The sequence below is a fragment of the Diceros bicornis genome, chromosome 6, assembly GCF_020826845.1.
Source record: "Diceros bicornis minor isolate mBicDic1 chromosome 6, mDicBic1.mat.cur, whole genome shotgun sequence".
NCBI classification, from domain to species: domain Eukaryota; kingdom Metazoa; phylum Chordata; class Mammalia; order Perissodactyla; family Rhinocerotidae; genus Diceros; species Diceros bicornis.
Window position 1 is genome coordinate 86,309,255 of NC_080745.1, and position 72,089 is coordinate 86,381,343.

Consider the following 72,089-nt stretch of genomic DNA (forward strand, 5'->3'; position numbering starts at 1 on the left):
CTAGGATCCCAGGGCCCAAATACTTCACATTTATAAATCGAAAAACTTTTGTCAGCTTTGTTTTCCCAAAGGGCGGAAAATCCAAAGTGGACTGGCAGACTTCTCCCTGGTCCAGGCTGCCAGCAACTCAAGGATTCGATTTACATGTGCTTTGCCTTTGCAGAAATTAAAGAAACTCAACCGTTCAGCCCTCGGCGGCTTACAATCTGCTTTCACATTCAGTTTTCTTTTCTCTTTTTTGTTTGAAGTCCTCATCATAGCCCTTGCAACACCCATTTTAGAGTTACAAAACGGAGGCTTAGAGAAGTTAAACGGCCAGCCCAAGGTCATGATGCTTGCAAGTAGCAGAGCACGACTCAGACTCTAGAATCTGTGATCTTCCCACTGTCCCACAGACCAGTCTGCAGGGCAGTACTCTGTAAACAGTAGGTGCTTAGTAAATGCTGAATAAATAAATGAGCCATTGCGCTTTACCTGGGGAGGAACACCAAGGGGGATTATTTTGTCTTGGGTCATGCTTCGTTTCCAGACCAGATAACAGACGCCCGGTGTCCCAGGGCAGGAACCCTCGGTGCCTAGCAGAGGGTGTTCAGGCAGTGAGATCTCAGTGGCTGACATTTGTGGGCTTGATTAAAATGAATGTGTGGCCAGAAGCTCAGCACAGCATCGTGCCAAAGGATGTGCCCCCTAGAGCCAGACTGCCCAGGCTCTGGTCCCGGCTCCTCTGTGTACTACCTGGTGTTCTTGGGTAAGTCCCCTCACGCTCCAAGCCCGAGCTTCCCTCTCTGTAACACGAGCTGACACTAGTACCTACTTCTCGAGGCTCTCCTGAGGACTGAGTTACTGCACGTGGAGCACTTGGAGCGTGCCAGGCACACGGGAAGTGCTGCATGAGAGTGAGCCGTTCTGTGAGCATCTGCCACCAACTCACCTCCCTTGAGCACTGAGGTGAATTTTCTGGAAAAGAGAAGCTGCTGTGCTTGGTGCCAGTCCTTTGGCATGGTAGCACATATACCCGGCCTCATGGAGCTGTCCGAGGCCAAGGAAATGCAGCTTCCGGTCATCGGATAGGGCCTCCTGGAAAACCATGGTTAGGTGCACGGGCTGTCTGGTCTGGCGCGGAGTGGACCCTTACAGTGACGCTGTTGCTCTTGGGTCTGCCTTTCAGGCTCATGTGACTTCCTAAGCTGTCTCTGGGACTTGAGTTTCTTCTAGCAAACTTAACTCTGGGACTCACCCCAGGTTGCTCTCCTGGTCCTTTTAAAATGGCTTTCTGTGTGCTCTGGACCAGGAGCTGAGACAACCGTGGTTTTAGACTGGGGTATGAATTACCAGTATGTCACCTCTGGGTGAAGAGCTGCCTTATGAATAAAACACAGTGACTTCCTCTCCGCCTGGGTCTGTCCTCGGCCTTCCACCTGGCCTCCCCTCCCGCTCCTGCCCTTCTTCAGTCCTTCCCTGCTCAGAAGACATGGTAGTCATTTGGATTTCCATATCAGAGCATGTCCCTCTCCTGCTTTAAAAGCTTCAGCGGCTCCCTATACCCCTGAGAATAAAGCCCCAAACCCTGCCCATAGTGATTTGGCCCAGCCCATCTCCCCAACCTCGTGCCCAACTACTCTCTTCCTTGCTCAAAACACTTTGGCCACACTGGGCCTCTCTCAGTTCCTCAAACATCATTGGTGTTTCCTGCCCCAGCACCTTTGCACGGGCTACCTCCTGGGCCCAGAATACCCTTTGTCCCACTGTGCGTGTAGCTACTTCCTCCACATAGTTTAGTTCTAAGCTTGAAAGTTACCTCCTCAAAGAAACCTTTCCTGACTATCCTACTAAGATGGGCCCTCTCGTTCTCTCCTTTTTCTATTTCTGCCTCTTGTTGCATTCATTCTTAGTACATATCAAATTTGGGGGCTGCTCTTTCCCCCTAAAATGTTAACTCCTCAAAGGCAAGGCAAATTTGTCTTGTTTACCACTGTGCCTCTAGTGCTTAACACCCAGCAGGTGGTACGCAATTACAAACTTCTGTTGAATGAACTTCAGCACGTGGATTCCATGACACTTATTTTGACCTTTGAGGATGTTTCTAAATTTTCCTGAGCATTAAAATTGCTTGGCAAACGCTCTCCGGATAAGCAAGGCATCACTACAATGATGAGACTGTGTTGACTATGAGATTGTCACAGGTGTAGGAGTAATTGGTGTGGCACACACCACTGCTGGCCGGCCTCGTGTCTCCTGGCCCACTTCTGAGTTCCTGCAGGCCTGTGGACTTCCCGGCTCTGGCAGCCTCCACCTCCAGCGTCTGCCCCAGTCTCTCTGCTTCTTGGCCTGAGAGTTTTCTCGGGCACGGGGAGTGTGCTCTGTGCACAATCGGGCCGCCCAGAAGTGCCAGGGACTTAACCTCCTCAGGCGACACCGCCCACCAATGACGTCTGGGAGTTGGTGCAAAAACTCCCTAGTGGCCGTCTCTTCGTAGGATGATTCAGGGCTGTGTTGTCATGGCTCCTCAGAGGGTCCCAGCGGGCCTGAGCCCCAAGTGGCCTGCGGCGGTAACCTGCTCATTAATGCACCCCCTGGCTCTCCTCCCTTCTCACTCTCACTTGCCCACGATCTAACTCCTGCTTCCGGATACCTGCCCCCCGCAAATAATCTACCTGCAGGACAGCCCTTGTCTCAGGATCTGCCCTAGGGGAACACGAGCTAAGACATGGTAACATAAAACATGGGAATATTGTAAATGAAGCAGTTTTACTTTGCATTTGGTATCCTTTGGATATTTTTCAAAGCACTTTCCAATACATTAGCTTAAGCTTTATATATAACTTAAACTTTATATTACCCCATTAAGGTATATACCTTAAGCTTTATGCTACTACTATGATGACTAAGTAAGGCAAATATTATTTCCCTCTGATAGATGAGGAAAACAAGAAATAGAGAGGTCAAAGCCTTTAACCAAAGTCACACAGCAAGACAGTGGGGGAGATCAGACCTAGCATTCTTGCTGCTGCACCTTCTGCCTTGCCTTTTGGTCATTCTGAGCCCTACCTGGTCTTTTCTTTTCACAGGAGGAGCGAAATGGTTGGGAATGTGCTGTTATTACCTATTAAGTATTTTTCTCTTGAAAGCCAGGCTTTGAATTGATTTTTTTTCTGCCCTTCCCACCCTCACCCCAACTCCCAAAAGGAGAGGAGTGTTGGTGGGAGAGGGCGCCCCACATTAATTGAGGGTCAAGTACTATAGCTATTGTTTTACATTGTTTTATGGACTTCCAACGGCTTGATGAGGAAAGTGGTGAAACCCTTACATTGCAGAAGAGGTTGTATCCAAAGTGCCTGACAGATCTCAAGGCACACGGTGGGGACGTGATAAATAGCTGCTACGGACCGAATGTTTGTGTTCCCCCCAAATTCATATGTTGAAGCCCTAATTCCCAATTGTGATGGTCTTTGGAGGTGAGGCCTTTGGGACATGATAGTTTTGGATGAGTTAATGATCACAATCCCATGTTGGGAATAGTGCCCTCGTAAGAAGAGGAAGAGACCAGAGCTCTCTCTGTCGCTGCCCTGTGAGGACACAGAGAGAAGGTGGCCATTGGCAAGTCAGGAAGTGGGCCTTCAGCAGATTCCAAATTGGCCGACACCTTGACCTTGGACCCCCAGCTTCCAGAACTGTGAGAAATACGTGTTTGTTGTTTAAGCCAGCCAGTCTGTGGTATTTCTTTATAGTAGCCCAAACTGACAGAGACAACAGTTATTGAATGAGCGAAGCTCAGAGAGGTTAAGCTGCTTCTCCAAATCACACAGCTAGTAGGTAGAATATGTCGCATCTCTAGTCCCAGGAACTTTCCCTGTCTTGTGTGGTCCCCAACTCTCCATTGAGGCCTGTTTTCTTTGTTCTCAGTGGCTAGCTTGGGCACACAGCTGTGTTCACTTGGTGTCCATGGACTGAATGAAACACCATGGGCCTTCTCAGTTAGGCTCTAAATGTCTGAGTGGTTGACCCATCGCCAGCCACTGCCTGGCATCGTTAACCGTCCCATCAGAAGGGGCTCATCCCAGCCTCACCCATGGACACAGGTGGGGGACACGGTACTCCATGCACCCCCCCCACAAGCCGCCTTCCTGCCAGGCGATCAGTGACCCGCACACAAAGAAAGACATGCACAGCAGAGCATAACAGCTGCTTGGGAGTCATGATGGTCTATCAAGCCCCCATCTCATTTTTAAAACGTGGCATTGACAGGCTTGCTCCTGACACCTGCGCAGCCAGGGAGCGGCCAGATCTGCCTGGCAGGCCAGAGTCATTCCCCACATGGATGGCAAATCTGGGGCCCAGGAAGGCATCCCCAAGAAGAGCATGGTGGAGCTGGCTGTGCTGTTTTGCATCCTTAAGTCAGTGATGGTGGAGGCAGCCAGGATCTGCCAGAGCCCTTGCACGTGTTTGTAATTGTGGTTTTGTGTAGTGCTCACAACTTGTAAAGGTGGGGCATTTCCTTCCGCTATTGAAGAAAAATGTGTACGGAAGAGCTCTAGTCACAAAATAAAAATTGGCCCAGCATGTGACAGGCAGATGAGGAGAAGAGGAGAAGGGCAGTGTGGAGAGGTTCTCTACTGAGACCTGAGACATCGTGCCAGGTGCTTTAGTAGAGCAGGCCGGCGTTCACTCAGTTGGCTGGGATGGACGTGGGCCAGGTGCGGGGATGCACTGACAAGCAAGCCCTGGTCGCTGCCCTTAGGGAGCTCGTGGTCCAAATAGTCCAAAAAACAAATAAGCCACTGTGACCCGAACAAAAAATGCGAAGAAGTGTGCCATAACGGGGTCTTGCATACCCATTCTGGGTGCTGGGGGTCAGTGAGGTGTCCCAGGGGATGGGACATGAAAGATAAGATTCTGTAGGGAGAGTGGGAGTTAGCTAGGCAAAGAAGGGGGTCTAATGGAAGTGTTCTGATTTAACCCTCACGACGATCTTAGACAACAGATTCTATTCCCATCCCCATTTTAAAACAAAAGCATGGGAAAATCCAGTAACTTACCAGCCTAAGATACAACCTGCACTTAGAATCTAGTTCATATGATTTTAAAGCCTGCGCTTCTGGGTCAGCCCAGTGGCTTAGCGGTTAGGTGCACGCGCTCCGCTACTGGTGGTTCCGGTTCAGATCCCAGGCGCGCACCGACGCACTGCTTCTCCGGCCATGCTGAGGCCGCGTCCCACATACAGCAACTAGAAGGCTGTGCAGCTATGACATACAACTATCTACTGGGGCTTTGGGAAAGAAAAAAAGGAGGAGGATTGGCAATAGATGTTAGCTCAGAGCTGGTCTTCCTCAGCAAAAAGAGGAGGATTAGCATGGATGTCAGCTCAGGGCTGATCTCCCTCACACACAAAAAATAAATAAATAAAGCCTGCGTTTCTTCCACTCTTTAGTCCTTTATGTGCTTCTCTCTCAAAAGGGTTGTTGAATTTGGTGCAGGGGCAGAATCAGTGCTTTCGTCTGGTTAGTGGACAAGGCCCAGCTTCTCCATGTGGAAACTCAGGGAGCTGGTGGAAGTGGAAGGACAGTGTGGGATCCACACCCCAGAGCCCTTCTCCAGGCACCTGCCCTCACCCCTCGCCAAGCGCTCCAAGATGCAGTTCATGGAAACACCAGGTGCCCCAGATTTGGATCTTTTTGATTTTGAGCTACGGGCATGACACTTACGGAAAACTACTGGTATGACTAGAGACTTGTGAGAGACGGCAAAGAAAGCAAGGGCCAGCTTGGACTTGACCCCGAAGATAACAGAAAGGCTGCACACGTTATCAGACAAGGGAGTGACACCATGCAATTCTACAGCTGGAGTGGGCAGTGCCCCCGGCCCAGGCTGTTTTACAAATGCTGTCTTTGAATTGCATATTTCAATCAAAACAATTCCAATTTGCTATTTGAGAATTGCACTTTATACCTGCTGTCTTGAGAAGAAGAGGTTGGAAGAGAAAAGAACTAGAGGCAGGAAGACCAGCCAGGAGGATTACAGCAGTGTAGTCAGGGAAGGGGCCACTGGGCTGGATTTGAGAGAGGATGGAGTGGTGAAATGCCCAAGTGTTAGAAATAACAGAGCTTTGCTGATCAACGAAAGACGCCATAATCGGGGAAGGAGGAGTGTTCTGCCCCCAAGCTTTGGGCTTGGATGGTCGGGTAGATGGTGATGCCATTCACGGAGAAGCAACTTGGGGGCAAGGGAGGCAGGTGCAGAGATGAGGAGTTGAGTTTTGAACGGCTGTGTCTGAGGTGTCAGTGAAACATCAGAAGGGACGCCCAGTGGGCATTAGACACTGAGATCCGGAGCTCAGGCAGAGCTAGGTCCACAGGCTGTAGTTGAAGCTGCGCTATTTCTGCTTTAATGAAAAAGCTACAAATGAGGCTTCCGGATGGTATCAGACAGGCAGGTCGGTGGGCCCAGAGCCCAGCCACTGCCTCCCCTCTCAGCAATGATGTCTTTTGTGCCTGGTCCAGATCAGAGAGAGTGGGAGCCCTGAGTCCTCCCTCTGCCATCCCGGCACCTTCGGCCAAATGCCAAGCATCAAGGCCAGTCTCCCAACCCCCTTTGGATTTCCTGGGCTTTGTTGGGCCCAGGTCACCGTGTTAACGTTATTTAAATCTAGGGTTTGAATGGAATGTTATTAAATGCCTCCTCAACCACATGACACTTGTGATGGGCCATAGTGAATGGGGGATTAGGCAGATAAATTGCTGTTGTGACTCTAACACTATCACCAGGTTTGCTGAGGACAATAATTATGTAGCTTACAGTGTTTGGAAATATTGCCTAAATCTCCTCCCCACATGTTGTTTGTGATGGAAAACAATTAGACAAAAGGTCCTTTTGGTAAGCTGCCTGGGATTCAGATCGGCTTGATGAATGGGCTTTCTCCCGGACCCAGAGCATTTGTTAGAAGTAAATTATATGTCATTTCAAATCCAAAAGGTCTGCCTCCCCATGTTTATTGGGATAAATTAAATCTTCTAAGGAGGGTAAACAGAAGGCCCCGATAATTATTTGCTTCTGTATAATTTAAGCTGAAAAGGATGACGCCAAGAGGAGGATGGGGGTAGTAACACCCTGTATTGTGCCCACCGCAGAGAAGGCACAATGGGGAAATTTAACTTGATACTGATCTACACACACGTCAAGTCAGGGTGGGCAGCCCCACTCACCAAGGCTGTTTTCAAATGCTGCCTTTGAGTTGCAAATTTCAACCAAAACCATCTTGGTTTGCTATTTGAGAATTAACTTTTATAATTTCAAGGGGTTTCCTTGCAGAGGGGAAGATGCTTCTCTGATCAGACAGGCTTCTAGTCCTCATGAGACCAGGATGGGACGTTCTCTGGGCTTAGGCTCAGTCCAGAACTAAAGGCTTCATCAGCATTGGTAGGAATCCAGCAAATCATTCATCCACCCATCCATCCATCTACCCACATATTCATCCATCTAACTCATCCATCCATCCACTCACCCATTCATCCATCCACCCATCCATCCGTCTATAATCAACCATCCTTCCATCCATATTCACCCATCTATCCATCCACTAACATATATTCACCCAACTACCCTCTCGTTCATTCATCTCCCCACATTCAACCACACATCCATCCATCCATCTACTCATCATTTCAAAAACACTTATTGAATGCTCCTATTGAATGCTGGCTCCCCAAACACCACCAACACAACCTGTTGATAAGCTAAAGCTGAGTTTATTCCTTACTGTGGTAATGGGGAATACCACCTCTACAGAGCTTTGCTAGTTAGTGTCTCAATGGGGGGCAGACAAGGTCAGAATTTATTGAGAATTGAGAGTTTGGTTTAAGCAGGGTCTTTCACTGTGGGAGGCGTGGGAAGGCAGGATTAGGATTAGATAAGGATCGTGATACAACAGTCCAGGGTTAGTGGAAACAACGAGGCAAGGATTTTTGAGGTGAGGAATTCAAAGACTCTTAGGGGGCAAACGAGCTGTTGATGCTTCCTATTGAAGAACTGATGTATCTGTTAGGAAGTTCCTCTGATGAACAATCAAGCCATTTGCCTGGGCAAGAGGCTTCCAAAAAAACAAAGTCATGCTAATGAAGCATTGGGACACACAATCTTGTTCATGTAGACAGGTGTGGTTTTGGGTTTCGGCGTCCAGGCTGAGTGTAAATGGGTTTCCTTCTCACTTCTAGGGTGTCTGCCTGGTGGGACACATACCAAAGTGGTGGCCCTAGGAGGAATTTCTGAGTCCAACCAAGGTGCTGGGCCTGGTAGAAGCAGCTCTGTTGGGGTTCGGTCTGTCTGCCTGGTCTTTTTGTCTTTGTCCTACATTCCTGCAGTCCCCAAGTGTCATCACGCTGCTGCTCGGCAATTTCACTCCAGGTCAGGTGCAGAGGGAGACTACACCTGCACCGTGAGGTTCAGAGAGGAGAAGAGAGGATGAGCGGTGAAGGAAGGAGAAATGATCGCCAGCCTTCGGTCAGCATTCCCAGCACGCCAGGCAGGGAACAGCTCTCTGTCTTGATTGCCGCCTGGCGCCTGCCCCAGAATGTCACGTGTGGTGTAAGGGTCCAGGCTCAGGTTTCACTGGTCGAGCCCCTGATAACATCTGGCTCTTGGGGTCCTAGGCCAGTGACCTCTTAGGCTCCCTGGTGCCTCACAGTCTACAGGGAAAGTTTCCTCTGCTCCTGGGCTGACAAGCGTTCTTTACTGATATTCAGGATGTGGAGTTAGCCCAGATCCATGGCCCCTCCCTGAGCCCACTGTCTCCCTCACACAGCTCTGCAGTGTCCTGCCCCAGGGCTCTGCCTTGCTCATCTTTGAAGGAAAATTCCATCCAGCCATTGCTGCTGCCCAAACACTGATCTACACTCTCGGCCTGAGCCTGCAAGAACTGACCTATAATATTCCAAATGTTACTGTTTCAGCTTCTGTCATCAACCTTAATCGTGGTTGGTTGGAACTATTAGACATTACCTAGTGCCTATTAGTAAATGCTGACAATAAAGTGTAATGCCTGCCCAGGTACAGAGCAGTTTTACTGCGGGGCTGACTCAGTCCTGGGGCACGGTGGTAATAGACCCATTTAACAGAGGAGGCAGAAGAGGCTGGTGGTTAAGTCGTTTTCCCAAGGACAGGGCCCTGGAAGTGGGGACTTCACAACTGAGAGGGATGGAATCACCTGCGACAGACCTGGGTTTGAAGGCAGACCCCGCCTCCGACTCCCTGTGTGTCCCTGAGCAGTCCCATCCCTTCCTGAATTCAATGAGAAACTGCTGCTGTGAAGTACAGCATTGCATGGATTCTTCTGCGAGCCGGAGCCAGAGAGCTGATTGTCATGCATAGAGCACATGTGTCAGAAACGTGATGTCGAGCCAAACAGAACAGGTCTCTCTCTTTAAAGCGTAAGCACATTGCCTCCATGGACCAAATCCCTCTCCATCCTCGCCCCTGCATCCTGCCTTTGGCCCCTGAGCCTCGCTGGCTGCCTCTCCCCTGGTTTTATCTTCCTCCCGCTCGGCCTGTCTGTGACCTGAGTGCATCCTCTCTTCTGGAACTCCATCCATTCAAGGTTGAACACTAGCGCCTCTTCCTTATACCGCCCCCTCCTGGACCATCCCCTCTGTTCCCCCCAGGGCCGCTGCCCTCACCTGACCCTGCAGGGATGCTCCTGTCTTCAGGGGGACCTCCCCTTCCTCCCTCCTTCTTCTCCCTTACTCCACACCAGTGCTTCTACAAGTGTGGCTCCGGGAACAGCAGCATCGGCATCACCTGGGAACCTGTTAGAAACCAGACCCACCGCATGAGAAACTCTGTGTTTAACCAGCCTTCCAGATGCCTCTGAAAACCACTGGTCTGCACGGTCCTAGTTGATCCCTATAGCTTTTACAAGCAACTGATTCCCGAGTCTCTGTCTCCAGCCTGGTCCTCTCCTTCGTGCCTGGTGAGTCCAGGAAAGCTTGATGCTTTCTCACGGTGATGAATGAGATTCACAGAAAGAGCTGGAAGGAGCCCAGAGACAGGTCGATCAGAACAACCCTTTCACTTTAATGATGAGAATCCTGGGCTTCAGAAGGGTTAAGTGGCCCATGACGTTCACATAGCTTCTAATCCAAAGAGGCCCTTCTTTTTCAGCAGGTAGAACCTTTCTCAAAATAATCCATAGGTTTGGGGGTGTGTATGCTCATTTCATGGGTACAGGTGTCTAAAGCAGGCCTCCAGGTGAACTCAGGTCAAGAACTCCTTTTCTGCCCCTAGAGCCCACACAGGTCTGTACCTTTCCTTCACACGTGGGCTGAGGACTATTCTCAGAAATCGACCACGGATGAGGGCCACTCACTGATTCCCGTTAGAAAACACAGTCTTAATGAATGTGGATTACTATTCCTTGTATGTTCCCACACTAATAAAATTAGATTAGATACTAATTAGTCTCATCGTTGTGAGCCTGTGAAAATCTCTCGGGCTGTCCTGTGCTCTGCACACCTGGTCTAACAGGCCCCTCAAAAGGCACCAGCTGGAAGTCAAGGCCTGCCTGGGCCTCCATGGGAAAGCTGCTTTCCCGGCAGGCCTGCGGTGCTGTCGGCAGGGCCATGGGATTAGGCATGGGTCAGAGCCGGGGTCACAGGACAAAGATCAAGTGTCGGCCCTTGAGGCCGGGGCGGGGCCCATGACACAAGCGAGGTTATTTTCCTAAGTGGCTCATCTTGCAGTCCAAGCCCGGACTCAGGGGAGGGGAAATGTCCGAGGGGTAGGCAGGGACAGGGGTTTGGAGGCTGGGATTTGGACCAGCAAGGTGACTTGCCATGTCCGCTTCTCCAGGGTCCGCTGTCACCTTCCTGGGGAGGCAGCTCCCATGGGCCAGAGGAGTTCCCCAAGTCCAGAGCAGCCCAAAGAAGGGCTCCATCAGCGAGCTGAGCGTCATCACTGAGGTTTACTCTTCCCTAGGGACTGTGCCTCCTGCCTTCTCGACTTTCCTGATTCCTCCTGACACCAAGGACGGAAATGCTATTCTTTTTAATGAAATTCACGTGATATAAATTAACCATTTTAAAGTGATATTCAGTGGCATTTAGCACATCACAATGTTGTACAACCAGCACCTCTATCTAGTTCCAAAGCATTTTCAACACCCCAAAATAAAACTGTATACTCATTTAAGCAACTTTCCCCCCTCCACTTGGCAAACACTCTTTCGCTTTCTGTCTCCATGGATTTACTTATTCTGAGTATTTCACATAAATGGAATCATAATATGTGTCCTTTTGCGTCTGGCTTCTTAGTATATTTTGAAAGTTCATCCATGTTGTAGCATGTATCAATACTTCATTCCTTTCGTATGGCTGACTGATATTCCATTGTATAAATATGCCACTTTTGTCTATCCACTTATCCATTGATGGACATTTGGGTTTTTTCCACCTTGGGAAGTGCTATTTTTATTGCCATTTCACAGATAAGGAATTTCAGAGTTTGACTCTCTTTCCTAGGTTTACCCAGCTGAGTGACTGAGCTGGGCATTAAATCCAGGTTTTGAAATCTCCACTCTTTAAGTTCTGAGCCCACTACCTCTCAACATATCTGAGCAGCTGATGTTGGACTAAAAAGTTGGCGGAATGGTGCTCTCTGGCACTCCTCTCCTATGACTCTTTGAGGAAGGAGTTTCTTGGCTGGTCTGTGTTTTGAATATCATTTTTCAGGCAGAAAAACGAGAATCGTCAAAGAAGAGTAATCTCTAATTCAACATAACTCATCATGACGTTTCTTCTCTAAAAAATTTATCCTCATTGAGGTGTAAATTACAAGCAATATAATTCACCAATTTTAAGTGTACAATCTGATGAACTCTGACACATGTGTACAGTTGTACAACCACCTCCACAATCAAGATGTGGAATATTTCCATCTCCTCACGAAGTCTCCTCCCTTTTACAGCAACCCTCCACCCTAGGTCCTGGCTTCTTGCATTTAACATAATGCATTGAATTTCACCCACATTGTGGCTATCAGAAGTTTATTCCTTTATTGCCAAGTAGTATTCCGTTATTTGGATACCCCACAATTTGTTTATCCATTCCCCCGTGGATGGACATTTGGGTAATAGCCAGTCTTTGGCTATTATGAATAAAGCTGCTATGAACATTCATGTATGAGTTTTTGTCTGGACACAGGAGTGGAATTGCTGGGTCATATGGTAAGTGTAGAGCCATATTTCTGCCCAGAGAGGTGGCTTTCTGTGGCCAGCTCACTCTTTGGGATCTAAATGGGCCCAGCCCATGGACGCTAAAATGAAGCCCCTGAGCCTGTCCTTCCTGGGATGGAGGAGGCTTGTTCTTCACCTGCTGTTCAACTGTCCCTTCCCTGGGGTGATCTCATGGTGCTCAGAGGGCAGCCCTCAGGCCCTCCCAATGAAACAGGCAGGTTGGAACTGGGGATAAAGCTTGCATTTTAAAAACTCTCCTCTTAATATTCTGACCTGATAACTCAGAACATGTCAACCCCTTGGTTTGCAATGACACTTTCAAAAGCCTTCCTCAAGGGGCTTCCTCCCGGGTGCCTCTGGGTCCGTGCTGGTGGCAAATGGATAAGACAGGGCTCCTGCTAGACTGAGAATATCTGGGTGCTGAGGCTAGGCCCCTTTTCATTGCCTGGCTGGAAGGCAGTTAAGCTCTTCCCAGTCGATAGGCCTATATTGACCTGCTGTTAGAATTTTACTAGGCAGGACAGTTGTGTTATCCCCACATTGTTTGGAATGAAAAAGGAAAATGAGCTAGGGAAATGTCCAGGCAAATGTCTGTGTGTTTTGAAACAGGGCTATTTTCTTCCAGGTCCTTTCTAGAGGAGCTATTTGCATGTCCATCTGATAGCAGGGGCCTAACCAGGCCCAGCAGATAAAACTCACCTGGGACCTTTGAATGAAAAATAAACATTTGCTTCTTTTAGGCTCCTAGAAGGTCATTTGCATAAAAACCTGCAGCATTTCCAAGGCCTTGGAAGTGGGGTGGGGAGTAGGTGGTGGATGGAGGAAGTTTGCATGATCCTGGGAAAGCAGAACTAAGTGGTTCAGGTTAACCCTTATTGCTTCCTTATTATTTGCAAAGATATGGAATCCCAAGAAGTCCAGGCAGCGACCTGAGCCTTGTTCTGGTTTCACTTCCAATTTCCCACTTGACCTCTTTGGACCTCAGTTTCCTCTTCTATAAAATGAGTGAATGGGGCCAGATCTCTCATTTCAGCCACTGACGTTTATGGAGCATGCGTTATGTGTCAGGAGATGAAGATACAGCAGGATGGGTAAGGTCTCAGCTTTCAAAAGGCTCCCCACCCAGAGAGGTGTTAGGTGGGTCAGCTGATCCCAGCTTGCTGCTAATGAAGAAAGATAAACCTGGTGTGGGGAGGATAGAACCAACCCAGGATGAGATGGAGAGGGTGAGGAAGGGGTTTCCGGGGCAGGTAATGCCATCTTCCAGTTCTGACCCTCAGATCTCTGACTCTCCTGCCTACCCTCATGGGAGTTCTCAGCTCGAGATATTCTGAGGTCATTTCTAGACGACAGCCAGCATTTCTCTGATATTGAGAAACGGAAAGCATGTCCTAGAAGAGATGTCCCTATTAGACCCTCAGACAGTGGAATTAATGACACACTGGCCTCAAGCTTGGTCTCTATGGGGCCACATCTCTGCTCAGACACAGCTTCCGGGTTCATGACATCTACATGAGATTTCCATGTCATCATAATCAGATAAGGAGAAAAATAGGATGTAACTCTGGAGGAAAGTACATAAATTCATTACAACTGTTTTTCTATTCAAGAGTGAAAGTCTAACGTAAAGAAAATAATGGGCCACTGTGAGAGGAATTCTAGCCAAGGCCCTCCTAGCCAAGAGGCAGCCCCAGACAGCCAGATGGAGCCCTGAGTGGGATCAGGAGACTAGACTCTGATCCTGGCTTTGTCGCTCACAGGCAAAGCCTCTGGGACTCAGTGTTCCCATCTGTAAGATTAGCAGGATGCACCAGGTGGGCTAAAGGTTACAGATGTCTTTGACACATGACTCTGGGACTGGGACAGCTGATAGGAGAACATGCTCCTCCATGTAACCAATTGGAGAAAACCCGCTTCAGAGACTCCTCCAGGTGAATGGGCTCTGGCCCAGCCAGCGCCAGTCAGAGGAAGGAATGGACCTGTGTGCAAGTGGAGGCTGCTTCTGGCTGGTGAATTGGTTTTTGTCCTTTTTGAAGGATCACATTACATGGAGACCCTCAAAGAATAGCTCCTTTGGTGTATGCAACTGCATGTATTTCAGTGCATGGAACCGGGTGCTTCTCAAAATGTTCTTGGGTGCATTGCCTGCTATGGACATGCCCTCTAAAAGAATTTATTTTAACCCAGACCCTTAGCATCACCAGCTTTATCCAAGAAACACAACCTTTAGCAATCCAAACCATCAGATCTCTTTCCTTTGGTCCCCTTCGCCTTTAAGAATTCTTACTACAACTGACTACACTCTTTGGGCACAATTAATTAAATCAATGGCCCACTCATAAATTTAAAAATACATCCCACTTGTCTTTAAATTTCCGAATCCCAGCTGGGAAACTGAAAGGCGTGAAATACACAGTCATCATGTCACAGCCACGGAAACGGGATCCTGGAGCTGTAATTCTGTGATAAATGTCTCAGAGACACACACCCCCAATTTGGTCATGCCCTAGAGGTGTCAGGAGGGCCCAGGAAGGAGAGAAGAAGGGTCCAGAAAGAGAGACTAGGCTGCCCTGTGGTGTACTTTGGGGATCAGTGTAGACTGGAGGCTCAGACAACAATGTAGGTCAAGGCCAGGGCTTTCTAGGACGTTCATAACATAATTGTTGTCTCCATTCATGGATTTGGAAAGAAATTCCAGAAATCCCACTAAGACAGCTGGGAGGCAACATGGGCTGTGTCCTGCACATTTCTTTGAGTGAGGAGAGGCTGAAAGTGGCCATTGGTGAGTACATTACTTCTCTTGCCAGAAGGCTAGACTGTTCAGACCTGGCTTTGCAAATGACCCTCTTTGAATGTTGAGGACCTACTAAGTACCAGGCATCAACCTAGGCATTAGGTTGTAGTGGGGACAGGTGGGGACAGGTCCCTACCATTCGGTGGTGGGCAGCCTAGAGGGGCTGCAGACACACACAGGCAGGGCAGTGTGACAACAGGATGGAGGCTGTTGGAAGACATCCACGGGCAGCCTGCCTGCTGGGGTGCAGGCCTCTTGGGGAAGGGACTTCACATTGAAGCTGGAAGGATTGAAGGGTTAGTAGGCATCTCCCAGGTGAAAGGTAAGGGTGGAGAGCGGGGTTGGAAGAAGGAAGAGCGTTCTCTCCAGAGGGAATGGAGGTGGGAGAGAGTGCAGCACAGAGTTTGAGGGACCAGAAGTTCAATGTGACCCGGATTGCGGGAGGGGCAGGAGCTAACCAGCTGCGATCTGGGCATGGCACTAGGCACTGGCAACCTAGAAGGGCACCGTCTCAGTAAGCTTGGAACATGGCAGAGGGACTCAGGGAGGTGGGGGAGGGGGCTGATGGCGCTGGGAGCACTGGGTGGTCAGCAAGCGCCCTTTGGTGCATTTTGGGAATTCACTTGATTACTCAATTTGACACAATATTGAGGTTGAGACTTTTCTGTCCCCTTTGGTTTCGGTGGATTCTATTCATTTTTATTTCTTTTTTTGTCTGTTTTTGTTTTTGGTTGATATTGTTCCCAGTTCACTGAGAATTGTATTTCAGAAAATACTGTTTCCTGAACTCCTTGACTTTTCCTCACATATTATTTTATTCGGGACAAATAAGGGAAAGCCCAATTTTACCTGTGCTAATAAACCTGCCGGGCCCCCCACTCCTGAACTTACTTCCAGTGAGGGGAGGCCGAGCAGGCAGCTTCAAGATCCTCTACGGGGTAGGGTGGAAATTTGCAAGCCCTGTCATCTCTGTCAACACCAATCGCACCACATATACTCGGTTCCTGGCAGGACCTTGGTGTCTGACAGCAGCAGCTCGCTTGTTCTCACCGAATCCTGCAGAGTGGGTGTCGTTTTCTCCATCTCAGTGATGAGGAAATGGGAGTCTGAGAGATCCCGTGACCACCCAAGTGAGAAAGTGGACGAGACTTGAACCCAGGGGCAGTGTTCCTCCTGCGGTACCATGGCATCTACACAGCGGCGAGAGTTACTGTGTAACTCCAGCAACCTTCACACCGAACTCCTCTTCCCGATGGAGCTGGTGAGACCTTGGCTCCCCCAGAGGAGCAAATGTGGACCCTGCAGGTCTGTGGGTCTAGAAGCGCCCCTTCTTCATGCCATGCTGGAGGCTCAGAGCAGAAAGGCATGGTCAGAGCAGGGAAGGAGAGCTTTCTTTTTGTACGTCCACCTAAGCACCCCAACGTTCCCATAACCGCCTGGTAAAAATGATTGACCAAAGCTGTTCATTTTATACTTATTTTTTCAGCAATGGAATTTTAAGGCAATTTTGGCTGAGAAGCGTATGTTTTGCTCTGGGCTGGCGAGAGGAGAGAAGGAGGCCCGGCTGCTGCTCCCTGCTCCTGTTTCCCAGGTACGGCTGTGTCCTTCCTCTCCCCAACCCTCCATCTGGCCCGGGGCTGCATAAGCACCATTTGAAATATGCTTGAAAATATTCTTGAATCTACATCTATTTTCAGCTTATGCTCTGTTCTTAGCATTAAAATAAACCCTAGCACCTCATTACACACTGTATGAAGCAGAACCTCCTTTCATTTTTAAAACTGTCTCCTTCAAGCTCCAAAGGGTGCTTTCGAGTTTGTGCAGGAAGCCCGGTGATTTCTCAGGACCGTGGCAGGTTCTGGAGTCCGACCTTCCTGGGTTTAATGCCCCTGTGTGATGATGGCTAACTAATGACTATTTCCCCTGAGTGTCAATTCTTTCATTGGTAAATACCCACCTTGCAGGGACTCGTGAGCATTACATTAGACATTGCATGAGATGCATTTCTCCTCCAGGTATCCTGGGTTTCACAGCCCTGGGTCACTGGTCCATACCCTTTAAGACTGTCGGATATGTTGACCGCTGGCCGGCCGTATCCTGCCTGCTGCACCTCACTGGTAATCTTTCCTCTTTATAAACTGGATTTTGGTAAACACAGAAGGAATGAATGCCCTTTGCTTATTCTGGACTGTGCTGATCTTATAAAGCTGGTCCTTTACTTTTTAATCTCCTAAAGCTAATCCTGGCACTGATCTTTCATCCAGGGACTAGTGACTCGTTCAGCTCCAACACGGGGCCTTCAGACCCTGCTGGCTGGGGTCTCAGGTGGGCTTTTCTCTGAGAGGAGCTGCCCGTACTCAGAGCTGCACCCTCGTGGGTTTGAGCAGGGCCCTGGGATGTCATCAGTCAACTCCCCCCACCCTCCAGCACCGCCCTCTGCAGGTTACCCCACCCCCCATCTTGGTCCCCAAGTAAAAGACTTGAAGTCCCTGATGGGTCCTGGCCCACTGATGTGAGGCCCTCCTGCTCCCTTTGATTCGGTCCTTGGCAGAGCCTCAGGAACGGGAGTCCTTGATGGCACCTGGCCCTTTCTAGTCACCGACAAGGGAAACCTGAGAACCCATTCTCAGAAATGGAACTAAATTGTCAGTGAATCTGTCCCCATCTGGAGAAGAGAGGAAGATTTGGGGTGGCAACAAAGGCTCCTTTGATTTCTGTTAATTAACTGCTTTGGACTCGGGGGTCTGGAGTGGCTTTCGTTTGACACACAAAGAGTCCGGGGCATGGATGATACCCACGCACAGGGTGTCTGCACTGGAAAGGGCTCCGTGTATTTACCTGTAGGGCAATTCAATTAAAAATAAAGAAAGGGGTAAATCTATGAGATTAGCTCCAGGAACAATGCCACCAATAGTGGCCGGGTCTAACAATCCTGACGAAAACAGATGTTAAACAAACATTTTGATGGCTCCAATCAGCCCTAGTGTGAATCTCCTATTTTACTTCTTCATTATCTCCAGGGATGGAAATTCTAAAATCTTCGTCGGTAACCTACTTTGGTCATTTATTGAAACGATCATATATAGAGAACTTGGTTGTAAATATCCATATGAGGGGGCAGAATTTATTAATATGGGGACATTCTGGTGATGCCTACTCACCTTTCCCTCCTCCCCCGTCCTTCTTGGAAAGTCCTTCCATTACCAGAGAGGTTTCTTGGGCTTTTGTGACAGACTCAGGAAGAGGGGGAGGGGTAGAGGGAAAAAGACTATAGACTGGGGGCTGGGGCAGTCTTGATGGGAGGACTCTAGTGGAGACTACTGGGGTTTTCTTTTCTAGATATTTGGAAGAGAGGAGTAGACGAGAAGCTGTAGTGTGTGAGGGAAAATGATATGAAGGAAAAGGGGGAATTAAGAAATGTCCTGGGCCGTGTATCCCCTTCATGAGTTACATATGTGTGAATGAACGAATATATGTAGAAATGTAAGTTGTCACGTTGAAATGACTTTTGGTTTCCAGACCACGTTCATTTGACTGCAATGCACTCAGAGACTGGACCACTTGGCATGTGGCTTTACTAGGGCGACAAACACCTACAGATTGACTCAAGTGATGTTTGTTAGATTATTATTTTGTTTTTAATGAAGCAAGTATAAAACTTGGAATATTTTTAAAATGCTTAAATAGAAATATTCAAAAATATATAGGACTTAATAAAACTTTGGAATTTGAACAGCCTTTAAACCTTCTGTTGAAATGGAATAATCACCCCTCCTCTTCATGCCTTTCCTTTCTCCGTCTGAGCTGGATGCCAGGGTCCATGAGGACAAGGGCACACCAGTATTGTTCATGTGGGGGCTCCAGGGCCGTTGCTTGGCACACAGTAGGTCTTCAATGTGTTTGTTGAATGAAGGAATGAAGAAATCAAAGAAAAGTCACGTTCAATGGTCCATCCTGTTTCCACTCCAGGGTCTCTGAAAACACATTTTTGAGCAGCTCAGATCTGAAATCTGGTCTTGTGGGCCAGATGCTCTGGAAACTTCCTACCCTCTCCTATTCTTGCCATGGCTCTTGACTCTGTCTTTACAAAGCAATCAGGCTGCGTCTATTATAATGTTGGTCACACTGAGGCAAGTAATAAAATTTGAGTGGTAGATATAGAATCATTTCATTTAACAGTTTTTAGCTTCACATTTTTCAAATGCCCATTTGGCTTTGTATAGACACAATGAAAGAATTACGACCTTTGGCCAACTTTACTGAACAAGGCAATAAAATATAGTTGAAGTATATAGTGCCTTTTGATTTTTTGGGGAGGATATCATTATAGCTTGAATTATTCTATTTCATCAACATGGACGGGAACATTCTACAGAGACTGGAGAGTCCATTGGCTCAACCTATGAGCCTTTGGGACGGGAAGGGCAGTCTGTTCCAGGAGAGAGTTGTTCATCTACATAAACATCCCTGAGAAAAGGAATTCCACATCTGCTTGGTTGAGTCCCTTAGCTTCTCTAAGCCTCAGTCTTCTCTGTAAAACATGGAAATGACACAACCTGTTCTACCTTCTTTGTGTCATAATTGTGTGGACCAGTTAGGAAAATGTACCTTAAAGTACTTTCCAGAAACTGAAGTGGCATGCAAATCTATCTCATGTTCTATTAGCTGAAAGTGACCCCACCTTGGAGGCCTGCAATATATATCATTATATGGTCATATGAAAAGATAAATCTTACTAGTTGTTTTATGGGTCAATAATATAACATTTGTCAGCTACATAATCATTATTTACCTACAATTGCAGATTACTTTACAAGGATAATGACTTGGGTAATTGCTTTGTCATAGCAAGATATCCACACACATATATCCAACCATGTAAATTATAGCTTTTTAATCTCACAATTACGCAGCAGCGTGAAGGCTACCAAAGAGGTTGAGATATAATTGCTAATTGGCAAACAGTGCACTGGGACTTTATTTATTTCCTATCATGACAGTTTAACGGCGGGATGCAAAGTACGTCGTGTGATTTGGGCACGGTTTGCATGTGTCCAAGGTACAGACTCAGCCCCAGACTTTTCAGAGTTGCATTGTTTTAGTTGGGGTTTTAATAGAACACTTCCCAACTTGAGATGTAAACATATAAATTGGAAGGCTTGCCTTCAGCTCCTCCAAGTGATGACCTAGGACGGCAGATAGAGTGGCCTCCGTTGCTTCTTACATTAGTGCCTGCTCCATTGATGGTCCTCAGGGAGGGGTCACCATAGGGGTCACACCCCTAATGAAGAGCCTTCAGATCAATACAGGAAAGGGATCATTGACTCCCATTCAGTCCAATAAATATCGATTCAGCTCTTTGTAAGAGGAGGACGGCACTGCAGTGGGGCTCCCAGCTTGGATCCTGGCTCCACCATTTTTGAGCCATGTGACCTGGGGCTTGCTACTTCTCCTCGCTGAGCTCTAGTGTCCTCATCTGTAAAATGGGAGTGATAATAATAGAACCTCCTTTGGGGATTTGGTGAGCCAGTAAATGAGATGATGCAGCTTAAGTGCTTAGGGCAACGCCTGGCACACAGGCAGAAGGCTGGCCACATTGGCATTGGCATACATCTGGTGTGACCCTGTGCTGATGCCTTCTTAACACTAATTCCCATGTCATTGTTTCCTGGAACATCGCCCATCTTACAGAGAGTCCTTACATGTTCAAGATGCTGCCGAGTTATGTTAACACGCTCTGTTAGCTTAACGCGGTCCTGCCTCAGGGGCTGGAATACGACACTGAGGATCGGTCATCTACTTTATGTGAGAGGACTTTGCACCTGGGCTTCCCTGATGCTCGAGTGACACTCCTAGAAACACTTGACCTTTTAGGGCTAACGGATCAGACTTAGCTCACAGGGTGTTTGTGTGAACGCTCTCCGTCTTCCGGCTTGGTCTGCATGGGCACCAACCTGCCCTAGTCTGAAACCCTCTGCCCACAAGCACTTACCTCTACACTCAAAGTCCTTGCCTTCTTTCGTGGAATCCCCTCTTAATTTACCCGGAATCCTGTGAATTCCAGCCTCCCATGGAGCCGTTTTCTCTCCATCTAACCTGCAGATTCCTGAGCCACCCGCACACCCACACAGGTAATGTTCACAAGTGTGCTCACCAGCAAGTCAGGTAGATTTGCACAAATAAGACCCTGACCTTGATGCTCAGAACTTGACCTTCTCTGCCCCATTCTGTATTTCAGAGTCCCAGCCCAAGCCGATAGCTTTCTTTGTAAAGGCCGGCAGGCCTGAATTCACCTGCCCCAGAGCCTTCACACCTGTCTTCCGTGTGGCCAGAGAGAAGTTCCGACCTTCTGAGAACCAAAAACCCTGCATAGGTGTGGGGAAGGCAAGTGACCGTGGAATTCTTCCCTTGGGAACGGTCCTGGGAAACTCTCAAGGGAAATTGTGTTGCAGAGTTGACATTTACATTAAAATTCAGATTTCTATTCCTCCTAAAACCATAGTTTTAAAAGGTTTTTGATCCATAGAAAAGAGACTTGGACGGGTAGAGGAGAAAAGGAGTGCTTCTGATTGAAAAGTCGAGCGAGCTGCTTCCAGGTGAGGGCCTTTCCCAGGTGCGCTGTGTCAGTGCGCCTATTTTGTGAAGTGTTCTCTGACCCATTTTCGCGACTGTGAATAGAAGCTTCCCCACAGTTCTGCCCATTCACGGGTCTAGAGAACAGGAACCGTGGAGGCACATGGCTTTAGACAAATGGAAGCAGTACATTCTAAATGCTTGTCCTTTTGGCATAAATGCATGGTGAGCGGCTGCATTAGGTTCATCTTTTTAGTGACATCAAAGCGAGGGGCAGAGAAAATGCACTATTAAAGCAAAAAAGGCCAAAAGATGTAGGTGCACAATTTCAATACTGGGAGACAGAGCAAATTTCTTTTTCTTTTTTTTTTCTGATGTGAAAAAATGAATGCCTTTCTCTTCTAGGGAGGAGTCCTAGGAGTCCCTCTTTGCGAAGATGTGGTCGCTTTCTAACCACGCTGGACTCACTGTGAATTCAGAAGTTCTGTGTGTTGGGGCCTGACCATCCTCTGGTCTATTGGTCAGTGTCCGTGGTAAGGGGAATGTCTGGTGGCAGAAGCTCCAGATGCAGACCCAGGACCAGGGTCTGAATTCCTGGTCCTCCACTTTCACCTGGCCCTGGGCAAGTGGCTGCTATTCTTAGCCTCAGTCTCCACGTCTATGAAATGGGAGAGTAATAGCTGCTTTGCAGCGATATTGTGGGATGAGTGTAAAAGCACAGGATAGAAGCTGAGGACGTGTTGGTCTCCCTCCCATCTTCCTCCTTTCTTTTCTCCCCCATCCCTTTCTTCCTTCCTTCACTTCTTGGAGTTCTATTTCCAGAGGGTGTGTGTGGGGTGGGGGAGAAATGGGGATTATTTGAAGATCTGGGGTAACAGGAAAGCTTGAGTGTTTTCAGACCCCACTGCACAATGTTCTCAGAGTGTGGTCTGAGGACACTCCGTCAGAGGAACCTGAGGGGTTTGTGTCAAATGCAGGGATTTGAAACCCCTGACAGAGCTTCCCAGTGAGAAGCTCTGGGGACAGGCCCTGGGACTCTGTACTTCAGCAAGCGCCAGGCGTACCAGACAGAGTTGAATGTCTACAAACAGCCATTGCCCTTCTTTCTCCTGACTGAGTCCTGTTTTGTTCAGGTGTCAACCCACCCCCCCGACAAAACTCAGGGGCAAATCCTGATGGGTCTAAACAGATCAAGAAGCCCCTAGTCCGCCTGCCAGTGATGGGTTTAGAGGAGGACAGGGGCCCCAGTCCTCACCAAGGAGATGTGTGAGGACAAACGCTGGGGGGCTTCTGGAACGGTTTCCTTGTTCTTTGAAAAACTCCTCTCTTCTTCCCCTAGATGCTGTTCTGTCTGTGTGTGGTGCCTGGAACTGGGGTGGCCGTCTTGCAACCCAGGGACCAGCCAGGGCCAAAGCTGAGCGTGGTCTCACTGATATACCAGGTGGGGTGAGTTTTTTTTTTGCAATTTTTAAAATTGAAATATAATTCACTTAACATAAAATTCACTATTTTAATGTGTACGATTCAAAGATTTTTTTTTTTTTTTTAGTATGTTCACCGTGTTGGGCAACCATCACCACTAATTCCAGAACATTTATATCACTCTGAAAAGAAACCTATAACTATTATCAGTCACTCTCAATACTCCCTTCCCTCAGCTCTTGGCAACTACTGTCTACTTTCTATTTCTATGGATTTGCCTTTTCTGGATATTTCACATGTAGTCTTTTGTGTCTGGCTTCTTTCCTTTAGCATAATGTTTTCAAGGTTCAACCACATTGTAGCATGTGTCAGTATTTCATTCATTTTCATGGGTGAATAATATTCCATTGTATAGATCTACCACTTTTTGTTTATCCATTCATCAGTTGATGGACATCTCTGTTGTTTCCACTTTTTGGCTACTATGAATAATGCTGCTATGAACATTCATATACAATGTTCAGACAAATGTTTTCAATTCTCTTGGGTTTATACATCTTGGTTCTTATACCTCCTAAAATTTGAGCCGGATGGCAGAGTGGTCAGAGGTAGACTCTGGAGTTTGACCACTGGACACAATTCCTGACTCTAGCACTTACTAGTTGGGGGACACTGGACAGATGACTGGACATCCCTATGCCTTGATCCTTCTTCTGTCAGATGGTGATGGTAACTATATAGTCTCCACAGGGTCGCGGTGAGGATTAAATGAGTTAATCCATCAATACGCCTTTGAACTGTATGTGGCACATAATTAGTGCCAGTAAATGTTAGCTGTTGTTATTAATGTCACAGCCACACGCCAGAAGGAACTCACTGCAGACTCTCATGCTAAATTTATTCTTCTAGAAATCCCTCTTTGAAAATACCAGCATCACCTCCACTGTCCCTTCTGATGATCCAAACAGAGTGGACAATGGTCAAACTGGTAAAAAACGGACTGTTCAAATGAGAGTGGCTGGTAGCACTGCCTTCCCAATTCCTTTACTTCTTTACTTTGGGATAATTATTGAAAACACAAGCTTTTTTTTTGTAGAAAAAACACAAACCCAACCTGCTTCACTGTTTTGTGGCTAAAATTATCTCAAGGATTTGGCTCTTCTTTGGGCTGTAACCTGTTGTCAGAATGTGCATTTCCCTGGACTGCTTGCTCCACACCTCTATGCGTCTTTTTAGCTTCTCTTGTTCAAAGGCCAACGTTTTAAAGTCAGAGTAGTGATGATATGGTTCTCCCCACCCCTCCCCAATGCCAACCAGCATGAGGGCTGATCTGCCTTTAATTCCGTGCCTTAGTTACGGCTTCAAGTGAGAAATATGAGACAAGATATGGCCTTGGGAGAGGGTTGCGGGCCTCCATCTTGAGACTTCTCCGAATGTCGTAATTAATGTGTTATAATTAATAACTAGTGCTGCCCCAGCCTGAGCTGAAATTCACATCCTGGTCCCAGGGGGCACATGCATCTCGGCAGAGCTACAGTTCCTGGGCCCGCAGTTCAGACTCCCTCAGTGTTACGGGCGCCTCTTTGCCAGGAAGCTTGAGGCAGGGAGAGGACTTGATTTAGCCGCAACGGGAGTCTGTACCTGAGAGGCCTCTGATCCCTAACTGAGCTTTGCAAGCACCTTGCTCTTCGAGACTTGACGGCACCCCAGCAAGAGGACCCCAAACCTCATTTCTCTGCTCTGGGTCCATGTCTGAAATTTCTACCGGCAGTGTAGGGTCATAGCTAAGGAGCCAGGCCCTGAAATTAAACAATGTAAATGCAGATCCTGCCTCCATGGCTTTTAGCTGTGTGATCTAGGGCAAATTCCTTCACCTCTCTGAGCCTTAGTGACCACATCTGTAAAAGAAAAGAGAAAACAACATCCACCTTACCCAGTGGTTTTGTGGATCAAATAAGACAATATAAAGTGCTTTGCAAAGTCCCTTGGTCGATTCTCAACAACGGTTAGCTGCTGTCACCCAGCACCGGGTCACGCTTGTCCCGCCCTCCCTGAACGTGCTGTCTCACATCCTTTGGATCTGCTCCTTCTGCTGTTTTCTCTTGATAAGCAGCACAGACCCTCTGCCTCAACAGAGAGCTGAGAAGCGTCCGGGATTCCTCCTCACCCTTCGCCGTGCTCGGAACCAGGCCTGCTCTCCCTCTCACACCTTCCTGCCTCCTCTGGCTTTGAGCTCCCCCATCCTTTCTCAGGCAGAGTCCAAACTGGCTCCCCACGTGAGAGCTTACCACCTCACACCCCCTCCCACTGCTGCCAGGTCCATCCTTCTAAAGCACAGCCCTCTCTGCCTCACACTCGCTGAAAGAACGCCACAGGTGACCTCTGGAGACAGGTCCAGGCCTGGCTCCTCCTCTACTGGCCTTCCCAACCTGACCTGAACGACCGTCCTGTCTGCTGGCCAGCCTTTCTGCCACACGTGGAGTGAGCCCTGCACTACTCCGGGCACGCTTAGACCTGTGTGCTAACGCTGTGTGTGTTCATGCTGCCCCCACCCCACATGCCCCTCCAGCGCCGAAGACCTGGGCTCAGGGCAGCTCTGTCGGGGCTTGGCTGGACCTGTCCCTCCGACCCTCTTGCCAGGCAGAGCACGTGCTTCCCGGCCCTTTGTGTCCCCAGTGCTCCCCCGGCTACGAGCACATCTGTCTCTCTGCTGTCTGGTGGTCTCAAACTGAGGTCCATGTGGTGTCCCAGCATCCCCCAGGGCCGAGTCCAGGCCCCAAGCCGTGCTCCAGGCCGGGCAGCTCGACCAGCATCTGTTTGGTTTATCGCGGCCCCACCTCCAACCTCATTTTTTTTTAGTATTCTGCTGCTAACAGAGCGGTTCTGGAATCCGCAGTGAGTGGCCATTCGAGAGCCAGGGCTGAGCTTCGCCTCTGGGAGGTGTCCAACGGGTGGGGATGGAAGTGCAATTCCATTTCTCAAACCCGGAGACCGTGTGAGCGTGCTTTCCAAAGCTCGGAGAGGAGGAGAGAGCTGGCGTGGCTCGGGCTGATGAAGGGGCGGCCTCAGCTGAAGGTGGACGAGGGCAGTAGGAGGGCATTGAGGAGCGCAGCTAAACCTGGGCAAACTTCAGATAAGGCAGTGACCTTGCTCAGGGTCAGCAGCCCCCAGCTTGTGTTCAGACTCCATTGGGGCGTCACGTTACCAAGGCTGATTAGCACGAGTCTATAGTTCAGTGGAAAAAACAGTGATGGGTCTGCTTGACTTTTGCCCAAGCTACGGAATCCAATGCTCATTATACACCACTTTCACATCCAGGCCTGGAATGAAACATCTAGCTGCTGACGGCTCCCTACAAATTCCACAGTGTTTTGTTTAAGGGGAAGAAATGCATCCCGATCTTACTATGGGCTTTCCTTGCTCCGTCAGCCACAAAATAAATTAGACGGGTCAAACGTTGTAGATTTAATCTCGCTGTGAACTGAAAACATAGTAGCTCTCCTTGCCATCGGAGAATCTGCGAGCGCTGGGTGACCCCCCGGTGAACCGGAGGGGCCGGGGTGGCCAGCAGGTGCAGCTGGAGGGACTCAATGTGACATTCACCTCGGTTCTTTGTGCCCTTCTGAGAACTGCTGGGCAGCATTTGGAACTGAATACTCCAGGGCTCTCCCTCACCGTCTCACAATTACCTGTGTGAGGCAGAAAAAGGAGAAATTGAGAGAGAGACCAGAGGAGGCAGAGGGAGGGTGGCCAAGGGAGAAAGGAGCAGACTCCCCGCGGTGCTGGGGAGGCTGTGGCGGTTCCAGTCAAGGACAGACTTTGGCACAGGAACCAAGCAGGCAGAAAGGAGCAATAGAAACAGTGTTTGGTGGAAACAAATTGCTCTGCACTTCCCAGCAACACAGAGGGCTGTGGGCCTGGTCCATTTGTTTGGAGAGCAGGTTTGGAGAGAAAGACTGCAGATCTGGGCAGCAGGGGGTGGCACTGGCTCGGTGGGCAGAGTCCTGGTGAGTCTAGTGGATTCAGGGTCTGCTTCTGGGCACCTGCTGACCGTCCGCTTCTCCCAGGCTGGATCTGCCGCAGCGATTTGGAGCACCTGGCAGGTGGGGTGCAGGCTCTGAGCTGGCCCTCCACTGGTTTTTCCTGTGGGATAAGGCTCTGGTAGGGGAGCTGAGTGCTCCCTCCCCACCCTGCGCAGCCACTCACCAGTGACCCTTGGAAGGCACCTCACCTTGGGTGTGGGCATCAGCAGGGACTGGCATTTGGAAAGGTCGCCAGGGAATTCAGAGCCCAGTTATGAACTGGCCTACGCAAAGTTTTACTTCTGGTCGGACGAGTCTTCCTCTCCATGGGAAAGGGAGACAGTGAGGGGTGAAGTCCTTTCTGGAGGGCAGTGAAGGCCAGGGCTCTGGAGGTTCGAGGCTACATTGACTCTCAGAGGTGCAGTGGGGGCTTAGGGTCTGCAAGAGTCATAGGGTTGAGAGAGAAAAGATTTGACCACCATAGAGGAACTTGGGGAAGGCCTGACTCCCCCAGCCCTCCTCCTCTCCTGCCTGTGACTCCACCATCCGTGCATCAGCAGTGTTAACGGCACGGGCAGCGGGTGCCCAAGTGCTGGCCGTGCCTGCAAGTCCACCCTCGGCAGGAGATTGGACAGGTGTAGAGAGAAGAGCATAGGGCAGCCGGTCTTACCTGCCTGGTATCTCCAACCAGGTGAGAAGCTATAAAGTCAGGCCCCAGGCCTAACCCTAACTTTGGTCACCAGAGAGACAAAGAATCATATTTTTAAAGGTTTTTCCCAGGAGGGCTGGGGAAAACATCTCCTGTAGTCCAGTGTAGCACAGCCCCATTGCCATTTGTGTGAGCCCAGAGGGAAGGAGAGGAAGAGGGTCCAGTTCCAGGGCAAGAAGAGACCCCTTGGGGGCAGAGGGTGGGAGCCAGGTCAGAGGCTCATTCACCAAGAGCTTGGAGCACTCACAGTGTCTCAGGCGCTGTGTTGGGCTCTGGGGATCCTGAGGCCAACAGGACCACTAGGCTCATGGGCAACTAGTGGTGTTGATAACCTTGGGGCATTTTTGGCAAACCCACTGAAGCTCTCCTTCACCGTGAACTTCCTTCCTAACCACATGCCAGCAGAGGACCCTGGTGGGGTGAAGTACGTGCTGCCCTGTGTCACTCAGCACAGAGGCCGATCCATCTGCCACCCAACCAGGAGCCCTAGGGCAGTCACCTTGTGCAGAGAGCGCTGGCCTGGGAGCCAGGGGCCTAGGTTCAAACCCCTGTACCCCCACTAGTGATCTGGGCAAACCCCTTCTCATGTCTGAGCCCAGTTTCCACCCCTGGACCATGGTGCAGAGCCCTTATGGGCACCAGCCCTCATATCTGAGCTAGTCTGAACTCTGTGGGCCACTGGGCCACCCCCTCAGCCCTCCCCCAAACCCCAGGCAGCCCCGGGGGTGATTGGGCGGTTCTGCCACCTGGGGCCAGCCCCAAACCCAGACAGGGCGGAGAGACCTGAGGCTCCTACACGCCCCTCTTCTCTTTGGTGTCACAAGAGCACTGAGGGGATTTATTTCCCAGTAAAAACCTCTCTACTTTCAGACTCAAAATGGCACTCTGAAAACTCCTCCAACCTGGGAAGAAAGATGGCCGACGAGGTGGGTCAGGGAGGGGCTCTTAGAGGAGGTCTAAGTTATCTTTGTCTCTCTCAGGCCCCCAGGCAGTCCTCGGCAGCTGCTGGGCAGGGCAACTCAGAGCCTTTCAGGGTGGAGAACGAGGATCTGTTGCTCTGTTCACTTCCAGACTCTCTGAGATCACGTATCTTCCTGGGCTGGGTTGGGGCCAGAGTGTAAGTGCTGTGAAGGCAGCAACCTTGCCTGTCTTGCTCAGCACATCCCCCAGTGTGTGGCACATAACAAGTATTCAGTAAATGTTTGTTGACTGACAAAATGACCTGACACTCTGCTCCCTCCTTGATGTGATGGACGGGTGGATAAGATGGTGCTGGTGGGGAGTGGTCCTCTCCCCCTGCCCACGCAGACAGTGAGGAAGTGGACTGCTCTCCCAGTCCAGGTGGCTGGTCATTCATGAGGCAGAGCTTCACCTCAGCCTGGAGGCCCCATGAAGCTGTCTTCTTCTTTGTTGGGCTTTTCTTCCTGGCTCTGGCCATTGAAGACCCCTTTTCTAGGCACAGCCCTAGCTACAGGGACAGAGCCACTGTTTGAGGACCCACCCACTTACTCTGTAGGCAGTTGATTGGAAAAGGGTCCTGGAGTTGTGTGGGTAGAGTTTCCACAAATCAACTAGCCACCTAGATCCTCACCATCCTCACCATGCCTACCCCTGCACCTTGGTATCACTCAAGAATAGTGGAGACCATTAATTTGTAAATGCCATGGGGTGTCTGGCCACAGATAACACCAGTATCAGGTAGGATTTGGTCAGTCCTACAAGAAAAGTTTGGAAGAATTGCTTTGGAGGCCCGGCTGGGAAGAGCCATCCAGCTGGAGGCCTCAGGAAAGATTTCACAGGAGACACACTGGATACACTGGAGAAGAACCTTGCAGGACAGGAGAGGGGCAGTAGACAGGAGGAAGGACGTTTCTGTGGAGGATATGGCATGAGAACAGGTTGTGTTCATGGAACATCAGTTGTTCCATTTGGGTGCAGGGCTAGAGGTGTAGAGAGATGTTGGGATGACCGTCTTGATATTACAGTTCTTGCACAGTGACAGGCATGAAGCAGGCACAGAACGGATAATTTACCAGAATACTGTGAAATTTTAGCAGGTCAGGATGGAAGGGGGTTTGGGTGCAAATTATGGGTGGCTTCAATGCCAAGGTCAGAAGTCAGCCTCTCCTAATTCGCTTTGGCAGTGGGATTTTTGAGCCAGAGATTTCTGAGCCTGATCAGCAATCCACTTTAGAAAATTATCAAAAGTAGGTATTCTATCTCTTTTGGTCAATTTGACATTCTTTGTGGAGAGAACTTAGTTGAGAAGACTCCACCTGGAATTCTTAGACACTGGGCCTCAGAAAGGTTTTTTCTTCAACAATTACTCCTTCAACATCCTGGAATTTAGAATGTGCCAAGACACGACCTCCATTGCCCTACCCCAGTGCAGATCTGAGTTAAGCAGGACTGAGATCTCTTCTAAGGAATGATGGAGACCAGGGCTCAGCCATTATTTTTTTTTCTGTAAAGGGCAGAGAGTAAATATTTTAAGCTTTGTGGGCCATAGAGTTTCTGCTGGAACTACTCAGCTCTGCAGTAGAAGTGTGAAAATAGCCATAGACAATATGTAAATGAATGAGTGTGGCTGGGTTCCAAGAAAACTTTGTTTACAAAACAGCCAGCAGTCTGGATTTGGCCCATGTGTCATAGTTTGCTGACTGCTGGTGGAGACCATAAAGCGGCTTGGGACCCCCTTTCCAGGCCACCACGCTTCCTGGCTCTCACGTGCGTCCATCATTGGTGAGGAAATCCCTCTTTTGGTCTGGCTGCGCAGATTCAGAGAACTGGCTAACGCCGGCTTCTTCTGTCACCAGAGATGGTGTCAGACCCGATTGTGTCTGTCTTGACAACCGCATTGTCTCGGCCGAGCACACAGACCGACTGAGGAGTGAAAGGCGAAGCTGGAACGTGCCTTAGCTGGTGGCTTCAAGGGTGCATCTAAGTGGGCGGAGCTTCCACAACAAGGCTCAGCATCTCCCTGGTCCCGCTCGTCTTCATTTCACAAAGGGCCACTTGTCAGAAATTCCTCCAATGGCCACTGTTGACATTGCCGTCCCTCTCTGCTGGGAAGTCCCCATCACTGATATGACGGACAGTTTAAAACATCCTTAGAAATGCCGCCAGCCATCCTTTTGGGAAAAGCCTGCCAGGACCCGATTAAGCGGGGCTTGTAGCCGAAGCTGCTCTTTCCTTGATGACACGTAGTAAGTGGCAGGTAATCCGTGTCTTAATCTCCTTGCTGCCCTGAGAGGCTTATGGTAACCGATACCCCTGTGAATGCCACCAAGTCTGATTGAGTTACCTTGAAAGGCTGGGGCGTCTTCCTGCTCCTCCGAATGGAATGTGTTTAGATAAAGGCACCTTGAAGTTGGCCAGAGTCTCCTGAGATGTTGCTGTGAAGGGAAAATCTGACTTCCCCTAAGCTGTGGCCCGTATTGCTTTGTGATTTTCCCTGAAGCATTTTACGAGAGCACCATGGCGGCCACTGCACACCTGTCTACAGTTACGGCCTGGGGTGGGGCGGGGAGAGTCCTGGTGGCTGAACTGCTTCCTATGTGGCTTTGGCCTTTCATTTCAGGGTCAGAGCAACCGTGACTTGGGGGGAATTTCACTATTGAAATTCTTACTTTTCCCACCATGATTAAGAACTGCTTTCCAGCCAGCCTGCTGCGGACACAACAGGTTCATGGCTCCGCTGGGATTGGAAGGCACCTGGAGCGCAGGGTGGCTGAATGGCTTGATTCAGTCATTTGCGAGCTTGTCCCTGCGTCCTGGCCCCTCTAGCTGGGGACACAGAAGGCAGCCAGGAGGAGCAGAACGAGCCCTGGACTCGGTCCTTGAAACCTGGCCTCGGGCCTCTGACTGAGTCACTAACCTGCCCTGTGGATGATCTTGACTCTGTGCCCTTTCTTGGCCCATCTGTAAAACAGGACAGCTGAGTTAAAAGATCACTAGGTTTTGCGTTGCCAGATTTTGCAAATAAAATACCTGACACCTAGTTAAATCTGAATTTCAGAAAAATAACGAATACTTTTCAGCATAAGTATGCCCCATGCAACATCTGGAACATGCTTATACTAAAAAATTATCTGTCGTCTGTCTGAAATTCAGACTTAACTACATGTCCTATATTTTATCTGCCAATATTCCTCAGGTCTCTTCCCTCTCAAGTTGTTTCTGAATCTGTGCTATGAGATACATGGTTTTGATTTCCAGTGCTTTAGGCAGCCATAAGCAAAAGGCAAGTGTGAAATGTCTAGATAATTCTGGAAAGTTACCCTCCCTGATCTGACAGCCCAAACCCATGTCTTTTGAAACATGGTCCCTGCCAGTGTCTCCTGGTGCCTAATGGAGTCCCTGGTACAGAGCAGACGCTCAGTGAGTACCGGCTGAATGAATGAATGGTTTGATGGGCTCCAATTCAGTGTACGTGGCACCTTTTCGACCTTTGTCTGACCTTCATGTAGTATATGCTCCAGTGTAACAGGACTGCCAGGTCTTTCCCACACGTGCCCCATCCTTCCCAGGTCACTCTGCCCTTGCTCAGATGGCCCTCTTCCGGGCACCGCTTCCCTCAGACAGAGGCAGCAACGCACAGTGGGCAAAATCGTGAGCGCTGGAGCCAGACTGCCTGGGATTGAATTTCACTTCTACCATTGTGTATCTTTAGGTAATTTAACTCCTTGCGCCTCAGTTTTCTCATCTGTAAAGTGGAGGTAACAATAAACCCTAGTAAGGCTGTTTTGAGGAACACATGAGCTAATACTTGTATTTAGAAGGCAGAACATGGCATATAATAAGCATTCTTATTCTATTCTGTCTACAAATCCTAATCCCAACCATCCTACAAGGGCCACCTCCTCCATGAAGCCCTCCTGATTGTCATCTCCCTACCCCACAGGGGGAAGCAGGCTCTCCCCTTCGCTACGTTTCTTGTATGTGTCCTCTTACCCAGTGCTTTGGGATAAAATGAGCCATGGTCACTTCTCCCCTCTCCTATAGATCGTACATTCTTTGTCGGAAGGGTCAACTCTACCACATTTGGGTGTCTACATGTTGTCTACATAGAGGAGACCCAAGACATCTTGGTTGAACGAATGAAGTAATAAAGCAACTAGAACACACAGTTCCTATAGAAAAAAATTTCCTGACAAGTCGTAGTACAGTATTGTTACCCGAGGAGGCATTTGTATCTGGGGCCCTCACCAAAGAGCTGGGAGGTATGTGAAGGTGAAGGTGAAGAGGAAGAGGAAGAGGAAGATCCCCATCTGGAATAAGACTGAGAACAGTGATGACTTGGTCCGTCACGAAGGGACACAGCTTGGTGTGGTACAAAGAGCAGGGGATTGGAGTCCAACAGATGCAGCTAAAACCCAGCTCTATCCTTTCACAGCTTAAGACCTTCAGAACCTTCCATTTCCTCATATGTGAAAGGGCTTCCTCTCAGGATGGGGTAGGGGAGGGCTCAGGTGCAGGAGAGAGAGAAACACCTAGGAAGGGCTTAGTTGAAAGAGGTGCTGTGCCAATGCGTTTCATCCAGCGCCTGGAAGGCCTTTGGGAAGCACAGTTACCGAGTTCAGCTGATATGGGTCTGCAGGCCCTGGCTCCCCAAAAGGCCCTGTTGTGTCTGAGCACAGAGGAGACGCTGAGAGTACCGCCCAGAGTCCTGATGTCGTTATTGAAGGGCAAGGGAAAATGTGAGGCCCCATCCAACACCCTGCGAAAGAGGGGGAAAAATCTGCTCAGATGGAACCACGGAGAGAAGTTAACATTCCAAGTCACTGCTCCCCTTGTCCACACAGTCACGGATTCGGAGGGCTGGGAGCGGTGAATCTGGCAAATTCTTTCTCCCACTGCGTTTTTCTGGTGGCTCTGAGCCTGATATATGTGTGTGCACGTTCCCCACACCACCAGCTACTCAACCCAAGGATAAAGGTCATTCTGAGCTTCAGTGGTTTGAGCTAGTAAAGATTTTTATAAAAACTCACTGTCTTGATTTGTGTTCAAGTACTTTAAAGTTCACATATTTCTTATTTGAACTTTGCTGGCTGTAGTCATTTCATCCACAATCAGCCTGGATTGGTTCTGCTTATTCAGAGCCCATCAATTACGGAGCCCCGGACTGGAGCCCACACCGCCCAGTCACTGGCTTCGCCCCAGGCTAGCCGATTTAGCTGACATTTAATAAGGAGTTTTAGATTTTGCAGCTTATCAGAAGAGCACCGAGTGAGCGCGGGTGAGCTGGTGAATCCCAAATAAGTGGGCTGCTCAGGAATCTCTTCCTTCCACCCATTCTTTGTCACGCAGCACGGCTCTGAGTGTCAGGACCTCCTCTCCTCCTTCCTTCACATTCGTTGTGCCTTCTTTCTTTCCTAAAATTGTTTTAGGGTTGGTGTTTTAAAATCATTTTAACATTGACACGGGGAGAATTCCAAATCCAGCTTTGCCATAAACAGAGAAACTCTCGAATTGCAAAAAAGGATTGGGAAGCTCTGTTGTTGATGAAAACTAGAGTCAATGAATAATGATTGAATGCCAGTTCTGTGCCAGCCTGGGTGCTAGGCACGGATGTGATGAAGACAAGGTTGCTGCCCTAAAGGGATGCACTGTGTGGCGGGAGAGCAGACACCGACATAAATAAGTTAAGTCCCAGGCGGGCTGAGCTGAGCGCGTTAATGGAGGTATAAACACAGCATAATAGAGGGGTGGGGGTCGGGGTAGGGGGAGATTAATATTCTCCCTGATCTGTGCCTTTCCATCAAGTCTCAAACAATGAGCACACATTTACATATTTGACTGTACAAGGAACTCTGATGTTTTATTAAGCTACTGTACAGTTTCTTTTGAATATCAAGACTAACGTATTAAATCTATTTCTTCTTTATTATGGTCAATTTGATTCTCTTGGGCATATTGTGTATGTTTAACCTGCCTAGCTTGGGTTTCCATCATAAATGTTCTTTATGACAAAAGTTTTACTAAATGTGAGAACACTGGTTGGTACAGCATTTCGGTAGGAAGAAATGAATTCTTCACTGCTTTCACCACCTAGTTCTAGGTTTTCCTTCCCTGGGATTTCCACTATCATTTTAGATCTTTAGATTTACAGGTTTAATACCTGTCCCAACAGCTGTATATAGAAGTGTCTTTTTCACTAGTGTTGGTTCTTCATTTTTTTTTAAGACTGATAATTTTGTAGTTTCCTCTGATGTTGTTATTATTTCCTTCTGCCTCTGTAGCACTGGCAGAGTTTCTACAGGTTTGGTCCCGGACCATCTCCATCCATTTCCTAGGGAGCTGGTTAAAGATTCAGATTCTCAGCAACCATCCCCGAGATCCTAATTAGTGGGGCTGAGATGGAGCCCACGAACTCTCGTGTTAATGGAAGCCCGAGTGCTTCCCATGTGTGTTAAAGTTGGGGGATCACGCCCTGAGCATTGTCCCTCAACAGCCTCCTCCAACCCCAAGCTTTGTGCTGACTCCCGCCGAGACCTCGCCGCTGAGCGGCAGATCTGAGGATGCGGCTGCTGCCTGACCCACAGACGCCCCAAACCCAACATGTCCAACGATGAAACTCTACATCTCCTCCCTAAATCTTTTCTCCCCCTGTGCTCCCCATCTGAGTGGGCATCACCCGCAGGGGATACCTCCTCTCTCTTCTCTCGCACATCCATTAGCTACTAAGCCCTGAGGTTCCATCTCAGAAACAGTCTCCATTCCGTCTGCTTATCTGTCGCAGTTGCCGCTTCGCTCGAATGGGCCGCCAGCACCTCACCTCAGCTGGCCTCCTTGCCCCACTGCTTGCTCCACTTAATCCGTTCTCCACGCTAAAGGCAGAGGGAATTTTTTTTCCTAAATGGCCAAACTGATCTGCCATTTGTCAGCCTCACACCCCTGAGTGGCTCCCCATGGCACTCAGGAGGGAGCACCCCCTCTCCACTGCGGATCTGAGGGCCCTTAGCACCCTGTCCATTGCCTACTTTTCCATTCTCCTCTTGTGCTGTGCTTCTCCTCGTCGTCTTCCTGATCCAGGCATCCTGGGCCTCTTCCAAGACCTCAGACCGCTGTGCTCGCCCTCTGGGCCTGCCAGCCGCTCTGCCTAGAACACTGCCCCCTGCTTTACCTGCAAAGGAAATTTCCCCTCCCTCCCGTCTCCACTTGGCTTCACTTCCTCCTAGAAGTCATTCCCCAAGTCCCTAGGTCGGCTCCTCTATTTCACGTCTTGGAGCAGTCTATTCTGCCCTCAACACAGCACATGCCACCCTATTTTAAAATTGCCTGTTCACCTGGCTGTTACCCCACAGGATCAGACTCTAGAAAGTCAGGACCCCGTCGGCCTGGATCTTGGTCATGCCCACAGCACCTGGCACCGACCGTGGCCTGTGGGTAGAATCATATAAAATTGCTAATTTTTGACCAACCATTTTTGACCTAAAAAAATGACCATTTCATAATGGCTCAACCTAATACTTGCCGTTCATAAATTTTTATGAAATGAGGATGTAAACATGGTATTGTTTTAATTAGAATGTCTTCTGTTTTCAGTAAGGTCAAACTCCTTCTTAATTGGTATAGACTTTTGAACATAAATTTCAACTGGTTGCATGAGGCTCATGAAATGGGAATGAAAGGCCCAAACTGGATTATTTAAAGAATGATGTGCAACATCACAAAGGAAAAGACCCCATTTCCTTTGCATGAAGTTTCACACCTGAGTGGTATCGAAGAGGCCATGGGGGGTGGAGTGGGGGGGGTGGGATGTGGGGGGAGATTTGTTTGAAGAGGACCTCAAAGAAGACTTGCCTGCTTTCGTGGAGTCTATGCCACAAGATTGCACATTCAGGTGATAACATTTCACATGTTGCATCCCTGTTTGCAGAATAGTTTCCCCTAGTGAAAACATGATTTGTGAATAACTACTTTAGAAACATCCTTTTTATTTTCAAGATTAAACATTCCTAATGGCCGTGTCGGTCTACAAGAGATTTATTTGACTTCTGAAGATAAAAAACTAATTGTCTGGTTTCTGTTTCCTTTCTGGCTCTAGTACATTTGCTGAGAAAGTATAGATCAACGGAAGCATTTTTGCCTTAGATCTTGGTTAGCAGGAGGCTGCCATCTATGGATCCTTGACCCAATTACACACTGTTTTAAGAGGCTGAACCTGCAGGAGGACCGTGGCTTTCAAGAGTTTTATACATCTCAACACTGAGGATTAGGATGGTGGGTTTTTAACAGGCTTTTACTTATAAATTAAATTTAATTTATTTTTCAGAAGAGATCAAAGTGCTTATTGCAAGACTTAAGGATCATCTAGTTTCCTGTTTTGCAGATGAAGAAATTGAGGTCTGCTGAGATTGGAGGACTTGTCGGCCAAGGTCACCCGGGACATCAGGGCAGAGCTGGGACTTGCACCCAAGCTGAGTATTCATCCCATCTCTGGGCATCTCTACCTTCTTGACACAGGAAGATCAAGGCTCTTGGTAGACAGTGCACGCGTGGTGGTCCAGCCCGAGGTGGGTGCTGTAGAAGCCAGGTCCCCCACTCACCCTGTGAGAAGGTTTCCATTTCAGAGTTTGCCTTCTTCATAGCCGTGGCTCAAACCCCTTAGTCCTTTAGACAAAGGAATAATGATGATAATAATAATAACAACAATTGCATAAGCAGGCTTGTGGTGGGGAACAGGATTTACAATCAGGATTGTTTTCAGAAAATGCCTCTGTATTTAGCAATAATATTATGGAAACAGCAAAACGGTTATCTACTTCTAATGAAGGAAAAATGGGAGGACAATACAATTTTGAAGTGTGCACTATACAGAACAAAGGGGTCCGGGGGCCCCTGGCTGCCCTCAAGTTTAAATCTACCATGTTCCGGCCAAAGATGAAATGCCTCTTCCCTGCTGGTTCCCAGAGCCGGGCCCATTGACAAAGGCCCACTTGTTCCTGGGACACGTGCCCAGCTGCATTTTCAGAGAGTGGTTTCAAGGGCACCAGTCACCTGCAGCTCCCCTGAAGATGACATGTGTCATGTGGCTGTGCTCGCCCCCTACCCCACCATGTGCTCTACCTGGTAATTCTTCTTCATTTCTTGCCTGGAAGTTGGCCTGAGCTGAAACTTGCTAAGATAGGAAGGACACCCAGCACACTAGGTTGGAAGCTCCCAGATGTGCGCAGGTATGGCCCTCCCAGCTTATGGACAGCCCATCATGGCTGCTTCTGCCCTCTGAACCTAGGAAGGGCCAGGGGCCCAGGGTGGGTGCACTATGATGAAGATGGAAAAGCAGACCCGCATGGAAATCTCCATGTCTTGGTGAAGGTAGGCACAGCCCGTGGGATCTGTGCATGCTCTCTCCCCTTCTGAGTGAGTTATACTTTTCAGCGTCCTTCGTGGCAGCCAAGCTATAGCTCTTGGCACTTGCTGTCTCTGCCTTGCTCTGGGGTCCTGCCTGCCCTCCGTGACCTGCCCGTTGTAACTCTCCGGCTCTTTTTCCTGCCACTGTCTGCCTCTCTCCAGTTTCTCCCAGTATGGTGAGGTGAATTGCCTCTCTAGATGCCCTGCGCCCTCCCCTTCTGCCTCTGTGCGTACTTTCCCTCCATCCAGACACCCCCTCCAGCGTCACCTGCCCCTGTATGTTCACCACATCCTTCTCGTCCTTCAGGGCCCAGTGCCACCGCCATTCCTCCGGGTTGACCAGTTTTCCCTGGCCACTGCTCTCAGGTAGGATCGGTTGGCTCTGTCTGGGCTGCCAGACTTCTACAGGCTGTATCTCCATTCTGTACCATAATCCTGTGATTGTGTGGCGGTCCCTTGCACAGCCCTGTGATCTCTTATAGGACAAGGACTATGTCTGTTCATTTTTCTGTTCCCCAGGGGGAGCTGGGAACCTGCTGTGTGTGAGGTGCTCCTGAGCAGTTAATGACTGAGTGAATGAATGGGTTGGACCCCACCAGGGCAGGCCATCTTGTACCAGGATTTCGCTATTGATAGCTTAGGGCAGGGGTCGGCAACCTTTTTCTATAAAGGTCAGATAGTAAATATTTTAGGTTTTGTGGACACGATGTCTCTGTTGTAACTACCCAACTTGATGGTTGTAGTGTGAGAGCAGCCATAGACCATGTGCAAACAAATAGCGTGGTTGTGTCCAGTAAATCTTTACTTACAAACACAGCAGAAAGCTGGCTGTAGTTTGCAGATCTCTAGCTAAGGGTTTGGAATGGAACCATCTGCTGTTATCATAGCTGGATTTCCCCTTGTAAGTTGGCCATCTCTGTGGCCTGCTGGGGCTCTGGAGTGACGAGTGTCTTGCACTTGGCCTACTCTCTCTTTTTCTTTGGGCAGTCATAGGAACGGTCTCAGAACTTTCTTCCAGCCCTCTAGCCAGCTTTCTCAGTATTTTCTGTGTCTTCTTGCCCGGATAACTGTCCCAGGTAATGCTAAGTAGGCCCTATCCCCACCAGGGCTGGGAGAAATATGCCAGAGGTAGGCTCTGGTGATCTGGGGTCTCCCCCACACACCTGCTACATGGGCTTCCTCTCCCCCTCCTCCAACACCAATCCTGAGTCCCTCCCTGCATCTTCCGTGCAGAACAACGACAACCCCATAGTGTCCTCTTCCAGACATCGAAGGCTGCATCATAAACCATCGCAAACCTAAAAACAACAGCACTGATTTTTCTCGAGGGCCGGGCTCAGCTCTCCTCTGCTGTACTTGGCAAAAGCTGGAATGGCTTGAAGCCTAGAGCTGGAGCCATCTGACAGCTCCCTCGCTCCCTCACTGGCAGGTGCCCAGGCCAGGAAGGCTCAGTCACAGGAGGGTAGAGCAGCTGGAGCTCCCTGGGCATCTCTCTCCATCTCTGTGTGGTTTCTCCACACCTCCTCTCCAGCCTGGTGACTGGATCACCAGATTTCTTAATATCAGCCCAAGGATCCCAAGCTGCATGTCAGGAGAGTCAGAAAGAAGTCATGTTGCCTTTTATGACCTAGCCTCAGAAGTTATGCAGGATTACTTCTGGCACATTCTACTCATTGAGACGGTCACAAAGTTCTGCCCAGGTTGAAGGAAGGGGAAATAGACTCCGTGTCATCATGGGAAAGGGTAATGAGCGTGTGGCACCATTTTTGGAAAGTAGAATCCCCCCACCTCCCCTTCTCAGGCCCTGCTATGTGCCAGGCACTGCACTTGTCACTTTGCTATTGACATGATCAATACGGAAGGATTATCAATACTTCTGGGAAGTCAGCATCATTGTACCCATTTCACAGATGAGGATGTTTGGGTTTAGAGAGGATAAGCAGTTTGTTACAACAGCGCAAAAATTCCTGAGCCCGGGCCCGTACCCCCCACAAAGTCTCTCTTCACTCCCTTGAGTCCTTATGTAGCTACATGCAAATTTTGTAGGTGCGCCCAGTTCATTGGGCAGTTTTCCAGCCTTTGACGGAGGAAACCAGCAGATGCAACGCGTAGAGTCCGAAGGACGTGAAACTCGAGGTCTGGGCTTCCTTGCCTGGCTGCTGCTGCTCAGGGTAGGAGGCAGCAACAGAGGCGGTGGGATATGACACGTCTATCAATTGACTCACTGTGATGGTGACGAGCTGGTGATTACACCCGGTGTCCACACATCCTCGAACCCCCTTGTGATTCCCTGTGCCGGGTTTCTTTCTCAGGAAGTCACCGTCCACAAGGAAATCCGAGAAGCTGGCTGAACGGGCGTCGACGGAGGAGCAGCCTCACCATTCACTCTGCTCTTTTCTCCAAAGCAAATTGGTCAAATCATGACACGAAATCCTCTTGTCATGAGAAGGACTTGACAGAGTAGGGTCCTCTGTATGGGGCGGGTTGGGGGACTGAAGGTACCAGAGTTTATCTCAGCTCATATTTAAGCTTCCTGATGGAGGCCAGGCTTTAATTTTAATCTTATTTTTAGGATTTTTAGACCCCTTAAGAGTTTTTATTCCTCTCTACTTTCTTAATTATTACAGCTTTAATAACTAGAAGCCATTAAGGCCAGCAAAGTTCAGGGGAATTATTATTATTTATTATTACTATTTTAAGTAAGAACAATTTCATAGGCTTCAGAGGTACCAGGACCCTTGAAGACATCTTGTTGAGCCCCCTTATTTTACAAAGGAGGAAACTGAAGCTCAGAGAAGGGAACTGACTTCCCCAAGGTCACACAGCATGTCTGAGGGCGCTGCTGCTCAGACTGTGCCTTGCTCACTCTCATTTGGCCTCTGACTGGAGAGCTTGTTGCTCTCAACTTCTGAGTCAATGCTTTCTTTTCGTCCAGCTGCAGGTTAGTGAGCTGCAGCTCTGAACATTTTCCAGACCATTCCAGCACTTTCTGGACCACCAAGGCAATTCCACACACCGGCCTGTGACTTCCCTTTGTGGTTCTGTCAGATGGTTCTCTGTCCTTTGTGCTGCCATGAGGTAGTGTATTGGGTGTGTGGCTGAAGAAGTGGTTTGATCCACGAGCATGGAGACCACGGTTTATGCTCCCCGATTCTGCCACAGCTCCACCTCAGCACCTGGAACCTGGCAGCTGCAAGGTCTAGTGTCCGCCTGGCCGACTGGTTGAAACAGGCCTTCTTCCAAACTGCCTGACTTCCTTTCTGTCTCTTCCTGGGCGGCCATTTTGCTCTGCCTGTCAAACACTCTTCCCCACGTGCTGAACGTGGCCTGAGCCTGCACTGCCCAACCCACACCCTCAGAGGGGTCATAGACTTCCTGAGTTTTAGTGGGAGGCACCTGGCACTGGTTCTTGACAGCCAGTCTCATGCTCCCAGTTCCTTCGATTTGATGATGATGATGATGAAGAAAACACAGGACCTGTGTTCGGTCCTTTGCATACAGTAGCTCTTTTAATTCTAGGACTCTGGCATCTCTGGCATATTCCTGGAATCCTTTCTTGGAGTTATTACTACGTCATATTTCCCACCAGGCCAGCGTTTCTCAAAGCCTGGTCTTCATATCATTTCTGTCTGCATTAGAATCATCTGGGGTATTTTTTTAAATGTGAATGTCTGCGCCCCGCCAAGGACACCAGATCAGACCCTCTGGGGAGGGAGCCCAGAAGTATGCAGTTTAACAAGCTCCCCAGTGAGTTTTAAGCATCTGGTGTTTGAGACTGCGTGCTTAAGGAAACTGGGGAGAATTATTTTGTCCACAGCTGAGCGCCTAGCCAGAGCCTGGAGCAGAACAGGTGATGATAAACTGCTGAATGAATGATGCTGTATCCCTGCACTTGACGACATTTTGGAACTGCCCCCCATCCCATCCTCCAAGCTGCATGCCCAATACTTGCGCACCTAGGGCAGACAGGGCAGGTGACATTCCCTCTTGTTCACAAAAGCATCTCTGCTTGTCACCTGGCCCTGAAGTTTGTGCCTCACGTCCTCATCCCTTTGACTGAGACCTGAATTGTTCATTGCTCCAATAAAATGGCTGCATTTGTGAGGACAATGTGGAGGGTGTTGGGAACCTCAGGCAGGCCTTTGTTGTTTTCATTTCTACCCAGTTTTGAGGGCTCTTTCTCTGTCTTCTGACTCAGGTGACCTCATCATTTTCCTCTGAAAATAAAAATTTTCCATAGCCAACTGCTCCACCTGAGATAAAAACCCTCGGGCCACCTGCCGAGGTGGCTGTCCTTCCAGCGGGTCCTCTCCTCCTCCCGGTCTTGGGTACCTGCAGAGACCACTGTGCCATTTGAGATGTTTGCTTTTTAACCCCTGCAGTAGCTTTTGCTAGAGCCTCAAAGTTCTTTTTTTCCCCTTTGTCTTTCTCTCTTTTTTCTTTTCTTCTTTCTTTCTCTTTCTCCTCTTCTCTCTCTCCACATTTCTCTGACTTTTGCGGTCCAGCAACGGTTAATGACTGGGGCTGGTTGGGGCTGCCTTTCCAAGCCCCCCCACACTGGTTAAGGCACAGAGCCGTCTCTTTCTGAGTTCGTGGCTTCCAGGGGGGAGATGGCCCTCGCCCACTCACTAGGGTGGTTTTTACCTGCAAAAATTGCTTAATCTCTCTACCTGCTGCCATGGCTTGGAGCAGCCCCAATTCTTTATGTCCCGTGTTGGGTTTAATGCCAGAGCACCATAGATTTCTCACTGCATTAACTTTATGGCGCCGTCCCCTCTAAAACCGAGCCAAATGGGCAGGCCTCGTCTCTGTTTTATGGAAGCCCAGTCACTGTACAAGAAAAACTGGCTGTTTAAAAGATAGTTAAACATCGTATAAATTATCCACATCTTTTCCACTACGGCCCTTCTAGAACGCGTGGCTGGATGTCCCCTGCCAACCTGCAGACCTGCGCCTCCTGTGACCACTGACTCGTGCCTGGTGACCGAGCAGGGACTGCCTACCCTGCCTCAGCCTGGGCTTCACCCAGCACAGCGAGCTATTAAAAAAAATTTCCTGTCAATTTGTGTGTGTTATATGTCTAATAAACGGTGCTGCGAAAATAAAGCATTCACACATTTATACATGGATTGGAGACAACTAATTCCTTCAATAATTTTATAATTTCAAATTTAGCATGATATCCTTCTTTTGAACCCTTCAAACACCTAAAACAGGGAAAACACATACCCATGAAAGCCCAAGTATTAATGTGATAGTTTGATTCACTTATTTGTCATTCGTGTGCTTGCTCTCATGCCCATCGTGAGTTACAGGGGAACATGCAGGGATGTCTCTGGATTACAGTAAAGGCACCAGGCCGGTTGGAATTGCTGCTCTGGCTTCTCAACCAGCCCAGGCCGGCTGCAGCAGGACTGGAATGCTGCCCAAAGTGATTCTGACTCCAGCCCTCGGCCATCGGGCTGAACTCTTTTTTTTTTAGAGGGTTGTTTTCACCCGGGGGCTTAGACAGATAAGGAGATTTATTTGACCGAGGCAACTTCTCTCCCCAAAGTGACCTCCAGATCCACAGGCATCGCCTTCCAGGGCTGGCGGCTGTAACTAAGTGTCTGCTCTGCTGGAGGGCGACCCCGTGGGTGCAAGCCAACAGGATGGACACCGGAGGGGCCACAGCAGCTCTGTATTGCGACAGAAGCTCACGAGTGCAGGGCAGGTCGAGGACAAGGCTGGTCAGTGGCTGAACAGATCCGAAGGGCGGATCCTGAAGGGCCGTGAGAGGCCAAGCTGCTGAGGAAGGGCACTGGGGCCTTCCGGAAGCCTCTGGAAGTCTGAGGAGAGGCCTGGGTGTGGCAATTCCAGGGCTTTTAAGACTCTAACCCCAGCCTCTGACAAAAGCAAGTGATTATTTTTCCTGCTTATCAGAACAGTTGCTATTTCCTCCAGTGGTGGAAGCCCAGAGGAGAGGGGAGGTGGGGGAAGGAGCAGGAGAGGGCAGGCCTGGGGTGGGGGGCAGGGTGGAGAAGCAGAGCGGATTAGGAGGCCGGGAGGGAAGCAGCGGGATGGGCTGGTTTGGAGGGAGTGGAAAGACAGGAGAAGCTCAGGGCTGTGATCACGGCGTGTCAGAGCCTTGAGCCCACAGGAGGCCTGACCCTCACCAGGTGTACGCAGAGGTGTGGAATAAAAATGGGCCTGAAGGGCCTGAGGCAAGCGCACCCCTTTCCCAGCCCTCCGTGGCGTCTCTCCGAAAGCACCTCTCAGCGCAGGCCCAGCCTCTCCACACTGGGGCCTGGGTCTATGTCAGAACGGCTCCCTATCCCCAGTGCCCACCCAGAGCCCGGCAGACAAGAGATGGACAATTGGAAGCATGTCCTTGGGGCTGTGTTTCTCTAAGTGCTACTTCCCATCTGCTAACTGGCTCCTGACACGCTGCCTCTTCCAGGAAGCCTGCTGGCTGGGCCAGAATGCTGCTGGCTGTGGGTCTCAATGGTGCCCCTGACCCTGGCCTCAGTTCTGCAGGGACAAATGCAGCCGCCCTGGAATCGCCGCCTCTTGCAGCCAAGATGTGGGCTTCCCACAGCCCCCTGCCCTCGGAGTCGCCTGGGCCCCTGTCTCATCAACCTGGGCAGGTGGGCTCCTACAAGGGCAGCAAGGTCTCCACAGCCAGCTTTGGTCCGGGCCCAGTGCAGGCCCAGTGCTGGAGGTGCACAGTACCGCGTGAGCAGCAGCCATGGTGGCAGGGCATTCGGGTTCTCCAAGTGGTCCTCAGATCCCGCCGAGGGGATCGGGCTCCTGTGGACAAGACCTTAACTCAGACCACCTCTCAAGGCCCAAATCTTTGTCCTGAAAGGGGAAGAAAAATCTCTGTGCGCACAGAGATCAAACGGTCAAGGGGCTCACCCTAGGATCTCATTGTGAATTGGGAACACTTGGCACGTGGATTTTTCTTCCTTACAAACACTATCAACTGAATATCCTGCTCCTTCAGTTCCTAAATCTAAACCTCAGCCTGCAGATTCCGGCCAGGCTGGGGGTTAACTCAGGACTTGGAGAAATCACTCCACCAGGAAACCTCTGACGAAGGGATCAGTCAGGAATTCATAAAGTATTTATTTAGCTGCCAAAGCACGCCCCCCCCAGCCACGTCTTTCTTGTATGGGAGAATTGAGGCAGAGTTTCCGAGACAAGCCTGCGATTGCGGCTGTCACCAAACAATGCCATATTTCTTTTCTTCTCTTAAATTCTAGGGATCACTCTCTGTAAGAGGGCAATTTGTCTGTCAGGCAGGCAAAACAAGGGCCGCTCCCTGCCCTCATTAAACTGACAGCACGGTTATTAGCAGAAAACGAAGCCAGCCCGCCATGAAGCTAGCCACTGTTTTATGGCGAGCGCCGGGGAGATATTTTCAGTAATTAATTTGATAAATATATTAATTATGAATTGAGTTGACAGTACAATCAGATTGTCAGCCTTCCAGACAGCCTCTTGTGATAAAGCTCTGTGATGAAGTGGTTGGATTTCAGGCCTGTCATCCTGCAGGGCAGTCTCTTATCACCGGTCTGCCCATCCACTCTGTAATTTCCTGCGCATTGTAATTAAATGGTAGCTTTCTGATTGGAAGTGACTCCTCAAACTTAATCTCTTTTTCTCTCTGAGCGTGGTGGGGGAGGGATACAAAAAAGCCCTTTGTTTCAGGGGATTTTTAACGTTAAGCAGCAGTTTTGCTTCCCCCACTCCTTTAAATGCACCCATCTGGTCCCGAAGGGCACTGCAGAGGAGGAAGCTTGACTGGGGAGTCAGAGGCTGGCAGGGGCCAAGCTAGAGAGAGGAGCAGTGAGGCCTGGGGGGCCCCTGCGTGTCCAGCTCTGCCCTCCTCTGGCCCTGCCACCTTGGGCAGGTCACTGCTCCTTTTTGGGCCTGTTTCTTCAGCCAGATAAAAAAGCAATTGACCAAATGGTCACATGTAACCTGCCCTCCAACCCCCACCCCCAGGCCTGAAAATCTGGGATCCTGTGGACCGGCAACTCTGCAGGCTCCCCTGCCCTCCAGAGTCCTGAGAAGGGGAGAGAAGGGGAAACGAGCCAAGGGTCAGCTGTATTTCTGCAGGACAGGTCATTCACAGAGTCCCCTGCCAGTACTTTTTTTTTTCCCTTTTGATGAAATTAATTATGAACACTGCCCGGGGTCATTTGACTCCGGAGATACATGTCAAGATAAAATATTTCAGAAACACTTATATTTAATAATTTAATATGGTGGTTCGCATTTGGGTGCAACAAAGGGAATTATTGGGAATTGCAAATTTCAGAGAGGTAGAAGGAAGCCCGGCAGAGTGGGGAGACTGGACGGCAAAATCAGGAAGGTCACCAGAGGTTTTTGTTCGCAAGCCCTGAGGCCTGATTTTAGGATGAAGAGTGATGTCATTTGTGTGCCTTGTCAGGAAGGCAACTCCTGAAACCTTCTGAGGGGACAGAGCTGAGTGCCCGACGCCCTGGTGGGACAGAGAAAGAGAACACTGTGGTCCTCAGGGAAGTTGTCCTCAACCTTAGAGTCATAGAAAGTCTGATCTGAGGCTCAGAGAAGCCGCGGGCTGTCCCAGGCCACACAGCTAAGGAGAAAGACCCCAGGGAAGCTTGGCATCCCAGGCCAGTGCCCCCAGGTAGGGGGTGCTCCGTGGAAAGAAGAGCAGCTTTGCGTAAGGAAGGCCTAAGTTCCAAATCCGGCTGCCACTTTCCTGCCATGCCTCAGTGTCTTTATCTGTAAAATGGGCTACTAAACTACCTCAGATCTGATGTGAAGATTATATAGTGCATGTGGGGTACTTTTCAGAGCAGCTGAAACAGTGGAAGCTAAGTAGTTATCAGCTGGAGCACACCCAGTGCTCAGTTAATACTTATTGCATGCATAAATGAATGAATGAATGAGCAACTGGCAGTGAGGTCCTTGGTTGCTGTGCTGTCCGAGCCCTGCCCGCCTCCCTTGTTCCCTTGTTGTGCTATTCCCCATTGACAGCCAAGCATGTGGCCAGGGCCTCCCTCAGGAGCGTGGCGTAGCTGCCTGACTCCCAACAAGGACTCAAACAAACTGGGTCCTGCTCCTCAACCAGCTCACCTTGTGGCTGTGGGCCTTTCACTCCTTCAAAGCCTATTGTTTCTCCATCCCTAAAATGTGAGGAAGCAGCTTGCCCCAGGGAGCTCCTTGGATGGGTGCTCATCCAGGGTGGGTGGTCTCTGATGGCCTGGGGTGAGAGCGGGATGGGTCTGGAGTCTGGCCCTCTCCAGCCGGGTGAGTGGGGCGGTCCAGTCCCTGCTCCGGGCCTTTGTTTCCTCATCTTGGAAGTGAAGTTGCTGCACTCAGCTATCGGCAGCATCATTGGAGAAACCACTAGGGCCCACAGTCGACAGCCGGGCCATATCTAAATTCAGCTTTCTTTGGAAACCCAAGCTTCTTACTGGAAAACTCACAGTCTTTGTCTATCACCTGGAAATCACCAGCCCCACTACGAGCAGAGAATAGGGGCCACAGCAGTGAGGATCGGTGCTCAGATTCACAAGTTGAGGAGCCCCTGTCAGAGTTCCTACCTGCTGGGTTGCATCCACAGGAGTCTCCCAGGGCAAGAAAGAAACCTGAGTAACACTAGCTTCCTATGCATCTCACTGGAGGCGAAGCCAACACACATATGCAAATCCCCACAATCAAAACATAAATTTTTAACATGAAATAAGAAAATGATCACTCACCACAGAAGTTGCTCTCTATTCATGTTTCTTTTATGAACAAATGCACACTTACTTTTTTCCAAAGTTCCAGATTGCGATCCTTTTCTTAACTTTTCAAAGAAAGCTTAAGTACTTTGAGCACCATCAGAGTTGAGTATTTCCCTTTGTCAGATCATACTCCAATCTATATTTTAACGTGTTCCCATTACATTTCAAAGAAGAGACCCAATTGTTCCTGAAAAAAACTGTAAGACCAAAGACGGAGTATTTATTGTCTATCATCCCACCCGCCCCGGAAATGTTCTCATCAGAGGCAGCTGGGTGTCATTTATTAAATCCCGAATGATGAACCGTAAGCTTCTTTATTTTATACCAGAAGCGAGTAGTAAGTGGACGCAAATTGATTTTGGAGAGGATGCTAAGTGATAATCCTTCCCGGGTTCCCAGTAAAGAAAATGTACCTATTTGAGGGAATTTTCAACTTGGGTTTGAACTTGCTGATGCCTTTTTAGAGTCCAAGTGGAAACTATGGAGCTTTTGTGTGCCCATCAGATGTCTTTGCTTAATGCCGAGGGAGGAATGATAAATATGCAGAACGCTTTGATGTTAATACAGGAGCCCCTGCCTCCTAAGGGGCTGAGGAGAAGGCAGTTGACACCGTGGTTTTCATCTCTCGGCAGGGACCGAACGGATGCTTGAAAATAAATGGCACCTGTGGAGAGAGTGTGCCGTCCCTGATTATGTCATCGAGCCGGTGTTCCCCACCACCGGCTTGAGGGCCGGCTCAGAGCTCTGCCTGGCAGGAGAACGGCGATGCAGGCAGAGGATAAAAGGCAGTGACTCGCTTTGTTTTATTCCGTTTGCCAGGGAGCCTTTGTGATGAGCCCAGGCAACGGTGGCTAAAAGATACGCGTGAAATGTAGGCTACTCTTCTGCAGGCAGGGATAGGAAAGGGAAAAGGACTCTAGAAGTGACTAGAGAGCTCCTCTGGGCTCAGCTACCCACCCCACCGGGCCTCGGATCCCCCATCTGTAAAATGAGGGGGTTGGGTTAGGTGATGTCTAAGATGCTGTTCTTTGCTGTTGTTTAGGAAGGTGAAGGCGCCATGCTGGCCCCTGTGTTGGAGACGGGCAGCTGGTGAAGACTAGGACTGGCCTCCTTGGAGGCGTCTGTCTCAGGCCCTCCCCCGGGGTCAATCTCCCTTCCTCGTGTGGTTGGAGAGGAGAAAGCCCGGGGCGCGGACTCCCTGCGGAGGCTGGGCTGCTGTGGGGGGCCCCTGGGCTCTCTCTTTTATGCAGGAGAAGCCTCTTCCACTCTGGGAAGAGAAAATGGTTTTGGGGAAAGACTGTCACCCTAGGAGTCAGGAGACAACTCCATACCACCCACCGGACCCTCACTGTGCACCAGGCACACATCTTCCACGTGACATCAAGGCAGGGCCTCCACCCAGCCCTTCCCGCTGTAGGGGCCACATCACGACTCAGGGCCTTTCCTCATAGACCCTTTCCTCCATAAAAATATACTTAAAATTTTGCTTCACAATGGCATCAGAATGAAGGTGAGTATAATCTGGGCTGGATTCATTATTACGTATCCATTATTCTTCTACTCATTTCTTTCTTCTAAGAGAAATTAAAAATTTTTTCATGGACCATTAAAAAGGTGTCACAGGCCGGGTGCCTACTGAATATGTTGATACTGCTCACTGTAAGAAGCCATCCCTCTCCAGAAGCCGAGAGCCCACCCTTTGGATTTGCATTCCCAATAACTAACACCTGCCCAGAACTGGCCAGAGGGCAGAAGGAGACGGGAACTCTTGGCTCTGCCGGGTTGTGTTATGTGAACTTGTCGAGGAGGGAAGGTTGGGGTTGTCTTGACATCATAGTACAGCCCAGCCCTGGGCAGGCAGCCCGGTGCAATGGGCAGTGTGTGCTTTGGGGTCAGAAAGACCTGGGCTCTCAACTCTCCCATCACTCTTCCTGTCTGAATGACCTGGGGCAAGTTACTCTTGGCCTCGGTTTTCTAATCTTTAAAATGGAACTAATGCCACCTTGACCACCAGTCTCCCGAGGCACATGGCACTCCATAAGTGGGAGCCTTTGTTGGAATGTTACATGTACGGTGACCATAGGATCCGCATTTTCCATGTAGTCGCAACATCCATTTGTTCCTACAGTCCCGTAAGTGCGTTCACATTTGGCAGACCATGTGGTCCAACTCTTGCCTCGAGAATCACGGGCCCACTAAATGACCCGCTGGGGTTGACACCAAAGATAAGACAAGGAGTATTTTTGCTTTTCTTTCTTTAACAAGAGATTTTCCAGGCAAATCAACTGGAAATGGTTGCATGGGGAACAGCAGCCCTGGGGGCCCTTGCAGAATTCTCTTTAGCTCACCAGCAACACACTTCTTAGAAGGTGGCCAATCTTAGCCCTTAAGATACTATGCGCAACTCAGCCCTGAATCAAGTTAACGAGGGTTTCTGAAGGCTCCTGTAATTTTGTGTTGAAACAATGTCTTAAATTAATATTTTCTTTAGTTCAAAAGGCTGCCTGCATCTTTGGCTGAGTGTTCCAGCTGCAGGGAACCAAGGAGTGACCCTGGCCAGAGGGCCCCACGACGTGGGGACCAAAGCCCCACGCACACATCAATAAAGAGAAAACATCTCACCCGGCGGCATTAGTCCACCAAAAATGTTTTACACCAGTTGAGCACAAAAATCAATTCTGAAGTGCAGTATATCACAACCCGTAAATTACATGTGTCCAATCAAAAAAGTGAGGGGAAAAGAGCAGAGGTGAGGACGAAGAAAGTTCTCACGGAAAGAGGGAGCTGCGGACCGAACCCCACACTGTCCCGCATGGGGGGGAGGTGCCAGCAGCCCAGGAGGCCAACAGCATGTTCCACGAGGTGACAAACTCCCGCCTGCACCCCGGCCCCAGAGTTAGGGGGCGGAAAATGGACTGGGACAGCCAGGGCAGGACAAGCGTGCGGCTCTGGCTCACCAATGCTGTCTCATCCTACAGAGAGCCCTGTGCCCAGAGTGGCCCTCAGACCTGCTCTGCCTGGCCTTGCTTTTGCTTCTGACTGGACTCTAGGTTAACGACAAGGAAAGGCATTGTCCCGGACTATCCAGTACCCGCCCCTCCATGTCTTCCCGATTAGGGGGCCCAGCTCTAATTGGGATACATTGTAGGAAGCACAGATGTTGTGGGGTGGCCATACAAGTGGCTTTCAAATGGACAGAGATGTGCCTCCTTTCTGGACGGGGTGGGCTTGGGTTGTCCTTGACATGCACCCCCAAAGTGGACTTGCTTTCCCATAAGTAACGGGGACACCCCCAGTGATGCTTTCAGGGACCAGCTACCCCCAGCTCTTCACTGTCCCAAGTCAGAGGTGCTGCCGTCTCAACTCCTGGGGCACCTGCCTCAGGCCCCCCGGCCCTGCTGCTGCTCGCTCCTCCCCCAGCTCGGGTGGACACCACCTTCTCTCCATCTGCCTCCTGCGTCACCAAGGCTGGTTGCAGTTGCTGCTTCTCCAGCAGCCCCACGCAGTGCCACATCCACTCCTGGTGACAGTGAGGGCAGCCCTGGCTGAGACAGCCTGTGCTTCTGTGACCAAGTGACTCTCTGGTTCCTCAGTGATGGCCCCAAAGATTCAGTCCACTTTAAAGCCAGAATGAACCTTAGAGACTGTCTAGTCCGATCCATTCATTGTGGAGATGGGGAAACTGAGGCCGAAAGTAGGGCAGTCACAGGTTGAGGGAGGTCTAGCACTAGGAGCTGGGCAGCCTGAGTCCTCCGTGGGGTGTTCCTACCCTCCCCAGGCAAGGACAGGATGCTGGGAACATCCGTTAGCTCTCCCCCTGCTGGGGGGTGGGGAATACACCCATAACTACCCAGCGTCCCGCTGTCCTCTATTCAGCCAGAGATTCACAGCACTGGGGCTGCCTCTCCAAGGAGTAGAGATTTCCCTCGGCTCCTGCTTCCCCCTAAGTGAACACCTGCTCTGCTCTGTACTAACCTGGACGTTAACGGGAGCCAGGTGAGCAGTAGGATGTCTCCAGGGCTTGGCAAAACAGCTCCTTAGACAAGGCTTCAACCCCACGTGGCGACTACATCCTGGCTGGGTGGCGCGTCTGCCTCTCTTGGGAGAAGAAGAAATCGGGGGCCAGGTGATCCACCCCCATCCGTGCTCACAGCGGAGCTGCGCTGCTCCCTCAGCTTGACCAGGCTCAGAATTCACCATGTGGCCTTGACACCACGAGATGCAGGTGATCCCCTTCGAGGGAGCTGTGGCTGAACCAAGGACTTTCCCCCCTGCCTCTCTTCTCTGAATGGGGTCACCTTCCGCTCCACAGGTCCCCCAAAGCCCCCAGGCCTGCCCAGGGGTGGTCTTGCATGGACAGGTGCAGAGAGATCCCATACCCCGCAAGTCCTCTGCATGCCAGGCCTGTGCTGGACCCTGAGGCTCTTCAGAGAGCAAGACCCAGCCTTTGTCCTCAGGGACTTGAGTCTCACCGAGGAGGTCTGACGGGTAAACAAGATGGGGTCTCAAAGTTCGCAACTCTTCTGTGTGGCAGGTATCTTCTCCCATTTTAGTTCTTCACTGACTTGTTCAACCAACATTTATTAGGCACCATCATATGTGGGGCGCTGGGCTAGATCCCAGGGACGGAGCTGTGAATATGATGCTAACTCTGCTGCCTTTATGGAGCCCACTGTCCCGCCTTCCTCCCCACATCCCCCCGGTCAGACCACACCAAATGAGCACCCTCTGAACCTGGCGAGCCGCCTGTCCTTCCAGGCCTTCACACCCACTGACTCCCTTCCCTGGACTACCTTCCTCCTCCCGCACCAACCTGCTTCACCCGGAAAACTTCAGACCTTCCTTTTGATGCCCAGATCAAAAGTTTCTTCCTGGGGCCGGCCCGGTGGCGCAAGCGGTTAAGTGCGCGCGCTCCGCTGCGGCGGCCCGGGGTTCGCTGGCTCAGATCCCGGGCGCGCACCGACGCACTGCTTGGCAAGCCATGCTGTGGCGGCGTCCCATATAAAGTGGAGGAAGATGGGCACAGATGTTAGCCCAGGGCCGTCTTCCTCAGCAAAAAAGGAGGAGGATTGGCGGATGTTAGCTCAGGGCTGATCTCCTCACAAAAAAAAAAAAAAAAAAAGTTTCTTCCTGCATGCCACCCCGGATGTCCTGGTGGAAGCTCGCCCCGCAGGCTGTGCACACGACCAACCACTCACTATGTGGTTTCGCGATTCTTTCCTTACAAGCCTGCCTCCCCCATAGCCCATGATGGCAGAGGGGCTGGGTCCTGAGCTGTCTTTGTGCCCTCAATGCTCAACACGGAGCCTTGCACATGGTAGCCTTTTTATCACATTCTTGTTGAATTGAATACTCTACTGCACACCCAGCACACACTCTTAACCCCCACCTCCTCTGCTCTGGCATGAAACCACATTCAAGTTCAGTGTGTCCATGGCCATGATCCATTTTTAGAAATGTGTGTGTGCATTGTGAGGGGTCAGTGAAGACTAGGGAGTTAACACAGAAAACCTGGAGCCTGGTCCACACATGGGTCACTTTCTCCAGGCCCTATGCGTCGTGAGGGCCTCGATTCCACAGAAATGAGAGGTGCTCAGGGCCCACTGTGACCACACCACCCGCAAAACCAAAGTCCTCTGGGAAATGCCAACTCTCTCTTGCCTGCTAGAAACTCAGAACCTCACTAACATGAGCACCGTCTCCATCTCCATGTGGTCCTGGCATCTGCTAGATCCCCCTCCAACTAGCTCACTGGCAGTGCTCAGAACTACAAGAGTTTGAAAACTCTTAATTGATTAAATGAATGAGTGACTGATTAAGGAAAAAAATCTAAGCTGAAACGGTTGACAAAGTGAAATTATGACTCTGTCATGCAGTCATATAGGAAGATTAATGCATTAACGTCTGTGCAGCCCCCAGCATTTCAGAAACGGGTCAAGCCATAGAAGCCACCAAGTTTTCATTCCGAGGCTGTGGCATCTAAAGTCCAGGGAGGTCCAGACACCCAAACATCAAAATCAAGTTCATTCATTTATGCAACTAATATTTATTGAGGGTCTGCTGTGACCAGGCATTCTTTCACACACGTGGGACACATCTGTGCATAAAACAGACAAAAATCCTTGGAGTTTGGAGAGACAGACCATAAGTAATAAACACAATAAATTAGTAAATCATATAGTATGTTAGAAGGTAAAAAATGTAATGGGGAAAAAATAGACCAAATTAAGGAGACTGGGAATGTGTGGGTGGGGGGTTAAATACTGCTGTTTAAACAGGGAGGATAGGATAGTCCACATTGAGCAAGAGGGCTTGGAATAAGGGTTTTTGAAGGAGGCGAGGGAGTTTGTGGCTAGTTACCTTGCAGGTCTATTGTGGATATTAAATGAGACAATGTGTGTGCTTGGCATGTAGTAAGTGCTTAGCAAATGGCAGCTGCTCTGGAAATTATTGTTGTCACTGTCATCATCTTCCTTGTCACCATCATCATCATCACCTTCATCATCATTACTTTTAACTTTTATGCTTCCATCTGTGAAGATTCCTTTTCCTCCTCTTATTTTGTTTTTCCCTTAGAAGGACTAGTGGTAGAGAAAGTTTTGGAAACAGTGAGCTCGCAGCTGTCATTTCCACAGGTTCCACCTCCCAGGAAAACCATGGGACTCCCAATCCAGAGGGGTGTCTGCTGCTCCAGGGCGAAGGAAATTGCCAAGAAGTGTGGAAGGTCTGAGATTTTATCCTACTTGCAAGTTAACAAGTTGGTATCCCACAATTTCATGGATGCCGGAAGCAGAAACGAGACTCCCGGGTCAGAGACAAAGGATAGTTTATTACTCAGGGCAATAGCAGGGGCCAGAGTATCAGTATTGGCACCAGCTTGATTCTGGTCCCAATTACCACAGGGAATGTGGTGTGGGCCAGGTGATGCTGGCACAGGTAATGGGTTGTATTACAAGAGAAGAGCACCAAGCTCAGGGAACCTGGAGCTTTTATAATGGGCAATAAGCCTACTTGAACTTGGCCCCAAAGCAGACACTATCTTATTGTACTGGTCAGTTAACAAACCTGCCCTTTGCTGTGGAGGGAGACCCCATCTCTGTCTCTCAAGGCTATTTGCAATACAAACATCCTTGAAAAGATAGTCTGGGACAAGGCAATCAGTGCCTCTGCTCTCAAGATATGCAGAAGCACAAGAGACCCATGGAGAATTATTTCCCAACAGAGACTTAAGGAATTAGATAGCAAAATATATGGAACAGAGTCACTATTAGAGTTTGGTGTTTATCTCTCTTGGCAACTGTGGGGTGAGTGAGAACCCAGGCTCATTGCTAAGAGACTTCTGTGCTTCTGCCATGTCAGGGAGGCAGTTTAGTTCTTGGCTCTGGTTATAGTACCGGCTTTGAATCCCAGCTCTGCCACTCTTCCAGTGGTGTAAATTTGGGCAATTTGCTTATCCTGTCTCTATCCTTAAAAGAGGAATAACAATGGTACCTACTTTCAAAGGCCATTGGGAGGACTAAATGATATAATGTTCCAACAATGTTTAGCTCAACATCTAGCATGTGGCAAAGACTCAGTCAATGATAAAGATGGCAGGGATGATGATTTCCACAAGGAGAAACATGGGTCATAGGAAACCAGCTGGAGATTGGTGGCCCAGCCAGGTGATAAACTGTGACCTGGCCCTCTGATGCCAGAGGTAGGAGAGAGAGAGATTTTTCATCCTTCCATGTAGTGATTCCTTTGGGCCTTTAGGATTGAGCTCTGTTTCAGAATTTAATGTCTGAGGATTTCTTGACACATATCTTCAGAAATTGTGTCACACTCAAAGCCAGAACGAGGATTCTTATTTCTGGAAGTCTCTTTTATAATCTCAAAGTTGAACCCAGGATTTTCAATTGTCCTTAGATACCACATTGATATTTGTGCTTCTGAAGATTAAATATGTCATGCAGATCCCTGAGCAGGCACGTATTTTCATAAACCATATATCCCAGAAACTCTGAGGAGATGGGGATTTTGTTTGTGTGAAGAGTCAATCAACTCAATATACTATCTCCTGTGTGTCTGTCATGTGCCAGGCCATGTGAAGGGACTGCACAGTTGACCTTACAGTCTGTATGGCATGGGCCCTCCCTCATGCAGCCTGTAAGCAACTTGGACCTATAATGCATAGGGAATTCAGAACTTAAGTGCCATAAACAGGTATAAACAAGGAGATATGCAGAGAGAGAGAATGAGAATATCATCGAGGAAGTCATGGATGGCATCCTGCAGGCCTCTGGGCAGGGCCCTCTAGAGCATGGTGTATTAGAAACAGCCAAGTCTTGGAGTTGGCCTAGATTCAAATCCTGACTCTGCCTCTGTGAGTTTGGACACTTGATTTAACCTTCAACTTCTCTGGGGCTTTTTTCCCACTTGTAAAGCGAGGACATTAAAATCTACCTTGCAGGACCTTATAAGGGTCAGTGATCGAAATGGTTCACAGGCTTGACAAGCAGTAGGTTCAGTAAGCGGCATTTTAAAAAATTCTGGGCAGGAGTCTTAGGTCAGTTCCTGGGAAGCAGACTCAGACGGACGCCCCTTGGGAGTGCTCTTGGGAACAGCACGTGGGGGGCCTGGAAGGCAGCAGGATTGGGCAGGGGGGGAATTGAAGTGTGGTGGAGTAGCACAAGAGGCCTCAGCCCATGACAGGGCGCTGTGGGGCTGCGGTGGCCCTCAGAGTGGTCATGAACTGAGGCAAGGGGGCTGGGTCTTGTGCCACTTTATCAGCCAGTCATTGGTTGGGGACTGTCCCTAAGGAGGGGCATAACCCTGGGGGATGCAGCTCCCTTGGCAGAGGGCAAATTCAGGAGAGGACCTCAGCTGTGAGCTGTCAGCAGCCAACGCTCTCAACAGCTGGGGGAACTAGTGCCTTGGTCCTGAAGGAGGTTCTAGGTGGCATGCCCATGTCCACTGCAGCACAGGAAGCCAGCAGGACAAGCTGAATCAATTATAAGGAAGGCCATCCCTCTCAGGGTACTCGACCACTTCCTCTGAGGCCTGGGCCAGACGGAATTCAGAGGAGGCCTCACCCGTTAGAAACAGGAAGCTTCGCTCTGCCGCTGAAGACTGCGCTCTGGGCTGGCTCTGGCCTCATTCTGCGTTCACCGCAAAGGCCTCCCAGCTCGCGGGGCTCCTGGAGAGCCAGCCCCCTTTCCTCCTGCCTCACTTTCTTCTTACTTGTGACCTTTTTATTTTCTTGAGAGGATCAAACACAGCAGAGTATCAAATAGCCAAGTGCTGCTTCTCAAAGAGAACTAGAGAATCCCCAGTAAGCCCTAGAAATCGCATTAGCTCAATCACAGGCCCCATTTGCAGGGCCAGGGTTGGTGGGAGTTATTGGCCTCATCTCGACGGTCAAAGCCAAGGGTGGTGAATGACCTGCGGCATGAAGGCAGCGTTCGAAGCCAGCCTGGGCTCCTCCAGCCCCAATTCCATTGGCTTCAACACCTCCATCTTTGGGGCAATCCCCTTGCTCCCTTTCAGTGCACAGCCTCCTTCCTCATTTCTGCCTCTGCCACTGACATTTAGAAATTTGAACTCTTGTCCTCCTATATAACTGATCAGGGACTCAGGGGAATTCCAGGCTTCAGGCCAGTCTTCCAGGTGATACCAACCTTCGAGGACCTTTATTTCCATGGAGTGTAAAGAGGTCCACAAACGATGATTAATAATTAGACAGAGGCTCCAGACCCTTCGGGAGATACTCCACAGTTTCTGGCCCCACCCAAGGCAAAGGAACCAGTGAGGACTTTTTACAAGTAAAAATGAATCCACTGTTAGCTCTGATTTTATGGGTGCCAAAGTCTAAGGTTTTGAGTTCACACTCAGCCTGAACTAGAATGTTTTGCACAGTTTCTCCTTCCTAGAGCCATTGGATTAATATTTAGCAATTTTTAGAGAGCTGGAAAATGCAAATTAAGGGCAGTTCTCTAATAGGGAAATAATACTGGCATTTACCCAAGAAGAGCTAAACTCTCCCCAGAACAACTTTTTGTTGTTCTTTACTGAAGTTCTCTTGAGAGTTAACAATAGCTCCAAAATCAAGAAGTTTATCTAGTAGAACCTCCCCCCAATGCTGTGATACAGACCCCCAGTTGTGACCTAAATGCAGAGGAAGCATCACTCCCCCTTTCTCTTCCCATTCTATTGCCCTGTTAATCATTGAGTAATGAAATTGGGCTGAATTTTTGGGCTCCTCAAAAAGTGCTCAGAGTACACATGAATATTTAGCTTCAAGGTTGCTCCTTGGGGGTTCTTTTGATAGGAAACATTGGAAACAACTTAGATGCCCAATAACAGGGAATTGGTTGAATAAATTGTGTCAGAGATATTCGTTAGAAGCTTATGCGGCCATGAAAATGATATTGCAGAAGTATATTCCATGGCATGAAAAATGTTTACAGGGCAAGCTACAAAATAGTATGTAGTATGGCCCATTTTTGTAAATATAGGTATGCATGTGGCTAAAAACACGTATGCATGGGAAATAGTCTGAAGAGTGATTAGCGTATTATAAGCATTTTCTCTTAACAGTGAAATTACTAGTGATTCTATTTTCTCTTTTTCCCATTTCTTATTTTTCTGCAATACACATATGGATTTCTTATGTAATTAAGAAACACCGAGTTATAAATGGGAGGCAGAGGAGAGGGAGAACTCCTTCCTGTTGAAATGTGGACTTTTGGCATAAGGAGCAACCAGTTTTTCGTGTCCCAAAGCCCAAGACCTCATCATCACTGCCCTGCCTCCCATCAGGTACACAACCTACAGCCCAGGGAGGCCAAGTTTGTGATGGATGGGAGAGGCAGTGTGGTAAAGGGCAAAGGAAGTTTTAGTTTGACCTGTCTCTACCTTCCAGAATGAAATCCAGAGGTGACATCATGCCTTCTCTGAAACTTCACTTGCTTTGATTCCCAAACTTGGAGCCCTTCTGGAGAACTCTGTGATTCTCAACAGTCAAGACATCTCCCTGATCATGTTGCCCCACAGGCAATCCTGCCACATCCTCTGCTGTGGTCCTGGGGGACCTGAATGCTGGAGACAGGACAGGTGCCTGCCCAGGACTCACGTACCCTGCTGGGTTTGCCAGCTCTCTGACATTCACAAGGAACCAGGCGCTGAGCCCGAGCAGGCGGGTGTCCTCCAGAAAGCACACATGTGCCTCCTGCTTCAGGGCACAGAGCAGGGTGGGCGCCAGCGAGGGCGGCGGTGGAGGCGATGACAGTGCTGGCTATCTGCAGATCTTGCTGCGGCTAAGGTTGCGTGGTTTGCAATTAGACGAGCGGTCCGGGGGCCTGGAAGATCATTTCCTTCAGCAGGTTATCATTTGGGCAAAATCAGGGGCTTGTCAGGCTCAGCTCGCTCGCTCTGCCTGCTCTCTCTGCCCCCGCCTGCTCCTGCCTGGACAGCCCTGGCACTTTTGTGCCATAGAAACGCGGGCTGCCTGCTCCCCTGGCGGACCTTGAACCGTTGGTGCTCTCTGAGTGAGCTGTGTTGTCCTGTCGTCCTTTCCTGGAGAAATTTTCCCCAACCACTTTCCCACCCCACTAGTCCAGGACCCCTTATTCCTTCCTCCTATCACACATCACAATCACATATCACAGTTTGTAACTACTCTTTTATTAGTGTGATTATGAGTCACTATTTTCCCACTAGACTATAGGACTAGGTTTTGTTCACACGTGTCTCCCAGCACCTATCTCAGAGCCTGGCACAGAGCAGGCTTTCAATAATGAGATGAATGAATGAACGCACATGTGCATGAATGCGTGATCAATACCCGACAGCCATCAGTAACATTCTAACCTTAAGACACCTTTGCTTGGAACCAGCTCTCCCTGGCGTGAGTCCAGGTTCAGTAAGTAGTCAGCTGTGTGACCGTGGGCAAGTTGCACGACTGTTTGAGATTGTTTCCCTGTCTGTTAAATGTGGATGTGAATAGTCCCTGTGCCATAGGGTTGTAGTGAAGATTAGAGGAGATGATGCCTGTAAGTGCCTGACACAGGAATCACGCAGTGAATAAGGCTGCTATTATTACTTCAGTTATTATTCTTGTCTTTATTATTCTGTCCTTTGAGTCTCTTCCAGTCAGAGCTGGAGGTCACTCTTGGTTATAAAATCTTTTGATGTCCACGTGGATCTGGGCGTCTCCACCTGCCTGTGTGTCCCTTTGTCCTCCCCACTCAGTGTCCTCTGATTTGGAGGGTGTAGGGGTGCAGAGAGAAGGAAGCTGGCACTCCTTTCCTACAAGAGGCTCTGCCAATGCAGGGGAGAATCCAGCTCACTGGATACCACCTGGAACCTCATCTGATTCTGCATGGAGCCATCAGCATCATATCTAGGATGTCAATGCAGGGGAGCAGCTGTCAGGGAGGGGACCCCGGATATTGCAGGAAATGCGACAGTGGGCTGCCCCTCCCGCTCCCAGACCAGGCTCCATGGAGGGCTGACCACTGCGGTTCAAGAAGGGATCCAGATGGGCCTGTTTCCATCTAGATGTTACCGTGGGGCAGAGCCCCAGGGAGGGAAGTCAGACTTTTTGGAGACATTTGATTCAGATATGGGGACACAGGGATTGGCTTCTCTGGCCCATTAACAATCAGGAACATTTAAGAGTCTGCTTCCAGCTCCTGATTTCCAGTGGGGCTCAGAGAAGTAAAGCTCCTCTCCCATGGTCACATGGCTGCTAAGTGGCAGAGGCAGGGTTTTCAACAGGTCTGTCATTCCAAAGCTTTCTCCTATGCCACGCTGCCTCTACGATCAGTGTTTTCACTTCAAGTTTACGGGTTTCAATCACTCACAGTTGCATGGTGGGAGCACTTGCACATACGTTGTTCATCACCAAGTTTTAGGCACCAGATCCTGGCTGAGGCCCGAGAACACAGAGATGACCAAAGATGACCAACACAAACTTGACCATAGGCTTGTGGTTTCCTAAGGAAGCCCTACGTTTAGGCAAAGCGTTATCTCACTTAGAGGTCCCTACAGTTCTCTCGGGTAGATATTTATCACCATTTTATCCATTTATTTTTTCAGCAAGTATTGAATCGTGAACCTACTTTGTGCGCCCCAAGGTGCTGGAAGCCTGGGACACACCTGTGGGCAAAACACAAAAGACATGGTGTCTGCCCACATGGGACTTAGAGAAGAGAGACACATTGAACAAGCGTGCAAATCACTGGGGCAATCACGGCAGAGGAGAGGGAACTTGTCCTAGCCTGGAGACTGGAGGAAGCTTCCCTGCGGAGCAGACACTGAGCTGAAGTCTGGAGGCTGAGTGAGCTGTAACTGGACAAAGAGGGGAGGGAAGAGCATTCCAGGTAGGGGGAATGGGCTATGCAAAGGTCCTGGGGCAGAGAGAACGCATGTGAGGGACTGTGGGAAAGCCAGGGAGAGAAGAGTGGAAAGCAGGGGGTGGTGCAAGAGGAGGCAGGACAGACAGGTAGGGGAGTTTTGTCTGTATCCTCAGAAAAATGGGAAGTCATTGCAGACTTTTAAGCCAGGCAGTGACACAATTAGATTTCCATTTCCAAAAGATTGCTCTCACGGCAGAGTGGACTCCAGATGGGAGAGATGCAGGAGGGGGCTGGGCTGGGGACTACTGCCAAGGTCCTGATGAACAGAGATGGTAGCCTAGAGTAAGGTGAGGGCAGGGCAGGGGGGAGAAGACAGCGGACTGGAGGGGTCTGTAGGAAGAGCGGTAGACAGGACCTGAGTAGGGATTGGATGTGGTGGGTGAGGGTAGGGGCGTGTCAAGGATGATTCAGTTGTTTCTGGTCTCAGGGCTCAACAAGTGCTGGTTCCAGTCAGTGAGGCATGGCAGGCAGCCAGACTAGAAAGGGGAGCCCATGGGTCCCACCTTGCGTGTGTTGAGTTTGAGGTGCCTTTGACACCCCGGTGGAGCAGTAGAGTGGACTATACGGTGTGGAACACGGAGGGGAGGTCTGCAGGGGTGTGTCTGGGGCTAATCGCAGCCCTGGATGCATGAGGTCACCTGGAAGGGAACATTGGAAAGGAGGAATGGGTCGAGGAGGGAGCCTGAAGGACCCCGACATTTAGGAGAGAGCAAGCATTTACGGGAAATAGATCGAAAGAGACCAGAGGTAGGAGCGAACGAGTGTTACACCACAGGGGGCAAGGCAAGAGTGGGCCGAGGAGGAAGTGACCGGCAGTGTTGACCACAGCAGCGAACCCATTGGCTTGAGTGACCTGGAGGCCTTTGACGACCTTAGTGACCTTAGAGAGAACTGTTTCAGATGACAAAGCCCGAGGCTCAGAGAGGCAAGGTGATTGACGACAGTCATAAGCTAAGAAAGGGCTGAACCAAGACTTGAACCCAGGTCTTCTGACTCCCAGTCCAGCATTCTTTCTAACACCCCACAAACAGGGATTCAGACAGGGCCCATCTGTGTTCCGCCAGCAGCCATAGGGTTGGTCTTAGCCAGCTTTTCCTCACTAATTCACATCATCTCAAATCCCAGCCAAAAGATCACTTTTTGCTCACATTCCATGTAGCCTGAGGGTCATTTGGGCTCTGACCCCCGTGTCTGCTCTTTCAGGACCCAGGTCGATGGGGTGGTCTCGTGTGGGACACGCCTGTTCTGGTGGCAGAGGAGAAGAGCACAACGTGACACAGTCAGGCGTCAGCGGGCACTGGCTCTGACGAATGAGGGGGCTTCTGGGTGGACCCGTCTCAGGCCGCACTTGCAGAGGTCTCACGCTGCGGGCTGAGTGCCCCTTTCACTAGAACCATGACATTTAGGTAAATGAGCAGGCTTAGCTTTGCACTTCAGGGGGAAACCTTGTCTCACCTTTAGGTGGGTTTGTAGGGGATCCTTCTCCTGTCCTTGGTCACAATCCTTGAGTGACACTTAGTCCTTGCTCCACACTTGCTGATGCTTAAAGTTGCGATTTCATAATGGTTTTCTTTTTTGTTTTGAAATGCACACCTGGTATTACTGTGAAATTAGGTTGCCTCCTGTCATGTTTGGGCTGGAAGCATCTTTGAATTCACATAGGCCATCCAGTTGGATGCCAACTCTGGGTCTCTTTCCTCTACATAATTGCTTTTCAAATTTCACTTTGCTGAGCCCTAGAGAGTCTGGGTAGAGGCCATTGCTGGTGCATAGCTAGAGGCATGGGAGAGCCTTCCTGCCCATCCTCATGTTTCCAGAGAAAGGCACTTCTGATCCCCTCTGCCATGGCAGCTCAGGGTGGAGAACAGGTGTGGGAATCTCCGGTTCTCCTTCCTCCCTCCCTCTTCCTCCTCCTTCTGGGAGCAGCAGTGGTCAGTGGTCAGCAGTGTGAGGGTGACACCCTGACAGCCGTGGGCCCTTCCCAGGCAGGATCCCTACACTGAGGCAGGTGGGAGGGCTCCAGCCTTTTCTGCCTCCTGCTCTTTTGGTCTCTTTTATCTGCTTGGGCATTTTGTGCCCTTGTACAGAAACTAGGCAGGGCCTGCCACCAGGGCCCTCTTCTCTCCAGCTTCTCCCCTGAGTCCGGCTGAGGAGGTCAGGCTGGTCAGCCTTGCTGTCCCAACTATCTGAAATGTGGGGCGGGGGGTGGGTGAGCCAGCCGCGTTCCCGTGTCCAGCTTGGGGAGTATTTGGGGAGCTGCCAGCACTGTTGAAAATGAGGACACTTGGGTGCCAATTGGCCCCTTGGGTCTACCTTCTACTAGTTAGAGGAGGGGTGAAGAATTTGCACCCCAAACCTCCAGCGGGGCAGGGTATAGTTACACTCTTCTTAACTCTTTTTCATGTTTTTGTTTGAAGAAGGGATCTCCCAGACAAAAGGTTAGTTTCAAATACTGGGCACACTGGGTGTTTGGGACACGAGTTTGTCAACTGTTCAAGTGGAGAGCTCTGGCGGACGCATAGAGGGAACATCTGGTTTGTGGAAACCTAAGCATCCAGTTTCCTCCTAGAGTCTGAGCTTGGGAGAAATAAGCCACCCTTCCAGAACCTCAGAGAAAGATTTACTTCAACATCAGTGGAAGTATTTTAATTTCTTCCCCCAGTTGGTTCAGCTTGGCCAAATGAAACCGTGGTTAAAGTCCATTTTCAGTCATGTTAATAGGAAAGTCAGCTTGCCAGGAGAGCAGGAGAGAGTTGCCTTTCTTTACTGTGCTGCACGAAGTAGCCAACTTTGTCCCCTCCTGTTCTGTGTTAGGTGGTTCACATACATTATTTTACTTAGTCTTCCAAGCAACTGGATGGGGAGGTATAATTGTCTTATTTTATACGTGCAGAAGCTGAAGCTCTGAGCAATTAGCAAGATAACTGGTTTCATGGGGGAGGGCTGGAAGGAGGGTTGGGACTGGGGGAGGGAAATACGAACACCTTGGAATGTAGGACCTGCCCTCGAAAAGCCTACCATGGGGTAACAGAATCCTTGATGGAAGGCCCTTGGAGATCAGCTGGTGTAACTTGCTTGTTTTATAACAAGGAGAGGCCAGGCCTGGCGGAGGGGACGACTTGCCCGCGGGTGAGAGAGTGGCAGCAACTGTTGGGCCCCCGAACATCCATCAGGCAGAATGTCCCAGCATCCCTTGCCTGTGCGGCCATGCAACAAATTCTGGCCAATAAGGCCTAAGGTTTCCAGGAAGTCTCCTTAAAAGGGAGGGGGTGTGCCCCTGTTTGCTTTTTCAACCTTCCTCCGTCCTGCTGTCTGAGTGCCGAGCCCAGAAGCCGTCTTGGACCGGAAGGGCTGGGCCGCCCCCTGGACTGCAGGAAAGCAGAGCCGGGAGGAGCCTGGGTCTCTGTTGATCTCATGGAGCCACCCGCGGCCGGGCCCTGCACTCCCACCTCTGAGTTTACTTATATGAGACCAAACAGACTGCTCTCTTGCTCTGGGCTTTTCTGTTCCCTACAGGTGAACTTGCAGAGTTGACAAGGGACCTTGAATGCCTGCAGGCACCTTGACTAAGAGGGGGAGGTCTTGGAGAGCAACGCCCATTCTCATGCCAGTGAGACTGATACCCTGTCGAACCAATCACCCCCAGAAACGTCCACCATTTCTTCCTCATGTTGCGTTTTCATCACTTTCTCCAAATATGGGAAAGCCTTCTTCTGCAATGCATATCAAATGAAAAGGGCTAATAACAACATTTAAGATGCTCAAGGAAGTAGCTTTGACCTGGAAGCCATCCTCTCTACCCTGCTACCTTTGAGTTTGGCAATCAGCCTGCAGTGCCCCCACACCCTCCCACAGCTCAGCTCCTACTCTTGATGTTCCACTGAGCCTGCGCCACCTCCCCTTCCCCAGACGCGCCCCAGGACTCCACTTCTCTAGGAATTATGCGGAAATGGTGCCTGGGCAGCTGGTTTACTCTTTGAGGGGGAAAATAGAAATATGAAACCTATACACTATATACCTACATAAATTCCACAGGAATTAAAGAGTTAGTTTTTTTTTCTACAAACCGTATCATAAAAAGGAACTAAAATTGCAGCAAACATCTATCAAATTTTTAAAGTAGGGAGGTATTTCCAAGTTTTGAATTAATGAAGGATTAAAAAGGAAAAGATTGAGAGATTTTACTACAAAAAAAGTAAAATTTATGTATGGCAAAAAACAAACAAACAGACAAAGAAAAAAATCCTAAAATCTGAACTATACAAGAAAAATATTCCCAAAATAAGCAAAATAGTTTAATAGGTTTACTACATTACAAATTCATTCAAATTGATAAGGAATCACTGTGATCTTGACAGACCATTGACCTAAAAAATGAAAGAAAGAAAAGATAATTTCTCTACCCCAAAGTGTAAATGAATAGTATATTCTGGAAAAAGATAGTTAAATATACTAAAAAAAAAAAATCAAATAAATAAAAACTAAAACATCAAAGAAATAAATTTTATCAAGTTAACATTTTAAAACAAGAATTCCAAGCTTGGCAAGGGCACAGAAAAATGGAAGCATACTGGTATAAATTGGCCCAGTCTTTTCTTTTGGAAAGCAATTTAGCAATATATAAAGTGTTCATATCCGTTAAATCAGCAATTCCACTTCTGGGAGTGGTCCCAAGAAAGTACTATGGAATACAAAGGAAAGCTCTGTGATCAGAGATGTGTGCTGAGTGTTATTTATCAAAGAAAACAAAAAGGGAGCTACAAAAATATCCAATTCCTGGGGAGTACCCTAAAATTCTTTATGGAACAAGGTAGAATATAACTAAACGAAAAATAAACAATTATTGCATATCCAGACCAAAAACTGTTGGATTCCTTTTTCCTGTAAATCTTTTGCAGAATTTTTCTTAGAAAGCTTTACTGAGGATAATTGACATAAAAAAACCACACACGTTTAAAATTTGATAGGGTGTGATGTATGAATACCCCTGTCAACCTAGGACCACAATTAAGGTGTTGAATACACCAACCACCTCGAAAGCTTACCATGGGGCCTTTTCCAGTCTCTTCCTCCTGCCCCTTCCCAGCACCCCTCAACTCCAGGCAACCACCGATCTGCTTTCTGTGACTATAGATTGGTTTTCATTTTCTAGAATTTTATTTGGAATCATACAGTATGAACTCTTATTTGTTTGGTGTCTAGCTTTTTTGTCTAGCATGCTTATTTTGAGAACCATCCACACTGTTGTGTGTATCAGCAGTTTAATCCTATTGATTGCTGAGTAGCATTCCACTATTTAGATAAACCACAATTTGTTTATCTTTTCATATGTTGATGAACATTTAGGTTGTTTCCAGTTTTGAGCTATTACAAATAAAGCCACTACTAATAATCAAGTGCCAGCCTTTGTAAGGACGGATGCTTACATTTCTTTTGGGTAAATACCTAGGAGTGGAATGAGTAGGTCATATGGTAAGTGTATGTTTAACTTTTAAAGAATCTGCCAAACTTTTTCCCAAAATGGTTTTATCACTCTACATTCCCACCAGCAGTATATGTTAGTTCCACATCCTTAGTAATGATTGGTATGGTCAGACTTTTAAGTTCAGACATTCTAATAAGGTGAGTAATGATATCTTACTATATTTTCAATTTGTATTTCCCTGAAGACTAATAGTATTGAGCAACTTTTCATGTGTTTACTTGCTATCTCTATATCCTCTTTGTGAATTTTCTCTTTAAATCTTTTATCCATCTTTTAAATTGGGCTTTGTTTTCTTATTACTGAATTTTTGAGAGTTTTTTAAAATAATACATTGTAGATATAACTCCTTTATCAGATATGTGAGTTGCAAGTATTTTCTCCAAGACTGTGGCTTGTCACTTCAAAGTGTCTTTCAAAGAGTAGACATTCTTAATTTCAATGTAGTCCAATGTGTCAATTTTTGCTTTTTTAAATCACTCATTTTGTGTTGTTTCTGAGAAATATTTGCCTAACCCAAGGTCACAAAGATTTTCTCCTATGTTTTCTTCTGGAAGTTTTATAGTTTCAGGTTTTATATTTAGTTCTGTGATCCCTTTTGAGTTAATTTTCACATCAAGTGATAAGTATGGATCAAAGTTCAGTTTTACCTGTGGATATCCAATTGTTTCGGCACCCTTTGTTCAAAGGACAATCTTTTCTCTACTCAACTGTCTTTATACCTCTGTTGAAAATCAATTGACCATATACGTATGGGTCTATATCTGGTCTATTTCTCTATCCTACTCCCTTGATCTATTTGCCCATCTTGACATAAATATCACATTGTTTCGGTTACTGTGGCTTAATAATAAATCTTGAATTCAGGCAATGGTAAGTTCTCCAACTTTATTCTCCTTTTTAAAGGATGTTTGGCTATTCTCAGCCTTTTGCATTTCCATATGAATTTTAGAATTGTCTTGTCAATGTCTACAAAAAATCCTGCTGGGATTTTGATTGCATTGAATCTATAAACTAATTAACATAAAATAGACATTTTATAATATTGAATCCTCTGATCCATCATTTCAATATAGTTCTCCATTTATTTAGGTCTTTAACTTCTCTCATAAGTATTTTCAGTGTATGGGTTTTGCACATCTTTCATCAGATTTATCTCTAAATATTTCATGTTTTTGTGCTATAAGTAAATGCAATTTTCAATCTCCAATTGCTCATTGCTAGTATATAGAAATACAATTGATTTTTGTAATTTGATCTTGCATCCTATAATCTTAGTAAACTCACATTTTAGTTCTAGTAGTATTTCTATAGATTTCATAGGATTTTTGATGTAGATGATCACGTTATCTGAGAATAAATACAATTTTACTTCTTTCTTTCCATTCTGGATCCATTTTATCTCTTTTTCTTGTCTTATTACTTTGTCTCGAACCTCAAGTGAAAAGTTGGATAGAAGTGGTGAGAGTGGTCATCTTTGCCTCATTCCCAATCAAAGGAAAACAGTCAATCTTTCACCATTACTTATGTTAACTGTAGGTTTTTGTATAGATGCCCCTTACCATGTTGATGAAATTTCCTTCTATTCCTAGTTTGCCAAGTGTTTTTACCTGGAATAGATGTTGGATTTTGTCACTGATTTGCTAAATCTAGTAAGATTATCAAATTACCTCTTTTTTTGTCTATATATATATCGTCTAATATAGCAAGCTACATTAATTGATTTTGAATGTTAAAGAAAACTCGAATTCCTAGGATAAACCCCATTTGGTCAGGAAGTATTATTCTTTCTAAGTATATTATTGCATTTTGTTTGCTAAAATTTTTTAAGAATGTTTGCATCCATGTTTGTGAGGAATACTTGTCTGGAGATGTCTTTCCTTGTAATGTTTTTGTCTGGTTTTGGTATCAAAGTGATATTTGCCGTGTAAAATGAGTTGGAAAGTATTCCTCCCTCTTCATATTTCTAGAATAGAAAATGCAGATTTGGTATTATTTCTCCTTTAAATGTTCAGTAGAATTCACCAGTGGAGTGATTTGATTGTGGACTTTTATTGTGTGAAGGTTTTTAACTAAAAATTCAAATTCTTTCATATATAAGACTATTCAAGTTATCCATTTTTTCTTGTGTGAGGTTTGGTACTTTCTGAGTTTCAAGGAATTTTCCCATTTTGTATAAGTAGTTGAATATATTGGCCTAGAATTGTTCATTATGTTCCCTAATTATCCTTTTAATATTGGTAGCACATGTATAATATTACCTCTCTTATCCCTAAGATTGGTAATTTGTGTCTTCTCCCTTTTTTTCCAAATTTATTTGGCCAGAGGTTTATCATTTTGTTGCTCTGCTCAAAGAACCAGCTTTGGTTTCATTGATTTTCTACATGGTGTTTTGTTTTCTTCTTCATTGGCTTCTGCTTTGATCTTTATTGTTTCCTTCTTTCTGCTTGCTTTGAGTTTATTTTTCTCTTCTTTTTCCAGTTTCTTAAGCTGGAAGCTGAAGTCACTGATTTGAAACCTTTTTTCTTCTCTGATATAGGGTGTATAGTGCTATAAAATTTCCTCTACATACTGCTTTAGCTATCTCCCACAAATTTTGATGTGTTCTATTTTCATTTTCATTTATTTCAAAATATGTTTTAATTTTCTTTTCGATATTTTATTTGACCATGGACTACTTAGAAGTGTATTATTTAGTCTCCCAGTATTTGAAGAGTCACCAGGTATCTTTCTGTTATTGATTTCTAACTTAATACTGTTGTGGTAAGTTAATACATTTTGTATAATGTGTATCTTCTAAAATTTATTGACACTTTTTTATAACCCAGAGTAAATGTTCTGTGTGCACTTGAAAAAAAATGCATTCTGCTGTTGTTGGGTAGAATATTCTGTTAATATCAATTAGGTCAAGTTGGCTGATAGTCTTGTTCAAGTGTTCTATATCCTTGATGATTTTCTGCCTACTTATTCTATCAATTATTGAGAGAAGGGTGTTAAAATCCCCAATATAATTGTGGATTTGTCTATTTTTCCTTGTAATTCTATCAGGTTTTGCTTCATGTATTTTGAAACACTGCCATGAGGTGTGTAACTGTTTAGGACTGTTATGTCCTTTCAACTAATTTATCCCTTAATCATTAAGAAATAATAATCTTTATCCACAGTAATATTCTTTGCTTTGAAATCTACTTTGCCTAATATTAATACAGCCACTCCACATTTTTTTCTTTTTGATTGGTGTTAACATCCTTTATTTTTAACCCATTTGTGTTTTGATATTTAAAAGGGGTTTCTTGTAGGCAGCATATAGTTGAGTCTTGCTTTTTTATCCAATTTCACAATGTCTGCCTTTTAATTGGGGTGTTTAGATCACTTTCATTTAATGTAATTATTGATATTATTGGATTTAAATCTAACATTTTTCTATTGGTTTATTTGTCCTGACTCTTCTTTATTCTTTCTTTCCTCTTTCTCTACCTTGTTTTGGATGAATTGTGTTTTGTTATGATTTTATTGTATTTTTTTAAATTGGCTTATTAGCTATAACTCTTTGTTGTGTTATTTTAGTAGGCGATTTAGGGTTTATAGTATACATCTTTAATTTCTCACATTCTGTCTTCGAGAGATCTTGTACCACTTCATGTGTACTCTAAGGATTTTATAGTAGTATATTTTCATTTCTCTCTTCTTGGCCTTTCTGCTATTATGTCAAACATTTTACTTTTACATATAAATAAACTCCAGAGAGCATTGCTATCATTTTTGCTTTGAACAGTTGATTATCTTTTAAAGATGTGTAAATAATAAAAGGAAAAGTATTTATGCTTGCACATGCAGCCTCCATTCCCAGTCCTCTTCATTCCTTGTATAGATGTATGTTTCTATCTGATATTTCCTTCAGCTTAAAAGTCTTCCTTGATTATTTCTTATAGTTCATGTCTGTTGGTGATGAACTCTTTCAGATTTTGCATGTCTTCAAAAGTCTTTATTTTGCCTTAATTTTGAATATATATTTGTTGGATAGAGCATTCGAGGTTGTCATTTTTTTCTGTCAGTACTTTAAAGATGTTGCTCCACCGTCTTTTAGCTTGCATTTTTTCCAATGAGAAATATACTGTCATCCCTATTTTTGTTCTTCCATATGTATTGTGTCTTTTCTTCCTCTGGCTGCTTTTAAGATTTTCTATTTACTGCCAATTTTAAGCAATTTGAGTATGATATGATTTGTTTGAAGCACTCTTCATGTTTCTTGTGCTTGTGGTTCATTGAGCTTCTTATATATGTGGGTTTATAGTTCCAAGAAAATTTTGAAAATATTTGGACATTATTCTTCCAAATAATTTTTTAATTCCCTTTCTCTTTTCCTTCAGGGACTTGAATGACATGTATATTTGGTCCCCTGACACTGCTCCACAGTTCCTTGATGCTCTGTTAATTTTTTTAAGTGTTTTTCACCTCTGAGTTTCATTTTGAACAGTTTCTGTTGATGTGTCTTTAAATTCACTTATCTTTTCAGAAATGCCTAATCTTGCAAAGAGTTTTTGATGTAATAAAATGCTAAGGTTTCATTGTTAAATGAAAAACCATGACATAAAATTTTATATTGTGCGTGATCATAAATATGTTTAAAATGTGCCCAGAAAAAATGTTAAAAGAAAATACATACTTGTAAACAATGGATTTACCTGGTTGGTGGAATTATGAATTCTTATTATCTCCTTTATTCTTTTCTATAATTTCCAGAATTTTGAAAATAAGCAAGTATTGCTTTACAATTAATTATATAAGAAAGAAAGGATATAAAATGTTAACAAAATTGATATATCATTTATTGACTATCAAATTTGTAAAGACTAAAAATAAAATGAGATTGCCCAGCATTGATGAGGATGCAATGAAAAGTGCACTCTTGCTCAACCCTCCTGGGGGTGGGGGAGGTGGAAGATTGTAGGACCCTCTTCAAGACCTTTGACGTTGGCCTTCTGGTACGAATTGCTGGTGTTTCAAATGGGGATGCTCAGCCTCACACTGACCACATGTGTGCCTGTATTTGTGCACTTCAACTTATGTCCCTATGGTCGTGAGCAGCTCTATGCAGATCAATTTACTTGCAAATTGGGTGATTGTACTTGGTGGCTGGAGCTATTTAAAGGAGTCCTGAGGTTAATCTCTTTATTATGCAAATATTCTCTTGCTGTTCCTCCTTCAAATTTTTAATTAATTTATTTTTTGCCCATCAGCTTTTTCATTCTCTTATTGAAGTGAGACTCACTTGCATTTTATTCTCTATTCACTCTGTACTGATTTTGGCCCTGGCTCTGTTACCAACAGGACGTGTGACCCTTGGGCA